This window comes from Salvia hispanica, chromosome 2, assembly GCF_029641045.1.
Source record: "Salvia hispanica isolate PSC_SH4W2 chromosome 2, Shi_PSC_v1, whole genome shotgun sequence".
Taxonomy (NCBI): domain Eukaryota; kingdom Viridiplantae; phylum Streptophyta; class Magnoliopsida; order Lamiales; family Lamiaceae; genus Salvia; species Salvia hispanica.
The window spans coordinates 65,851,285-65,921,187 of NC_142693.1; the positions used below are offsets into that span (position 1 = coordinate 65,851,285).

At 35.3% G+C, this 69,903-nt stretch overlaps 8 protein-coding genes across 9 annotated transcripts in view; 1 reads left to right on the forward strand and 7 right to left on the reverse strand.

The window, feature by feature from the left end:
• Nucleotides 1–26,347: 26,347 nt before the first annotated feature.
• On the reverse strand, nt 26,348–27,708 carry LOC148932975 (uncharacterized). The gene is made up of 3 exons (XM_089063833.1): nt 26,949–27,708; nt 26,707–26,865; nt 26,348–26,608 (listed from the first exon to the last, which is right to left on the reverse strand). The coding sequence occupies exons 1-3, from the start codon at nt 27,558–27,560 to the stop codon at nt 26,354–26,356; spliced, it is 1,026 nt and encodes a 341-aa protein (XP_088919959.1). The 5' UTR covers nt 27,561–27,708; the 3' UTR covers nt 26,348–26,353.
• Nucleotides 27,709–29,360: 1,652 nt separating this feature from the next.
• Nucleotides 29,361–34,975, forward strand: LOC125200693 (1,4-alpha-glucan-branching enzyme-like). The gene is made up of 14 exons (XM_048098429.2): nt 29,361–29,497; nt 30,190–30,306; nt 30,528–30,735; nt 30,912–30,981; nt 31,225–31,494; nt 31,725–32,631; nt 32,823–32,939; nt 33,025–33,087; nt 33,395–33,502; nt 33,784–33,885; nt 33,986–34,053; nt 34,169–34,250; nt 34,432–34,548; nt 34,617–34,975. The coding sequence occupies exons 1-14, from the start codon at nt 29,417–29,419 to the stop codon at nt 34,788–34,790; spliced, it is 2,484 nt and encodes an 827-aa protein (XP_047954386.1). The 5' UTR covers nt 29,361–29,416; the 3' UTR covers nt 34,791–34,975.
• Nucleotides 34,968–38,302, reverse strand: LOC125200694 (cyclin-B2-4-like). The gene is made up of 12 exons (XM_048098430.2): nt 38,131–38,302; nt 37,955–38,039; nt 37,670–37,805; nt 37,504–37,560; nt 37,321–37,369; nt 36,598–36,759; nt 36,373–36,513; nt 36,073–36,162; nt 35,758–35,979; nt 35,575–35,673; nt 35,327–35,505; nt 34,968–35,241 (listed from the first exon to the last, which is right to left on the reverse strand). The coding sequence occupies exons 2-12, from the start codon at nt 38,016–38,018 to the stop codon at nt 35,097–35,099; spliced, it is 1,344 nt and encodes a 447-aa protein (XP_047954387.1). The 5' UTR covers nt 38,019–38,039; nt 38,131–38,302; the 3' UTR covers nt 34,968–35,096.
• Nucleotides 38,303–42,223: 3,921 nt separating this feature from the next.
• Nucleotides 42,224–45,305, reverse strand: LOC125201192 (catalase-like). The gene is made up of 8 exons (XM_048099202.2): nt 45,160–45,305; nt 44,829–44,925; nt 44,220–44,497; nt 43,267–44,043; nt 42,981–43,070; nt 42,706–42,773; nt 42,525–42,618; nt 42,224–42,450 (listed from the first exon to the last, which is right to left on the reverse strand). The coding sequence occupies exons 1-8, from the start codon at nt 45,172–45,174 to the stop codon at nt 42,391–42,393; spliced, it is 1,479 nt and encodes a 492-aa protein (XP_047955159.1). The 5' UTR covers nt 45,175–45,305; the 3' UTR covers nt 42,224–42,390.
• Nucleotides 45,306–47,383: 2,078 nt separating this feature from the next.
• Nucleotides 47,384–50,711, reverse strand: LOC125201193 (putative serine/threonine-protein kinase PBL21). Its single transcript, XM_048099204.2, has 6 exons — nt 49,964–50,711; nt 49,819–49,854; nt 49,485–49,672; nt 49,027–49,216; nt 48,037–48,422; nt 47,384–47,878 (listed from the first exon to the last, which is right to left on the reverse strand). Exons 1-6 carry the CDS (start codon nt 50,043–50,045, stop codon nt 47,582–47,584), a joined length of 1,179 nt encoding a protein of 392 aa, XP_047955161.1. The 5' UTR covers nt 50,046–50,711; the 3' UTR covers nt 47,384–47,581.
• Nucleotides 50,712–54,868: 4,157 nt separating this feature from the next.
• LOC125201506 (uncharacterized) lies at nt 54,869–59,033 on the reverse strand. The gene is made up of 9 exons (XM_048099651.2): nt 58,628–59,033; nt 57,807–57,846; nt 57,654–57,732; nt 57,479–57,524; nt 57,289–57,387; nt 56,510–56,578; nt 56,079–56,427; nt 55,834–55,988; nt 54,869–55,663 (listed from the first exon to the last, which is right to left on the reverse strand). The coding sequence occupies exons 1-9, from the start codon at nt 59,027–59,029 to the stop codon at nt 54,989–54,991; spliced, it is 1,914 nt and encodes a 637-aa protein (XP_047955608.2). The 5' UTR covers nt 59,030–59,033; the 3' UTR covers nt 54,869–54,988.
• Nucleotides 59,034–60,609: 1,576 nt separating this feature from the next.
• On the reverse strand, nt 60,610–62,248 carry LOC125201503 (HMG1/2-like protein). 2 transcript variants are annotated; one of them, XM_048099649.2, is made up of 7 exons: nt 62,089–62,248; nt 61,532–61,624; nt 61,362–61,419; nt 61,249–61,293; nt 61,082–61,162; nt 60,928–61,005; nt 60,610–60,825 (listed from the first exon to the last, which is right to left on the reverse strand). In XM_048099649.2, exons 1-7 carry the CDS (start codon nt 62,133–62,135, stop codon nt 60,790–60,792), a joined length of 438 nt encoding a protein of 145 aa, XP_047955606.1. In that variant the 5' UTR covers nt 62,136–62,248; the 3' UTR covers nt 60,610–60,789. The 2 variants fall into 2 exon arrangements, with proteins under 2 accessions (XP_047955606.1, XP_047955605.1); XM_048099648.2 differs by having other exon boundaries at nt 60,922–61,005.
• Nucleotides 62,249–64,749: 2,501 nt separating this feature from the next.
• Nucleotides 64,750–69,903, reverse strand: part of LOC125209350 (uncharacterized) — an 8,301-nt gene continuing 3,147 nt past the window's right edge. Inside the window, exons 14-28 of the mRNA XM_048108952.2 lie at nt 69,310–69,406; nt 69,130–69,223; nt 68,952–69,035; nt 68,707–68,863; nt 68,428–68,624; nt 67,972–68,016; nt 67,740–67,768; nt 67,540–67,661; nt 67,415–67,462; nt 67,040–67,164; nt 66,629–66,951; nt 65,689–66,517; nt 65,519–65,593; nt 65,243–65,362; nt 64,750–65,164 (exon numbers count right to left, since the gene is read on the reverse strand). Of these exons, the coding sequence (XP_047964909.2) occupies nt 65,141–65,164; nt 65,243–65,362; nt 65,519–65,593; nt 65,689–66,517; nt 66,629–66,951; nt 67,040–67,164; nt 67,415–67,462; nt 67,540–67,661; nt 67,740–67,768; nt 67,972–68,016; nt 68,428–68,624; nt 68,707–68,863; nt 68,952–69,035; nt 69,130–69,223; nt 69,310–69,406 (2,369 nt within the window). The 3' untranslated portion in view covers nt 64,750–65,140. The remainder of the gene's footprint in view (nt 65,165–65,242; nt 65,363–65,518; nt 65,594–65,688; nt 66,518–66,628; nt 66,952–67,039; nt 67,165–67,414; nt 67,463–67,539; nt 67,662–67,739; nt 67,769–67,971; nt 68,017–68,427; nt 68,625–68,706; nt 68,864–68,951; nt 69,036–69,129; nt 69,224–69,309; nt 69,407–69,903) is intronic.

The window sequence follows — 69,903 nt, forward strand, 5'->3', positions numbered from 1 at the left end:
TGTGAGTTCATGTATGTAACAAATCTGACCGGCCATCGCTTTCTATGAACAAACTTCTGATCTATTTTATTTTATCATTAGGAAACTAATTACTTGAAATGATTCTTAAATATTTGATAAAAAAAAAAATTCATTGTAGAAATAATAAATATTATTAATATCAACATAAAATTTAATGTCAATATTTTAACAGTATTCATTGTTTAAGATAGATTAGTGATTACCTCCATAAAAATCATAATTGAATAAATGACATTAATATTTAAAAAATTATTTTAGCTAGTATCGAAAGAGTGAAACACTTTTTTTAGTGGTAGGACCATATTAAGAAGTCCAACACTAACTAATTATCATAATCTATTTTAACCGTGGGTAAATATTGCATTCTCACAGAAAAATATTAAGAAAAGTATACAAATTAATTATATATTGATGTGTACACGAAGCATAAAAGAAATCTTGGAAAACAAAGGTCAATTCCAAGACAAGACAATACAATACAATACAATACTAGAACTGAAAATTAAAAAACACAGAAATACAGCAATATAGGGAAAAGATAATTAATGAGAGAAGAAAAGATATCACTCAATCTTAAGGGTGACACGGCCAACAAAGCTCGGAAACCAGGCTGAATAAATAGATTTATGATAGGGCCCTCGAGAATCCAAATCACGCCCAAGATCGCGTCCAAATCTCTCTCAATCTCCAAAGTATCTTTTAATAGTATTTGATTTGATTTTGCATATCTTTTTGTAATCTTTTTAAAATATTTTGCTTGCTTAGCAAGATAGGCTTTAGGGTTTAGAATTCTATAAATTATAGAAACTTCTATCATTTTGATCCATTGAGAATTAAGAAATAAAATACTTCTTTTCTCATTCTTGTTCCAAAACCCTAGAACTTCAACTAGGTATGTTTATCATATTTTCTGATCAATCTCTGTCGTACGCGTGCTCTTTTTGCCTCGATAGAACCTCACGTTCTATCAATTGGTGCTTCCATTGATTTACTCTTCCTCCATCCCTCAACCTCACTCACGGTTGTTTTCCATCTTCCTCAACCTCTCTAAAACCTCAAATCTCCAAGACCAAAAACTCACGCTCCACAATCCAATAGCCGAGCCTTACACCACAGTCCATACCAGCCAGGTCCCACCGCCATCGCTGTGGAGTCAGCGTCAGCCGGTCTCGCCGCCGTACATCAGTCACCACCCACGTTTCTCTGCATTGCACTCGCTGCTCAAGCATCTCCTCCGTTGCTGAGTCGTCGTCCAGATCTGGCAGCCCCGCCACAACAACTCTCTCAAATCTGGTACTCCTTCCATGGCTGCGACCACCGCCAAGCGCACAATGTCACCGCAACCACAAACATATTTCCTCAACGACATCGGTCGGATGTTGTTCGATATGAACATCCGATTCGCCAAGCAAGACGAGGAATTGTTGACACAAGAGCTTGAGTTGGAGGCCTTCGCACGACAACAAAATGTGTTCAACAAAAGAATTGAGGAAAACCTGGCCAAATTGGCTGCCATCTTTACGACGCAAAAGGAGCCGCCTGACCCACCAGCAGCTGCGACCACGACACGGGGATGGAAAATTCCGCCATCGCTCACGCAGGCACCTCTTGGCGTTGCACCTGAGGTCTTACCGCACCTTCGCTTCGATCCCCCTCGCTTTGACGGTGACAATGCTCGAGATTGGATTCATAAAATCCAAACCTACTACAATCATCAGTACATGCCGCTCCATGATCGTTTGTACCTGACGCAATACTTGTTTGATCATCCGGCATCAGAGTGGATGACGTATTGGGAGGAAAACAATAAAGGCAAAGGTTGGGACGATTTTTTAGTTGCTGTCAAACAGCGATTCGAGCCCGATTCACATAATGAGTACGTAGAATGTCTTCCAGCCCTACAGCAGACCTGCCAAACCTTGGTTGGCGTGCAAGGAGCCTCCCCTCGACCAACATATACATCCCGTGATGACCGCCAGCACGTCCACAACACGATGTCGCCGGTGCAGGTGCAGGATATTATCAGCACGGAGCCACCACCGCCGCTCATGGATCGAGAAAGTTTTGATGCAAATAGCAGGGACTCACCTCATGAAGCGAGAGCTTTTGTTCCTAATATTGTATTGGAGTCAGAAAATATTGTTGTGAAGGTTGGAGATGTTATTTTCAATGGCCCGGTTGATTCTGTACAACCAACTGAGATCATTGCTATGGAGAAAAATAATGACGTCGATTCCAGCAACGACGGTGGATTGAAGTGTGTGCCACGAACTAAACGAGGGTTTTCCGGTGATGCAGCGGGTCTTCTTGATCCATACTACACCGTTGCTTTTGCTTCTAATTATTATCAATTCTGTTCAATTATTGTTTGTGCACCTTGGTACTATTCAAGCAACAAATATGGGCACTTGGTTGAGTTTTTACTTGATGGCGTCGATAGCCGTGATACTCTTCAATTTAGTGGAGAAGAAGGAGTTCGCATATTTGATCCAGGAATATTTGAGTCGGATGAGATTGATGTTGTTATGAGCCCGAGAAGCCTTCATCGCGATAATTTACGGTTCTCATTTAGGGCAGATGCTGATTGGAGCTTACGAAGGCTTCGGCAGCGGCTTGGTGATTTCCGTGGACATACTATTGCAATTCAGATTTTCCACCTTGAGGACAAGGTGGATTTCAACCGGGGGAGAGTTGATAGGGCCCTCGAGAATCCAAATCACGCCCAAGATCGCGTCCAAATCTCTCTCAATCTCCAAAGTATCTTTTAATAGTATTTGATTTGATTTTGCATATCTTTTTGTAATCTTTTTAAAATATTTTGCTTGCTTAGCAAGATAGGCTTTAGGGTTTAGAATTCTATAAATTATAGAAACTTCTATCATTTTGATCCATTGAGAATTAAGAAATAAAATACTTCTTTTCTCATTCTTGTTCCAAAACCCTAGAACTTCAACTAGGTATGTTTATCATATTTTCTGATCAATCTCTGTCGTACGCGTGCTCTTTTTGCCTCGATAGAACCTCACGTTCTATCAATTTAACAAGCCACTCTTGATCGTCCCAGTTTCTAGGCACGATCAGAGTGCCGGACCAATTCGGATTATGTTCGAGGAAAGTTTTAACGTTGGCAGCCTGCGAGGTGGTCCGTACCCGAATGTGCGTCAAAGTTGAGAGCTCACGGGCTTCACTCATCAATGCCGCCCTTTCAATTTCCAGTCGGCGCTTCTTTTCGCGAATGCTGTTTTCGAGTTGAATTCCAAGCTGTATTAGTTCGCTGTCGCTAAGTCTCTCCAGAGCAGCTCTCCTATTATTCATGGTGATGAAATGAAGGAGTTAGAAATGAGAGAAATTAAATGAGAGATTGTGTTATAAGAGTAGTATAGAGCTATTATAAGTAAAGAGTTTTTTCATTACAATTTATATATTAATTAATTTATATTGATCTCTCTCACCTTTTTTTAACTGCGATACCAAAATTAAAACAAGTGAATAGAATCTTGTATACATTATGTAGTATATAAAAAATTGGTATGAATTGTCCTTTTATGGCAGCTGATCCTTACATTTTTTTTTTATTTTGTGAAGCTTTCAAGTACTACAATTTCTATCAACTTATTTAATTTAATTTCTAATATATCTCTTTGCTAATGATCAACTTAACTGATTACCTTCAAAAAATCCATCATACATGTTAGAGAGATTTAATATATAGAACGGAAAAACGGATATCTGAAAGTCGTGATAAACACTTTCAGATCAAATCAATTTCGGCGGTTCTACCAAAGTTATTTGATCGGATAAAATTCTGAGTATGCAGAAAATTCATATGTGTATTCAAGACTATGAACCAGAAGAATTGATCAGATTTTGAAGAAGATGAACCGATGCAGCTGTTGACGAAACAGTGCATCCCTTGGACCCCGCTACCCGGGGGCGCTGCCCCCCGGACCCCGTTCATCTATTTAGGGGCTTCGCCCCTAACATCATAATGAATTCAAATAAGCGTGCACTCCACACCTCCATACTTAAATGATGTATCATTATAACAATACTGATCAATCAAGTTAATCTAATTACACTAAAATATCCAACAATACATACACAACTTTTTTTGTCACACACATGTAGAAGAGAAACTGAATATTTAGAAAACCATTGATTTCTCATGTGATTCTCATATTTAACTAAGAGGAGTTAGTATTTAATTAGATTAATTGGGGCTAATATTGTCACACACATACTTATGTCACATTGACATGGCTAAGCACATAAATAAGCCAAATTACTAACTAACATGGTTTTTAAACATGACTATCAAACGAGCCTAATGAGATTGAATTTACGTCATCTCTATTTACACTAATTCAAATCCATTTTTCAAGTATACATTATATTTAACACCCCAAAATTTTCCAACTTTTATTTGTTCTTGAAAGGACGTTGTTTGGGGACCTTAAAATTTATTTCGCCTTTCTAAATTTGGACTTAAACAATTATTCTTTTTCTATCCCAATTTATTTATTTTTCTAAGCCCAATTCCTTTTTCTTCTCGAGAAAAACCCACGAGCCCTTCTTGAATCAACAACCTAATTAGCCAAAAGAAATTAAACGTTAAACCGCCACTCCCTTTTATGTTCCATAAAATCTGGCATTATCTATCATGACTCCTAAAAATCAGAAACTATCTTTTCATACTTGTATTTTCCTGGAATCACACACTCAATGGCTTAATCAATTTCAGAGAACGGAGAGTTAGAGAATAGAGGAACAGATAGTGTAAGGCTTAGTTTTTGTACAAGAGAGAGAGGGATTTTACGGCTGAAGCTGCTGAACCACGGCAGAGCCGCCATCGAGAAGATGAAGCAGTGGTCTTCCAATGACGGAGAGCGAGGGAACAAGATGATGGCAGACGACAGAAACAACTGCGTGTTGAGGGAGAACCGATGGTGAAGTAGAAAGAGATGAATGAGATCGAAAAGTGCAAGGGAGACGGCTGCGGTGCTGGCAATGCAGCGACAGCGACGGCCAGCCACATTCAGAGACGGAAAACGGAGAGGGCAGAGAATAAAAGCAATCAAAGGCGGAATTTTCACCACACAAGGAGGCGACGGTGCTGCTTGTGCGTGCCCGGCAGCAGCGGCGATGAAAAACAACCCCGAACAGCAGTTAAGCGGTGCCAGAGATGATCGCGCGAAGAGAAGAAATGGAAAGGCAGGGCTTCTAGTTTGTTTAGAGAAGAGGGACGTTGATATTGAACGTAGGAATTTGGGGCTGGTTTTGGTGGGGTGAAACGAGAGAAAGAGGAGAGTTGCACGGGGGCGAAGCCGGGGGGCAATGGAGGGCAGCATAACGGTGGAGACGACGGCTCTACCTTGGAGTAGGCTGAGTACCTGGGTGTGTTGACAGCACATCGGAAACTATGGCGGCTGGAGCAGTGGCGTGATTGGATAACGGCGACGGCAGTGAAGCCGCCGTGGAATCTGTGGAGGCGGCTCAGCAGCAAGAACGGCGGCAGAGATGAGAAACAGAATTGGCGGCGTTAGAAGCGTGGTGGAAAACAGCGGAACTTGGGTGCACAATTTGTCGCAGCACTGTGACATGAATTTGGGGAAGAAAGAGAGGGAGGAGATGACGAAGATGGAGGCGTGGTGAATTCAGCAGAAGAGCTGCGACGGTGGGTATATGAATTTGGGATCCGGTGATTGTACGCAAGAACGTGAAGACAGAAGAGAAGGTTTTGAGTTTCTGATTTTGGAAGTTCAAATGGGTGACTCCTATTTTGGCATTTGTTTTGAGGTTGAGGGAGAAGTGAAATAGCAGTAATGGTGAGAAGTAGTAATGGAGAATTGAGAGAGAATGCAGATGCCTTGATCACGCATTCCCTAGCTCTAGAAATGGTATTAATTTAATGGATTGTTGGAGCATCTAATTCATTGGTGAGCGCATGGAATTGGAATGGGGTGAATTTTGTGCATGTCTTTTGAGAACGGAACGGAAAAACAAGTTGAGGATTCTAAGCGAACGAGGTGGGCTTTCTTTTTAAATAAGGACTATGTCCTAAGCATGTTATTTTTGAAATGATGGGAGATATGTTTGTCATGCCATATTTTATTTTTGTGATGCTGTGGGACCTATCTGAAGTTGCTTTTGCCATGTATGGTTAACGAATTCGGGTCTGACTAGGGAGTGAGTCCCTACTCAGGCTGGTGTACACCCAGTAGATCGTGCGCTATCTCTTTGAGTTGGCCGGTCTAGTGACTTGGAATGTGGCCACATTCCTTGTCATGTAGTTCAGATATGGTATGGTGATGTTGATGATGTTGAGGTTGATGGTGATGATGATGTTGGTGAAATGTTTTAGTGACTCGGGCCCTTTCAAAGTTAAAAACCCCGAGGTCACTCGTTAATGGCATGATAAACAATTTTTATAAAAATGTTTTCGGCATGAGTCCACTGAGTGCATCAAGTACTCAGCCCTGCATTTGTTTTAAAAAAATGTGCAGATTGAGCGGTGACGAGCGCAGTGGGTGTTGAGCATGAAAGTGAAGAAGATGTCTATCAAATGTTCAGAATATGTTGTGTCTTCATACATGACATTATTCTACTCTCGAATGCTTCCGCTAAATGATGTTTCTTTTGAATTCGTGTATTGTTGAGATAGTTTCATTTGGAGTTGTTGATTGTTGAGATAATACTCTGATTTTATTCGAGCTATTCCATTTATTTTGAGCTATGGTCGAGTTTCGTTGTTTTCCATATTTCTTCCCCGCTTCTTTAATTCCCCACTAGTCGCAATCAACCGTGTTTTCTATCCTTAGAAAATGCGGGCGTGACAAAACATAATTTTATTGTGACCATTTATATCAAACTTCAGACCAAAATGAATATTTCATATTCACTTACTTTTTTATACCTTTCAATCTTAATTAATTATTTTAATTACATATTAATCCGACAACACATTTTCAAATAATTAATATAAATTAAATAATTCAATAAGAATATCTCTTATTAATATATTTGTATATTAAATATAATATACACTACCCAATTATTTTTGTTGTTGGGCTGAAAATGAAATTTATAATACATCCCACTAATGTTTAAATTTCTTTTCCTAGGGTCTCTCGCTACTATTACTAATTGAATAATTTGAATTGCTGCCATTAATTCCACAATGTATATTTATAGTATATCACAATATGATCATCTCTTTCTGCTCACAAACTTCAGATTTATTTTATTTTACCATTAGTGAAGTAATTACTTGAAATGTAGTATAGATTTTCTAAAAGTATTTGATAAAAAAAACTTAATTTCATTGTAAATAAATTTTATTAGTATCAATATAAAAATCAATATCACTATATTAACTGCAGTATTTATTGTTTAGGACGAAGGTGAGAGAGAGATTACTGATTACTTCTATAATTGCTGCATGATGCTAAAGTTCTACATAAAAATCATAATTGAATAAATGTCACTAAAATTAAAAAAATTATTTTAGGTACTATCGATTGAGTGAAACACTTTTGTGCTGATGGGACCAAATTAAGAAATCCAACACTGACCAGAAACCAATCATCTATTTTAACCTAGTGTACATAATTGGATTCTAACAAAAAAATGTGACAGGGCCTTAAATTAAAATGTATTGTCATTACTCATTAGTTTAGCAATGTGGTAAATCTGTCAAAAATTGACAATCAATATTCAATAGAGATTATTGCTTACATACGTACTATAATATGGTCATACATCTGCACATGATCAGTACAATTTTTTGTTACCTATTTTGTGTGATAGCCATAAGAGCATTTGGAATCAATGAGTTGGGGTTATTGATATTTGTTACTTGTTTGTGTTCTAAATAGTATTTTCTCTCACTCACACACAAATAATATAAGTTCATGTATGTAACAAATCTGACCAATATCGCTTTCTTTGAACAAACTTCTGGTTTAGTTTATTTTATTAATTACTTGAAATGTATAAATTTTTGAAAAATATTTGATAAAAAAAAATAATTTCATTGTAGAAACAACAAATATTAATAGTATCAATATTTTAACAATATTCATTGTTTAGGACCAATATTTAATAAATATTACTAATATTTAAAAAATTATTTTACCAATAGGACCAAATTAAGAAGTCCAATAATCTATTTTAACTGCGGGTAAATATTTCCGTCCACCTCAATTCTTTCACACATTGACATGGCCAAGCACATAAATTAAGCCAAATTACAAAATAATATGGTTTTTAAACATGTAGCCTAATAAGATCGAACTTAGCAAAACTTTTAAGGTCCACTTTAATTAACTAAATAAATAAACAAACACAAAATTAAAGCGCTGCTTTTGTTTTGTATTCGTCGATCATTGGTAACTCTTTTCTTTTAATTCTCTCATACCATTTCCAAAATAATTAATAATTAAAAAAATGCAAAAGTTTGCATTTTGCGGAGGATTGGAGATGATTCTTTTAAATCCAAAAAATATACAGTATTTTCCAAGATCCAATGATATATAGTAGTATGAGACAAATAGCAATTTCAACATATATAAAAATTCATTAGTTATCAGCATACGTACAGCGATCAGAGATGAGATGAATTACATATGATAACAACAATTGATTTTCAAATAGGAAAAACAGATCGATGAAGCCCAAATCTAGGAACATATATATATATAATAGATCTAGGAAGAAATTAAGAGATGCAATTTAATTACGATGATATTACTACTATATGCTAGATCATTGATCATGAGTAACAGTACCATGATAGGGCTGCACTTTACGGTTGAAAAACTCAAGCTCATCAGAACCCGATATCGTTAAATGATTCCTTGCCCTCAACTCCCGACAAACCTCTCGCAGGTGACTGCCATCTCTACCAATTTCACTACGAGTCTCATACACTCGTTTCTTGTAATCGTTCAACGAAAACAAATGCTCATATTGACGCCTTTCATTTTGCTGGAGTACGCGACGGCTTAGATCGTCTTGAACTTGCCTGGGATCCATTTGGGAGGAGTTTGTATGGTCAATGGTGGGTGAGCACAAAGATAGATTCAATTAGGAGAGATGTAGGAGTATTATTGATGATGAATTAGACTCCCACACACAGCCTTTTTATGAGCATAAAAATATTAAATTAAATAGAATTACTATTGATTATTGAATGCGAATCTCATCCTCAATTTTAGGAGTATGTCCATTTGGCCTGCTTAACCGGCCGGTTCGGTTTTATCTAGTTGGGTTGTCCGAGTACCCGGTTATAAATTTACATGAATCCCGGAATCGGATCCGACCGGTTCTGGTTCGAACCGATCGGTTCTTGCCCGGCCGATTCCGGTTACGAACCAGATCCGATTTGTAGTTTTAGTTTCAATTTTTTTGAATAATTCAACATCTAAAAATATAACAATTTATGCCGAAAAAAACCAAAGAAACACACAAAATACAAATCAACAAGATAACAATATTCATCATCTAATATTCGAATACCTAAAAACAATACTTCAATTTTGGAAATAATCGTCTCTCTTGTCTCTCATCATTCTAATATTCAACTATCTTTTGTTCTTTCTACTTTATTCTACCTAACAACACTTCCTAAAATCTCATGTCACTTAGACCATCTCCAATGGTACACTAAAACCTAAAATGGGATAGGTATTTAGCTCCAATAGTACTCAAAAACCAATCCTATTTTTGGTTTTTGAGAAAAAAATATCTATCTTTAGGTTTACACTAAACCAATACCTAAAAGTTTTTCAAATTTTGTGAGTAAAAAAAGCATAATATAGAGAATATTCTTTTAAGTTTGAGTTTAGTGTAAATGGTTGGAGTAAAATCAATATTTAGTGTGAGATTTACACTAAAATGAGTTTGAGTTTAGTGGAATGGTTGAAGATGCTCTTAAGAATGTGGTTATCTTGAGTGGGACGGAGAGAGTACGTTTTAGGACCCCTTCTTAGTAGTATAATGGAATAGAATAAGGAATGAATGAAATGAATATGAAAATAGAATGATACTGATAAGAATTTCCATTTCATTCTTTTGCTCGATAGTGATGAGAATAAATTTTTTTCCTTGATTATTTGATTTCACCAAATAAAAATTGATTCATTAAAAAATAACAAAAATTTTAAATTTGGATTTCAAATATCTTGACCATATAATACACCCAATTGCATAAGTAAATAAGTAATCTCAAATGGCAATTTCAAATACATTATTATGATCAATTTTGTGCACACTACATATAATATTGATCAAAACTCATAAAATTCACAAATAATTTGAGCCATATGCATATTCTGATATCCAAATTTCAAACATTAACATATTTACTATCATATCACGTCGTACTATTGTTTGATGCTATAAAATTACTCAAATATGTTGAATAAATTTTTCAAAATTGAATAGTGCTTATTTTTTTTAAAAAAATACTATCATTTATTCAGTTAATCTTATTATTCAATTGTGTATAATTAATACTACAATAGATTGATACTCCCACCGTTCCATAGTAATGGAGGCGAAACTTTTCGGCACAGAGATTAAGAAAAATTGTGTTAGGTGAGTTAAGTAAAGAGAGAATAAAGTGAAAAATGAAAAAGATAGAAAGATGAAGAGAGAAAAAAGTAAGAGAGAGTAAAGTATGTGTGGAAAAATGTGTTGACTTTTACTAAAAAAGAGAAATGACTCTATTACTATGGAACGGAAGGAGTATAATATAATATACATATTCCCAATGTCCCACTCAAGTTGTTAAAGTGTTGCTAGGTACCTATAAAAGGCCTGTTGTTCAAACTATTCTTACAACCTTTTTTCTAAAATATTTTGAACGTTGACCTTCTCATTTTTCCGTCGTCATCAACGAGCTGCCGGCAAGGATTGTATCACTGATTATTGTGTGCTGTGTCGGAAAGTAGGCCAAAGTAAGGTATCTTTTACTAGACTTTTTTATGAAGATCTATACATATTTGTAGTCTTATGTGTGAAATTGTAGATGGTGCATAGGAGAAGAATTTCGAAAATATTATTGTTTTTAATTAGTTTTTTAGGCCTTCCATTAAATGCTTTGTTTGATGTTTTTCTATTCATAACAAGAGATTGAAAATTAGATCATAACCAGTTAAGAGCTTTATTGAGATAATTATAGATGATATATGTTTCATTTCAACATCATTAACTGCCAAACCTCGAAGATAAAATAATTATAATATGTGAAATATTGCAGATGATGCATGAAGATAGAATCAGTGAATTACCGAATAATATTCTAATATCGATAATCTCTCGACTGACTCTGAAAGAAGCAACTTCGACTTGCATACTTTCATCTTGTTGGCGACTTCTCCATACCTACGTGACTCATCTCAATTTTCCAAAGTATAGATATGGGATTGATACAGAATCAAGTTACGTAAGTATGATCGATCATGTCTTAGATTCACATAGAGGTACTAAAATAAAAGAGTTGGTGGTGGACTTGTGCCCTGTCGGATGTAACAATTTTGAGAAATGGTTTGAGTTTGGCCTAAGTAAGAAAGCTGAAATAATTTATTTAGATGGTTTATTTCACAATGAGGGCCCATTTCTTTGGCTTCGAAATACAAATGGTATTGAATGCCTTAAAGAGTTGTGGCTTGGTAACATAAAAATGACTGATCAAGATTTTGAGCTTTTGGTTTCCAACTGTCCTGCTCTTGAATATTTGAAAATTGAATCATCTATCAAGTTGAAAAATATTTCAATTATTGGTCATTCAATCTTGAAAAATGTAATCTTATACAACGGTTGGCAATTGGAATCTATTGTGATTCGCGACGCAATAAATCTCGTTTCGCTGGCGATCTATGATGCGAGAACTGGATGTGCTGTCCAACTTAGTAACATTCCGAAGCTTACCAAACTCAATTTTCAAGAAAGTTTTGATGTACTCATGCTTGCTGAGCTCCTTGTCAAAATTCCATCTTGCATACGTGACCAACTACAACTATTGCGCCTCTCAACTACATTTGATTCTTATTCTGATAAGTCTCGGGTAACAATTTTTCTTCGATTTCTTTTTTCTTCTTACATACTCCGTATATCAAGTATTAATATTAGTGATTTAAATTTGCAGGAGGATCTAGTTCTTCATGAGTTGTTGTGGGTTGATCTTGTAAATGTAAAACATCTAGAGTTGGTGATTGAGACGAACGATTATCATTTTTTTGACGGGCCTTTTGAATGTTATGTGCGCCGTTTGATTGAAGCATGTGGTTCACTAGAAAAACTTGTAATAAAGGTATGCATTACTTTAAACTAACAAAAATTTTAATTTATGCAAATTTTTACATTTTGTGCTGCAGTTTATGCATGAGCAAAGTCAAGTGATGGGCAGATATCGACGTCCAATGTGTGAGGAGTGTAGGGAAGTGATGCACATGGATCGACTGGCAGAGTGTAAGGGGTGTCAGCGTTTGAAAATCGGAGAACGAGAACTAGGCATATATCAACATGCTGAGTTGACCGTAAAGTATTTGGAAATCACGGGATATTTTGGTTCTTCTTGGCAACGAGAATTGGCTTTGTACATCATCAATAGTGCTAAATCTTTCCAGAAACTGACTCTAGTGACTTATGATCAAGTGGCATTGGCTCGTGCACGTCATGATTTTCGACATACCCCCAACGTCCATTATGACGACACGGGTTCTAGTTTTAGGGGACGGCCCGAGTTGGATACTGGATAAAATGTGCATTTGCTGAAAAGTTTATTTGATATTTTGCCAGAAGGTTGGATGCAGAGACGTAGTCAACTTCCAATGAATTTGATATAAATAAAAATGAGAGCACGTTAATGTTAAGTAAAGCAACAATGTTTGCAATTTCTTTTTCAAGTAAAAAAATGCTTGCTATTGCCTATTGTTTATGTGTACTACAGTATAATTTTCAGTTGTGTAGCTATTTAGTTCAATTCTTATATAAACAAGCGATTAGTTCAATTCTAATGTCTCCTCTTGGTTTTACTTTGGTTATTATTTTTGGGATTTATATGGTTTGGGCTTGGGTTTGGTCCATCATTCCGATGTATGCTCATTGAAATTTTAGATTTAAGTACATCTCCAATCTTATGCTAAAACGTGAATCATCTCCTAGTCCTTCAAATTGCAAATTTTTGCATTTTATAATAAGTAGTATCACCCACGTGCGATGCACGACCCATTTTCTTTTATTTAAACTTATTTTATACTGTAAAATAATTTATAAATTAATAAAAATATCATTTTATGAAATCTAAAATCATATATATATAAAATAAAAAACAATTATTAAAAAATATAAAATCAAACCAAAAAAAATTACACATATACCGAATGAGAAACAATATTATTATTTCAAGTTATAAAATCGCAAATTTATACAATAGCAATTTATTGTACCAATAAAAACTCATAACCAAATAAGTTTATAAACCAAAAATTGCACACAAATCACATATCATTTAAATCACTTTTAGATCTATACTTCAAAAGATCATTCACAAACACATGTCAATAAAAATAATGTATAAATATAGAAGATAGCCAAATCGATAAAAATCATCAACAAAAATACAGCAAAATAGCATGGAATATACAATCGATATCAACATGCATGCATTTAGCCGGAAAAAAAAAATTAGTTGCATACACTATTTGTATACCCCGCATCGCCTACTTCCCGTGTAGCTGTTGCCACTCATACCACGTTCAGAAAAGACAAATGAATAAGAGTGCCACCAACCTAATATTCATACAAAGCACTACATGAAAAAATTATACATTTAACACTTCACAATATGAGAACAAACTTTTTTTCTCATACATTTGATTAGAAAAATAAAAAACTAAAATGCACCAGATGGAAGTATCATCGTTCAACATTTCTTACAGGACATTCACCAAATAGATGCTATCTTACAACATATTTATCACAAGACTACATTGTTACATTAAAGAAATGTGTAACGGAAAAATTAAACCAGAGTAGGTGACAAAGACTGAAAGTAAACAATAGCAGACTGAAAGTAAACAATAGCTTACGAAGTTGAGTTCACAAGGTGTACTACTCTTTGACGATCAACAATTAAATTAAAAGAAAAATCTCTTTATAAATCCTAAAGTTAAAAGGTTAGTGGGTAAGTGTAATGAATGTCAATAGTGGGTAGTTAATCTTTATTATAGTAATTATATTAGAAAATTCTTTTTTATATTATTAATGACATTCATGTAATTATTCTCAAAACTCCCCTTTTATATATTTATAGATAGATGATAGTTAAATAAAAGAAATAAAAGTCAAAGTAATAGGGAATATAAATAGGAGTATATAAAATAATATACTCCAACAATGTTGATAAAATAAATATATTAGTCAATCTATTTTTGATATTTATATATTTATTATAGTAATATATTGTTGATATCTTTCTATCATCATCATTATTTTTTTTAAAGAAAATAAACCATTCATAAAAAAACTAGGTACGTTTTTGTATAAACAAAATTCAACATGTCAATATGTGAAGAATATATAGTTATTGTGGAGATTATAAAGGCTCATGATTAATTTCCATAAATAATGAAAGGGAAAATTAGTAATGGAGTAAAAATTTTAATCAACGAATTGGTTAACAATTATGTGTATTTATCTTTTCTCTTTGTCAAATAGTATTTGATTAATCGACGATATTTTATAATTCTCTCTTTATTTTTTTCAGTTATCTATTTCTAATATAGGACTCTTTTATATTAAGTAAGTATTTTTGTGTTTTATTTAAGTAAATCATCCTTGAAATCAGATTCTTGTAATGTGAAAGTTGCAATAATGTATCATATATATTCTTATAATGTGAAAGTTGTAATAATGTATCGTATTTTCATTGCAGAGGAATGAGAGAATATATATCAACCAACATTATATGTGTGTGTGATACATGAATTAGTATAGTTTGAGTACAAAAGCTTTATGAGATTATTGAGTAAATTCATTTTGGAGTGAATTATTGAAAGCAGAATCATATACTACTAATCAAAATCAAATATGTTTTCCTATAAAATGCAATAAAAGAATCAAGAAATTAAAAAGGACAAAGAATTTAGGTAGAACCAAGAAAAAATAACAAAATAATTTATGCACTTTTATTTCAATTCATGCCGGTTGTCAATTCCTTTTACATGCAATATGAAGAGGCATTTTGTAGAGTTTGCTACTTGAAAAAAATTCAAAGGCTAACATTGCCTACATAGGCTCAACATGTGAAATCAGGATTCCTCTACCCTTCATATGATCTGTGTGTGTCAGTGTGTGTATGAGAAAAGGAGAGAGTGACAACAAAATGGTTTGGTTGGGTACAAAGGCATTCACTCTTTTCTCAAAAAAACAGATTCTTGTAATGGTGAATTATTGTGAGTTGTGATTGCAAATAAAAATTGAATTGTTGCTAGCTGTACTTGCTACTATGAAGCCTAAATCAGGATGAGTGTTGGTTTTTGTGAGAATTGATTGAAGGAGTTTTGAGTAGCATATGTAGAGGAGCATCTAGCTTAATAGTATAGAGGTGAAGAGGTGATGTGGCATGGGATATTGAGGTGTAGCTAATACTCCTTTTTATATATAGTGAGTAAACAAATGAATATTAATCGAAATTAATATAAAGTACACTATTAATTGACCTTTTATAGGTAGATTAGATCGACCTATACATTACTCCCTTCGTCCGCGAATAGAAGTCTCGTTTTTTCATTTTAGTTCATTCGTGAATAGGAGTCTCGGTTCACTTTACCATAAATAGTACGGTCCCACCTTCCACTAACTCATTTTACTCACATTTTATTCAAAACTAATATAAGACCTATATTCTACTAATTTTATTCCACCCACTTTTCGTAATATTTCTTAAAATTCGTACCGCCAAGAAATGAGGCTCCTAATGGCGGATAAAGGGTGTGTGTGTTAGAGAGATAGAGAGATACAAGAATTAGACCACATAAAACCAATTAATATTTAGTTTTGCAGCATACATGATTATATACATTTTTATTTGTATAATAATTACTCCATATTGTTATTGTATACATTTTTGAGTTTATAAATTGATATAGCGATAATCCAATTTAATATTCTCATTTCATAAATGTGAGCTCATAACTCAAATTAGTTCAAACAAAAAATTAACAGACCGCACGGGGGTGTGACACTAGTCTATATAATACTAAAAAATAATGATATAATATCAAATAAAAGAGTGGGTCGGGCCAGTTTTTATTCTTATTTTCACATGAATAGGTCCAAATAATAAATTGTGAATTAGTTGAGATTTTTGCGGTGCGTTAGGATGAAATAAAAGAATTGGCCGCTTTTTATTGTTATCTACCATGATCATCACTCTTTAGGGATTTTACCTCTCCATTGTAGTATTAAAATGAAGAAACCATTGCACATGGATGGTTAATCTCTTGCTTGCCCATGTTGCAACAATTTTCAGCCGTCACGGTACTTAAAAGAAACTCGCTTTGTCCTAATTAGAAATGAAATGTTTTTCCTTTTTAATTGTCCCATTTAAAACGAAAGGTTTCTTAAAATAGAAATAATATCATCTTTATTTTTTCATCTCTCTTACTTTATTATCTCTCCGATAACTCACAAAATAACACTAAAAAAATCACGTGTAAGGGAGTATCTAAAACTTGGGCCCACCAATTTCAAATTTTTTGGCTCTGTCACAGAGCATGGGTAAACCCATTATTTCAAAGCAAAGTTTCCATAATCAGAAACGCTGCAATTAATAAAGGTGAGTAAATCTTGAAACTCAACCAATTTCTGACGTGAAACACCACTAGCTCACTCATGCATTAACATATACATCAGCTTTAAAATACTTATTATAAATGGACACAAAATTAACATTCACTAGTGAAACAATTTCTCAGGCCCACAAAATTGTATCCCTGCAACACAGCTATACACAATACTAATACTGGGAGAGAGAGATTAGAAATTAATGGGATGATGCGTTAGTAGTACTAACATACTACTAAAACCAACCGCGCCAATGCTAGATCCGTCACTCCTCCTCCGTAAATATGTTGACGCGTAAGTTCGTCAATGTCTCTAGTGTCCATACCCAAAACGTATGTCGTCTGCTCCGAGGCTTCATTGACTTCATCCATTAAGATTTTCCGTTGCTCTTCAAGTCGGATCCTTTTTTGGGCGATTATGCACTTCAATATGTGTGAGGTATGAGGCTCACGGGCATTGGTGGATGACGAGGGTGGTCTATTTCTACCCTCGTCGCCAGAGGAAGAAGACGACTGTTAATGTTTTTTCTTGGAGAGAAGAAAATTGCTAGAAGAAACGTAGATATGATTAAAGAAGAAATGAGGCTTAAAATAGTGTTGGACAAGTTATATTATATGGCATAGAATCACCATTTCTGCAAAATGGAGATATGTAGTAATAAAATGAAATTGTATGAAGAGGGAGATGTGTAAAAAAGATTAGGTGAGATAGAAGTGAGAGGTAAAGCCGTAAAGAGGGTGTGGTGAAAAGAGAGAAAAAGATGGGGATATATATAAACAATATTGAAATTGAATGGGTCTCATTACATGTATTGAATATATATATATATAAAAGAAATTGAAATTGATGGAAAGAAAAAAATTTAATCCGGTCCGTGCTATTTTGAAAATATGAAGCTTGGATTTTCAATTATTCTATGCTAAATTTTCTTCGGAAAGTTATAAAATTTATACTAAGTGGATATCACATTATTCACCAATGAATTAAACTTGTCTACGCATAAAGAAATAGAAATCGTTTGGTTGAACAAAATGACCAATAGTATATTATAATATGCATATAGGCAATCATAATTTTTCTTTATAATAATATTTAGAGCAAATTCAAAGTTCATTGATTTTCAAAATTAAGAGACACGCTAGAATTTAATTAAACTTTTTAGTTTCTTTAATTATTTATTTTTTTTGAATAAATAAATAGAAATTTTAAGGTCGTGGGGCCACAGTCTACTCATTTTAGAGCATATGATATTTGGGAATTTGCCACTTATTTAAATTTTTTTTTAATACTTCAAGAAAGTGATTAAATATGCATGGAAATGGCTCTATTTCTTCATTTATTTATTTATTTTTATTATAGAGCATAGATGTAGCATTTGTATTTAATTTATACTCAAAGTACTCTTCCTATACAAGTTTCTGATCTTTTCAATTTTTTAAGCATTAGTCAGAGGATAGAAATGAGACTCTTATGTAGGGAGTACATTTTTCCTAAACATTTTTTTTTCTGGAGATTACATTTTAGGTGATTATAATATGTGAAATACTGCATATGGTTTTCTCTATAGAATCAGCGAATTGCCTTTCTCTCTTCTGACTAATTAGATAGAACCTTACTATTGATTATAGCCAGCTTGAGTCCAGTTTTGTTGATTGATGAAATACCCATGCATTATTGATTCATGTCAAAACTAGTTAACAATAATTTAACTTTCACATGTGAAGAATCTGTTGCATCTCATAAAAGAGTTCTATTCTTTTGTACTCCAACTACACTAATTCATGTATCTCTCTCTCTCACACACACAATGAATATACAATACATTTATTTTCAACCTTCACATTTTTTCCCTTTATAAAAAAAATCACTTTCATCCTGAGTCAGTGTATATTTAATGGATCACCTTCACCTACACATGTTATCATGAAAATAAGCACCTAGCATGTGAAAGTGAAACACTATTATATCAATTATAGATACATAGGATTCTTCAATGAGAAAAAGTTTGATTGTTGAAATGGTGAAAGTGGATGCATATTTTGTCGAGAGATTGCAGAGAAAGTTGGGATTACATACAACCAATTAATTATATCCAATATCATTATGTAATTCAAAATAGGTATAAAGTTGTACTGATATACTTATTAAATTTTACTGAATCTTGATTATTAAATTTTACCATATTACTACCATATTACACACACACAAATAATTTAGGTCCTTGTATATCTCTAGACTAGACACCCATTTTTCTCTGCAATCAAAATGACACACACTATTTTTAACTTACATATTTCAAGAGTCTTTTCCTTTATGAAAAGAGTCTATGCTTTTGTACTCCATCTATATTATTTCATCTCTCTCTCTGCCTCACACACACACACACATTAATTATTGTGGAACTCATGGCAGTGCATGTGCTGTGCTAATTAATTTGCATGATAAGCACGTAATAGTGGATTAAATTATGCTCAAGAGATTGTGCTCACAAATTCAATTCAGCCCCTTCCATCATTCAATCTCCTGCGATTTAGTGTTTTATAGCACTAATTTAGCAGTAGGTAAAATTGTACACACCAGTTAGATTTTGATGGCAAAAGAGAAAAGAGTTTAATTGTAAGAAAATACAAGAAATAAAAACACATTAGAGAGAGAATGGAGAAATAAACATTGTGAAACTCAGAGGTTATGAACTTAATATGTGTGAGCGTAGTTAGAGCTCACATCTCACACATATTGAAGTGCATAACCGCTGAGCTCGACAATTCCTCTTCAAAGGAGATGATGAGGAAGGATTTGCAGCCTAAGCGGAGAGAGAAGATGGGGCCGAGGTGGGAGGAGAGGGAGGCTAGAGTGAGGTGGAAGGGGTTCTTGAGGTTTTGGTTTTGGTTTTGGTTGGATGACATTTGAGGATGAAGATGGTGAAGATGAAGGGTGGGAATAGCAAGAGAAAACAGGTTTGGTGATCCATAGAGAGAGGGCGAGGAGAGAGATTAGATTTTTGTACATTAATTTGTAGTAATGAGGAAGTAGTTGAGTTATTCAGTGGGGGAGGGTGGGTCCTGCCTTCTCACTACCCGATCTCAATCCGATACACAAAATATCGGGTTTCGGGTATTCAATTATCCGACTTTTTTGGGTTTGGATAGTACTACCTCCATCCCTGAAAATTTGATACAGTTAATATTTCGGCCCGTTCCTGAAAATTTGATACACTTCATTTTTACCATTTTTGGTAGTGGACCTCATATTCCACTAACTCATTCATACTCACATTTTATTATAAAACTAATACTTTAAAAGTAGGACTCACATTCCACCAACTTTTTCAACTCACTTTTCATTACATTTCTTAAAATCCGTGCCGGGTCAAAGTGTAGCAAATTTTGGGAGACGGAGGTAATATCAGAAATCCAATACCCGATATCAATTTTGACAGACTTAAGGGTGGTTATGGTTTCAACAGGAGTACTATATAATTATGTTACAAAATTATTTTAAAATAAATGTACATAAGTTAATAATTTATATATTACTCAAATGTGTTTTGATTTCAGAGAAATAGTGCGTTTGGATTCCAGAGAGAGGAATATGTGGCCATTCTCATCCCTTAATTCCCACTCTACATATAATAGAACTCAAAAAATAATACTTCCTCCGTTACATAGTAATAAGAGTCATTTTGCCATTTTTGTACGTTCCATAATAATAGAGTCATTTCCCTTTTTAGTAAAATTCAACACATTTTTCCACACCTATTTTACTCTCTCTTACTTTTTTCTCTCTTCATCTCTCAACCTTTTTCATTTTCCACTTTATTCTCTCTTTATTTAACTCACCTAACACAATTTTTCTTAATCATCGTGCCAAAAAGAAACGCATCTATTACAATGAACGGAGGGAGTAGTATTATGTGTAAAATAAAAGAGTGGGCCGGGCCGCTTTTTATTCTTATTTACACATGAATATGTCCAAATTTATGAATGCTGCAACTCCTGTTTGTTCGTTTTTATACTAGTAATTAAATCTGTATCCATATTTTAGTATATATTGAATAAAGTAACTTTTTATTAAAATATTACAAATATGCTTTATATTTTTGTTTACTTTTTATTTTAATATTGTATTAAATCAAATCAAAGTTTTTGTAAATAAAAAAATGTTAAACAAAAACAAAAACATAAGTATAATAGGAGTATACGATATGATAGTTAGAATTAGTTAGTCTTAAAGTATTTTAATTTATGAATCTAACTAATTTTGACAAGGTTATGAAATTTAAAATGATAAAACAACCCATAATCAAATAAACTCAGTAAACAAAATCAAAAAGAAAAAAGGCATCTGCTTTCCTTCTTTAATTGGTGGGTTGAATGCTCTGTCAAAATACTATATTCTAAGTTGAGATTTTTGCGTTGGTGTGAAACGAGAAATAAAAGCTTATTGGGTATTTATTTGGGGGTTACTAATCAAATGAGAAATACTCTTACCTTTGTTCACTCTATCTTTAGGGTTCTTACATTTCCATCGCAAGTATTTTGATTCATATATATGGAGAAACCATTGCAGGTATGTATTACTACTACTATTTACTCAATCGACAATTGACCGATGTTTTTCCATAATGATTTACGTATATGTGTAATCTCTTTTTTCTCTTATTCATCTTTTAATTATGTGTGAAATATTGTAGATGTTGCATGAAGATAGAATCAGCAAATTGCCTAATGATATTCTGGTATCTATAATCTCTCGGCTGCCTCTCCGAGAAGCTACTTCGACTTGCATACTTTCAACTAGTTGGCAATATCACCATACCTACGTTAGTCATCTCAAATTCCCAAAATATAGGGAATATACATATGATATTGTGACAGAATCGAATTACGTAAGTATGATCAACCATGTCTTGAATTCACATAGAGGTCGTCGAATAAAAGAGTTGGTGGTGGACATGCACATCTATGAATGTGGCAATTTTGAGAAATGGTTCGAGTTTGCCCTAGCTAAGAAAGCTGAAATAATTCGGTTATGTGGTAGGCTTCATGACGAGGGTCCATTTCTTAGACTTCCAATTACAAATGGAACTGAATGCCTTAAAGATTTGTATCTAGGATGCATTAAAATGACCGATCAAGACTTTGAGCTTTTGATTTCCAATTGTCTTGCTCTTGAATGTCTGAGAATTAGATCATCTATTGAGTTGCAAAATGTCTCAATTGTTGGCCATTCTAAACTAAAGCATGTTAGCTTATTATATGTTTTGGAAGTTGAATCCATTGTGATTCGCGACGCTACAAGCCTCATTTCCTTGGCGATCAATTATCTGAACACTAGATGTGTCGTCCAACTGAGCAACATTCCGAAACTTACCAAACTCAATTTTGAAGAAAGCTCAAATAAGCTCTTGCTTCTTGACCTCCTTATCCAAATTCCATCTTGCATACGCGACCAACTCCAACTAATTTGCCTCTCAACTACAGATAACTCTTCTTCTATGTTTTCGGTAATAATTTCTTTAATTTCATCTTTATTCATCTTATATATCAAATATTAATGCATGTGATTTTAATTTTCAGGTGTATATGTATGGTGAGTTGCCGTGGATTGATCTTGTAAATATAAAACATCTAGAGTTGGTCCTTGATAAGGGCGGGGCAGCGTACGTGCGTCATTTGACTGAAGCATGTATTTCATTAGAAAAACTTGTGATAAGGGTATGCATCAACTCTAACTAGCTACTTAAGTTGTCATTTATAATTTGAGTGTAGTTTGATGCATTTTTACAATATATGTTGCAGTTTATGGATATGCAGAGGGAAGAAGTTATGGGCGTAAATCAACTAGACAGAAGATATGTTGAAGGGAATTGTGAGTTGTCGGTAAAGTATTTGGAAATCACTGGATATTTGGGTTTTTCATGGCAATGGCGATTAGTTATGTACGTCATCAATAGCGCCACAGCTTTTCAAAAACTTACTGTAGTGTGTTGCGATCAAGAAGCATTAGCTCGCGCATGCCATGATTTTCAACACGCTCCCTCCGTTCACTACGTTACGGGTCCTATTTTTAGAACACATGCCGAGTTGTCCGAGTACTATAGAGAGAATATGTGGTGGGCGGACTAATTTTTGTGGACATACTAATATAAACTATGGCGATTATCTACATGTTGCAAATTGATTTAATTCCTAAAGGGGATATTTCAAAAATATTATTGATTTTTTATAGATTTTCATACCTAATTTTAAATGCTTTGTTTGATGTCTAGTTGCTTACTATTGATATTACCACGCCTGATTTGATTATAGAGATTATAACTAGTTTAGCTTTGTTAAGATAATTATTTTATTAAACAATGAATTTTTTTTCTGATTATATTATTTTTAATCTTTTAGTGCTTTATTTAAGGAAACATCTTTGAGATTTAGGAATCCTAAATTAGGATTGTATTTTTGTTTCCATGTTGTGAAAGATCATGTACCAATAAAAGGCCTATCGCTCGTACTACTCTTAAACCCCTTTTTAACAATATTTTGAACGGTGACTCTCACGTTTTACCGTCGTTGCCGCCTTCGAGCCGCCGGCAAGGATCGTATAACTGAATATTGTGTCCTATGTCGGAAAGTAGACCAAGTCACAAGGTATCTTTTACTCAACTCTTTGCATGAAGATTTCTACACAATACTCCTCTATTCGCTATAGTGTGTGATATAGTATTGATTTTTAATTGGATTGAGTAGTTATGATATATATGTGACTGCAGATGGTGCATCAAGATAGAATCAGCAAATTGCCGAATGATATTTTACTATTGATAATCTCTCGACTAACCCTCAAAGAAGCTACTTCGACTAGCATACTTTCAACTAGTTGGCGGCATGTCCATACTCAACTTGACGTGATCAACTTCCCAAAATATAGATTTGGGATTGACAAAAAATCAAATTACGTAAGCATGATCGATTGTGTCTTGAATTCACGTAGAGGCAGCGAGGTAAAAGAGTTGGAGGTCGACATGTTCGGTCATGATGGTGGCAACTTTGAGAGGTGGTTCGAGTTTGCCATGACTAAGAAAGTTGAAAGAGTTCGTTTAGTAATGTATTACGATAGTCCATTTGTTTGACTTCCGTATACGCTTTCGCCACATGGTCTTGAATGCCTTAAAGATTTGTATCTCTCTCACGTCCAAATGACCGATCAAGACTTTGAACTTTTGATTTCCAATTGCGTTGCTCTTGAACGTTTGACACTTCGATTATCTTTCAAGTTGGAACATGTCTCAATTGTTGGCCTCTCGAATCTGAAGCATCTGAACTTGTGTTACCTCTTGTGCGCTAGGTCACTTGTGATTCGTGATGCGATTAACCTTATATCTTTGACGATCCACAACTTGGAAACTCTATGCACCGTTTAACTTGGTAATACCCCGAATCTTACCAAACTCGATTTTAAAGAAGGTTTTGGTGGACTGAGCAATGTAGCGCTTCTTGATGGAATGCCTTCTTGCATACGCGACCAACTCCAATCATTACGCCTCTCAACTAGGGTTGCGGTAATAATCTGCCATCTTTCTTTTAAATTTCTTCTATATATATGAAATATTAATGTATTTTATTTAAATTTGCAGTACATGGAGCATGCACTTTTGTCGGTTAAACTTGTAAATATAAAATATCTAGAATTGATGGTTGATATAAGGGATGGTCGTATAGACAGTGCTTATTCCCAATATGTGTGTCGGTTGGTTGAAGCATGTAGTTCATTGGAAAAACTTGTGATAAAGGTATGTATTAATTAATTGGGGTGCATATATGTTGATGACTTGATGCAGTAGTGATCTTGTTTAACACATGTTTTTTGTGTTGCAGATTCCACATAGGCCCACGGGATATTTGGGTTCTTTGTCGGAACAAGATTTGGCTTTGTACGTCATCAGAGAAGCTAGAGCTCCTGAGAAGTTGGTCGTCGTGCCTTGTGATGAAGAGACATTAGCTCGTGATTTTGGACATATTACATCAGTTAGTTTTTTAGTTCTTTAACTCTAAGCCATGGCTTTATTTACTTGTTGTTAGTTGATTTTATTTGTCATGCAAAAAAATAAATTAAATCTGTGTGAAACTCCAACATTTGGCTGATCTTACAAACATAGAAACGAGGGTTAAATATAAATTCAGTACTATTTGATAATTGAGTTGATTGTTGGCCGGAGATTTTTGAGTTGGATTAGAAACAAGATACTCCCTCCGTCCCAGATAATTCGACCCAGTATTCTATTTCGGGTCGTCCCACATAATTTGTCCCACTTCACTTTTACCATTTTTGGTAGTGGACCTCATATTTCACTAACTCATTCATACTCACATTTTATTATAAAACTAATACTTTAAAAATAGGACCCACATCCCACCAACTTTTTCAACTCACTTTCCATTAGATTTTTTAAAACCCGTGGCGGGTCAAAGTGTCCCAAATTATCTGGGACGGAGGGAGTACTTACTGATCACAATTTTTTCAACTTAGCATTATTTCTATAATAGGATTTTTTTTTTAGAAATAATTATATGAAAAATTGATTAAATTGTTTTGAATTCAAAATATTCAGGTAGAATTTGAAACATGAAAATTTTCGATAAAATCGATACAGATACTAATGATTGGTGATCAATTATAATATCAATTTGTACAATTACTTTTTAACAACATTAAGACGAAATAATAGTCATTTTAAACATTAACGTTGAAACTTTCGCCATTTTCTGTTCTAAAAAAACGGCAATGTTTTACCGATCGTCTTTATGAATAAATGACAACTTGGTTTGGACAAATTAAAAAATAAAGGTGAACATCTTGAATGAGACGTAAAAGATACTAGTATATTTTTAGAGTGGGCGTGTGTTGCTTTGAGGCAGAGTTGGTGTTCGAGTACACCGTGGTGCGACCTTTAAAATTTATGTTTATTTGTCAATAAAAAAAAAAAAGATAGTACTATCTATTTTAGATTGTTCCATACAATTAATTAAGACATGAAAATGACATCTTGATTTTGAGATTAGAGTGTGCGGCCTAACTATACATGGTAATGCATTAAAGAGAATATTCCAAGTTCAAATTAGTTGATCATCTCAAATTAGTTGTGTAGAAAGGGACTTAGCTCATTTTGTGAAATTTTCAATCTCCACATTTTCATGTTGTGATCATCGACCACGAATCAGAGGAAGCCGAATAGAGTGGACCGGAGTCTTGAGTTGGATGAAACGAGAATAGACAGCGAGATGTGCCGAGAAAATGTCCAAGAAAGGGTGTATTTGAAATTGGGTATTTCATAAGCATGTAGTGAGCGAGACAATTCATCAAACATGTAAACGTTAGTTATAAAAACTATTAAAAAATCACACTGATATTTCCAACACTCTTTTCGCCATTATATATAAATTGAATTAACAAGAAGCTATAAAAGCCATAACTAAGATTGTTGCAGTTAAATAACTAAAATCCTAGCTGATCTAATATGTCGAAAGTCTTGGCGTGCACGAGCTAATGCCACATCATCACAAGCCACAATGGTCAATTTTTTAAGAGCTCTAGCACTATTGATGACGTACAAAGCCAATTCTCGTTCTGACGTACAACCCAAATATCCTACGATTGACAAATACTTTAGAGACAACTCACACCTAGGTTCGTCGTATGTTTCTGCCTTCACACTAGTATAAGCGAGCGGCCTATGTGGAAACTGCAACACAAATTATAAACATGTGTCAAATGACTATAGCATCAACATATTACAAATATACATATATATACCAAAATTAATGATTAGTTAATGCATACATTTATCATAAGTCGCTCCAATGAACGGCATGCTTTAACCAAACGACAGACATAGCGCAAAAAATAGGATTCAAGATCATCCCTCATTTCAATCCGCAGTTGCAGATGTTTTATATTTACAAGTTCAACCGACATTTCGTTCAACAACTCAAAATTGAACTGCAAAACAAAATCACATACATTAAATTTGATACATATATATAACTAGAAGAACTTAAAAAGAAAAGATGATGGATTATTACCCGATGCATATATTCAACCCTAGTTGAGAGGCGCAAAAATAGGAGTTGGTCGCGTATGCAAGATGGCATTGCAGCAAGGAGCTCAACATGCATGAGGTTTTGATAACCCTCTTTAAGACAGAGTTTGGTAAGCTTCGGGATGTTACTAAGTTGGACGAAACATGCACTGTTCAAATTACATAGCGACAAATAAACCAATCTAATCGTGTCGCGAATCACAATAGATTCAACCACCGTAAAGTCAGATAAGTTTAAACGCCTCAGCTTAGAGAGGCCAACAATTGACACCTTTTTCAACTTGAAAGCTAATTTAACTGTCAAACATTCAAGAACAGTGCAATTGGAGACCATAAGCTCAAAGTCTTGATCAGTCACTCGAATGCGACATAGAGAGAGTTCTTTAAGGCATCCAAGGCCATGTGATAAAATGGTACTCGGAATTCTAATAAATTCAAGGCCCGTACCAAACACATGTAAGTGAATTGTTTCAGCTTTCTTAGTCAAGGCAAATTCAAACAATTTCTCAAACATGTGAACTCTAAAATCATACATGTCAACCCGAAACACTTTTACTTGACTGCCTTTATATGCGCTTAAGACATGGTTGATCATACTAATATGATTTGATAAATCGTCAACTCCATTTGTAAATTTTGGGAAATTGAGATGAGTGACATAGCAATGGAGATGTCGCCAACGAGTTGAAAGTATGCAAGTCGCGGTAGCTTCCTGGAGGGTCAGCCGAGAGATTATAGATATCAGAATATCACTTGGCAAATTGCTGAGTCTATCTTCATGCACCATTATGTGTACCTTCAAATTACATATTAGGGTTTAGGCTAATAGTAAGAAAAGAAAGATAAATAAACTAATGTATGAATCATGATCGGTTGATGAGTAAAAAGATCATATAATGCTTACTTGTTCACACACACTTGATCTACTCTCAAAATGAAAATATCAATATGTTAATCAAAAGTATAAAAAAACAACATGAATCAGTGGTTGAAACATAAACCTTTAAAAATCAGAAACAAATAAAACAACCCTAATCTCAATGGTACTAATCCAAATCTAATCGGACAAGAAGTCATAAACTAATTAATAAAATAAACACGACATCAAAATGTAATTGAAAAGCAAATTGTACTAAATCTTGAGTGGTAAAGCAATATTCAGTGTAACATTGGAAAGAAATTGCTATTTCACCTGCAACGTCGGCAACAAGAGTTGAAGGCTATGGATACATTTTAATTTCAAACTTATTATGTAAACTACTCTTATTTTTCTTAATATTTTGATTTCATATCTTTATGCATATCACTAAACTAATTAAATATTATATGTATGCATATAAAATCAAAATTAAAAATATCGGGTATGTTCTTCTCCAAATATATAGCTTATTTCTACTAGCTTATTTTAAAAATATCTTTATGCACATCATTAATCTTTTAAATATTTCTACTAGCTTATTTTATTTTAGGCCTTATTGGGCCAAATATATAGACCTGTCTTATTATTTTGTGCTGGATTGTGATTGTAACTTGTGCCTCATTTAAACAAAACTTTTGGTGTGTTAAGTAAATTAAGATGGGCCTTGATTGATATTTATCTGGGTTGAAGACTTGAAGTTGAGAGATTGATCTAATTTATTTACACTCTTATTTGAACTAGATCACATCACCTTAAAATATTCGAAAAATGTTACTACTGATGTTTGATAGGAATACTTAGATGCAATATGATATACTCCCTCCATCCCCGAATAAGAGTTACTAATTTCCATTTTGGTCCGTCTCCAATTAAGAGTAGCACTTCACTTTTACCATAAATGGTAAGTAGGACCCACATTCCACTAACTCATTTCCCTCACATTTTATTATAAAATCAATATAAAAAAGTGGGTCCCGCGTTCCACTAACTTTTTCAACCAACTTTTCTTTATATTTCTTAAAACTCGTGCTCGGTCAAAGTGCTACTCCTAATGGGAACGGAGGGGGTAGTACTATTTGTAATGTAATAAGTGAATGCAAACTTAATGATCTATCTAAAGAATATGCCTTGCGTTGCCTTAAAATCAATCACAAAACACCAAAAGTATAAAAACGATATTTAGAAGAAATAAAGCTACAAAAAGCTCAAATATTATATGGCGTTTTCTTTTTATATTTAGGAAAGTGGGGCACGTCACCTCTGGGCCCACTACACTCGAAGATATTTTTAAATACATAGAGTAACGTTCCAAGAGATTGGGAATTTAGTCCATTTGACGCTTATGCCCTCAGAGGAGTATTTTCTCTAACGTAGGTTAGAAGGTAAATGCGTATAACGTCGCTGGGCAAATATGTCAAATCCGATAAATTTGCTCTGGCATTAAGAAATTTCCAGTGCCGTTATAATTTCTCAGGTAGAGCTAAAGTGATGACGATCCCTCTCTACAGTTAGCTCTGTAAACTACCGAAGAAATGTACAGTTCGTGCAATCCGTTGTTGGCACCTGCTGCTCTCACTTCTTCACCTCCGATTCCACGTCAGTTCTCCTCACTGGTAATCTATCGCTTCGCATTTTCTCGAGTTTCATGTGATTGATAAATTGCGCTGCAAAAAAAAATCCATTTTTCTGCTTAATTGCTGAATCTGGAACGGAGCTACCTGTGATCGCAATCGCAATCGCAGTCGATTTTTACGAAATTTAGCGGCGGAAGTTGCTATTGATTTGGTGATGGTTTACGGATGGGGGAATTGTTGAAGTAATCCCTAAGTTTCGTGTTACTATGAATGGATTCTCGTTGAAATTGATGATGTATTGATGTAGGTTGATAGTTCAAGGAGCTGATGAGTGATCAGTTTCTCTTCATATGCAGGATGAATGTTTTAGCATTTTTTTTATTTAATTATCTTTATTTTGGGTTTCGCATATAGATTTTTCGTTTCTGCTGTGAGGAAATTGTCACGGTGATACAATTCTGTAACTAACATGAAATGCTGGCGGATATTGTATTAGCTAGACAAAAGGCAGTGCTAAATTTTGATCTATGATGAACCAAGTTCTGATTTTTGTTAAAGTAGGAGTAAAAATTTTAAATTGTGTTCCTTAAAGGTATTCTCGAATTCATTTGACAGGCCTCGGTTAGTGGTTGGTGCGTTTCTAAGAAACCTTAAAGTTTTGATTTTTGTTAAAGTAGGAGTAAAATTTTTAAATTGTGTTCCTTAAAGGTATTCTCGAATTCATTTGACAGGCCTCGGTTAGTGGTTGGTGCGTTTCTAAGCAACCTTGTGGACTCATAGTCGATTCTCGAAAAGTACTAGCAAATAGCAGAGCTACTTCCTTGTCCAGGACTATAGCACATGGAAAGGTATGATTTCCATTTTTTACATATACATTTTTTCTTGCTGTAAACAGTTGCAAGATATTATTAATGATCCAAAAGAATTTACTAGTAATCAGTGGATCATACACTTTTGGTGATCATTGGATCAGTTTTCAGTGGATCAGTTTTCAAATGCACCCTTCAGTTTATATTTCTATGTTTATATGAGTATATTGAGAATGTTTTCTTTCTCACCTTCTCATTAGGTCGACATGTCTTCTGCCTCTGAAGTTATAACTGATAACGGTTCGGCTGTAGTAGAGATGGAAGAAGCTGCTGAAAACATAGCGATTTTTAGTTTAGATCCATCCTTGGAAGCTTATAAAGATCACTTCAAATACAGAATAAGGACTTTTAGGGATCGGAAAGGGCTCATTGAGAAACATGAGGGAAGCCTTGAGGAATTTTCACAAGGTCACAGTTACCAGTGAAATTGTTATTTTACTGTTATGGTGCTACCGTTTTTGTGCAATGGAAACTGACATACTGTTACAGCCCTTTGCTAATTTACGAGATCAAAGTATTCCATTTGTATAGATATGTGAATAATAAAAAGTGGCTTTTTTGTAATGCGAATGTTCATATTTCAGGTTATTTACGGTTTGGATTTAATCATGAAGAAGGTTGCATTGTGTACCGTGAATGGGCGCCCGCTGCACAGTGAGTTTGTTAAGCCCATAGATATAGAGTTATGGTAATAAACGATAAATTGATGCTTTTCACCATCAAAAGAATGGTTCAAATCATGGGATGTAAAAATTCAAAGATGTACTACTTCCAGTATCCAACATTCTGCATGTGAAGCGGGCATATCAACTAATGCTGCAAATGTCTTTTCTAGATTGTTGGCATATTTTTCTCGTATCTGGTGGCGGGCCTCACAGTTTACTTGTTTATGACCAGGGAAGCAGAAGTCATTGGTGATTTTAATGGTTGGAATGGTGCTGCTCACAAAATGGAGAAAGATCAATTTGGTGTATGGAGTGTCCGAATTCCTGATATTGGAGGGGACCCAGCCATACCACACAACTCAAGGGTCAAGTTCAGATTCAAGCATGGCAATGGAGTTTGGGTAGACCGGATTCCTGCTTGGATAAAGTATGCGACTCGCGATCCTACAAAATTTGCAGCCGCTTATGATGGCGTGTACTGGGACCCACCACCTTCAGAAAGGTATACTGTGACTAAAATATACAGATTAACATCACACATTTCAGTCTAGACTCTTGGGTGTTTAGTTGCTCTAGGTCCATTCTTTTACATGGTATATGTAAATTATTCCAGTAAAGTACTTTTTCATGTCTTGGATACATATATCTTGGGAGAAATCATAGTGCTGTTTCTGTCTTGTAAATTTGAGTAGACATCAGGTTAAAAAATCTCTCATTTCAATAGTCATGCAGGTACCAGTTTAAATATCCTCGTCCACCTAAACCAGAAGCACCTAGAATATATGAAGCACATGTTGGAATGAGTAGTTCAGAACCCCGTGTCAATACATATCGGGAATTCGCTGATGATGTTTTGCCTCGCATTAGAGCAAACAACTATAACACAGTTCAGTTGATGGCTGTAATGGAGCACTCCTACTACGCATCATTTGGGTATCATGTTACCAACTTTTTTGCTGTGAGCAGCCATTCCGGTACCCCAGAAGACCTCAAGTACTTAATTGATAAGGCACATGGCTTAGGTCTTCGGGTATTGATGGATGTGGTTCACAGCCATGCAAGTAACAATATCACTGATGGCCTTAATGGTTTTGATGTTGGGCAAAGCTCTCAAGATTCTTACTTTCACACCGGAGCTCGCGGATATCACAAGTTGTGGGATAGCAGGCTATTCAATTATGCAAATTGGGAAGTTCTTCGATTCCTCCTCTCCAATCTGAGGTGGTGGCTTGATGAGTTTAAGTTTGATGGATTTCGATTTGATGGGGTAACCTCAATGTTATATCATCATCATGGAATAAACATGGGATTCTCTGGAGACTACAATGAGTACTTCAGTGAGGCAACAGATGTTGATGCTGTGGTTTACATGATGTTGGCTAATAATCTGATACACAGCATTTTGCCTGATGCAACTGTAGTTGCTGAAGATGTTTCTGGCATGCCTGGACTTGGCCGGCCGGTCTCTGAAGGTGGAATTGGTTTTGACTATCGCTTAGCCATGGCCATTCCCGACAAGTGGATTGACTACTTAAAGAATAAGAAGGATGAAGAATGGTCAATGAGTGAAATATCATGGAGTTTGACAAATAGGCGATACACTGAAAAGTGTATAGCTTATGCTGAGAGCCATGATCAGGTGATTATAACCATTTTCAAACTTAACTTTATATCCCACACTTATAATTCTGGCATATACATGCACAAAAAACATCAATCTTTTCTATGTTACCTTTACTTCCCTTGTTAAATATGTTCTTGAGTTTCTTTCCATCTATTTTCATTTCAGTTTCATGTATTTATAATGCCGTTGGCTTGTGTAATGAGTAGGCTATTGTTGGTGACAAAACAACTGCATTTCTCTTGATGGATAAAGATATGTATACTGGTATGTCCTGTTTGAACGATGCGTCTCCAGTAATTGAGCGTGGAATTGCCCTTCACAAGGTACTACAGTAATCTTGTACAGTTAGATTGTTTTTTTGTTTGCCCTGTGAATTACAGTGTATGAAATTGTGGATCATTTTTACAGATGATTCATTTCTTAACAATGGCATTAGGAGGAGAGGGTTACCTTAATTTCATGGGAAATGAGGTAAGTGGCCAGGCCTAAAGTCGAGAATTTCCTCCAAATGATGCATGTTGACCATAGATATATATTGCTCGGTTTGGAGCTTCTTTTTATGAGTATTGTAAAATTTGTGGATAAGATAATTTAGCTAGGTTAACGAAGAGAAATTGATTTGAAATAGGTAGCTCATAGAGCTGTCTTGATGGTCTGTTGGGATGAATCAGTTTAATTAACTAGTAACTACAACTATATACTGTACCTTTTATCTTTGATGGTAAGAGGTACTTCGTTTCCGTAACACTACTGAATTTGTGGTCAATATCTATCGTAGTTTGGGCATCCAGATTGGATTGACTTCCCCAGAGAAGGCAATGGCTGGAGTTATGACAAATGCAGACGTCAGTGGGAGCTCGTGGATACCGAGCATTTGAGATTCAAGGTCCATTGTTTCTCTCATTTTATGATTTAATGCTTTCCTGAGTTCTGCTGTTCGAGACAATCTCATGCTGGAACCATGCAATTTTGCTTTTCTGCATATGTTTTAAGTTCTAACTTATGAGATTTTTAATTTGTCTTGCAACATTTGGTCTCTTCTGGAAACATCACATGGATTGAGATTATTAACTTGCACACTAGGGGAGTGTTGTAATATATTAGATACACTTCACCGGATATCTGCATCTGAATCCAATGTTTTTTCACTTGTGATCGTAAATGCAGTTTCTGAATGCTTTTGACAGAGCCATGAATTTGCTTGATGAAAAATTTAAATTTCTTGCGTCATCAAAACAGTTTGTAAGCAGCACGGATGATGCTGACAAGGTAAAAGTACATTCTAGCAACAATATCTGGCTTTTGTAGGATATTTTTAGCTTCTAGTACCAAAAATATCTCCAATTTGATGGTTGATTGTTTGATACAGGTCATTGTTTTTGAACGTGGAGATCTGGTATTTGTGTTCAACTTTCACCCGGAAAATACATACGAAGGGTATGTTCCTTTTATTATGCAATCAAATTGCTTATCTCTTGCCAGTTCAGATTTTCAGTGGAGTATAGCTTGGTTGTAATAACTATGGTTTACTCGAAACACATTTCACGTGCAGGTATAAAGTCGGTTGCGACCTGCCTGGAAAATATAGAGTGGCTTTGGACAGTGACGCTTGGGACTTTGGTGGACCTGGAAGAGTAAGAACCCCTTGCACTTGAAACACAGTCCCCCTTGGTTAGACAAGCTCGCCTTTTGAACAAGATAATACGTTACCACCAAGTCATGGTCGATAAATGCTGCTTCAAAATAGTTGAGACATAATTTAAGCAAATATAGATTATTTGATTCTATATTCATAAAGCCTGAATTTGTTCTCAGGTGGCTCATGATTCAGACCATTTCACAAGCCCCGAAGGTGTACCCGGTGTTCCTGAAACAAATTTTAACAATCGTCCCAATTCCTTCAAAGTTCTCTCTCCGCCTCGTACATGTGTGGTATGCTTCTAATGCGAATTTCGTGTGTTCTTTAAAAGTTATTCAGTTTCTAATATCATCTGTTGCAGGTTTACTATCGAGTTGAAGAAGAAGTAAAAGAAAGCAATATTGATGGATATGATGCATCTCTAGCAAAACTGCCAAACAAAGAAGTCTCTCAGGGAGGTGATGAAGATAGCAACAACGGTGCTAAGGAATTAGTACCAGGAACGCGCGCTTTGGAAGATGAAGATGACGCATAGTGCTAGAAACGGGGGCGGTAGGAGATGGCAGCTTAACAGATTTAGTAAACATGAAACTTTAGTTTTTTAGTTACTAAATGTTGGAATGAAAGCCCCTTTTGTGACAACTGTATGAAACTACCTTGTGATATATTTCAACTAAATGTTGGAATGAAACCAGAAAACAAGAAAGCAAAATTAAGCAAGTATCCCATCAACATATATACACATCAAATATAGTAAAAATAGTGAATTTTCTTGGACAGAAAATTACATAACACAGTGTTGGATTGTGTCAATCTACGCAGCATTGATCATCAATACAAATCAGTATTCATCATCAATGAGAAAATCAGCAGGTTTGATTCTTGCAACATAGCCATATTTGGAAGTACTATACTTCTTATGCACACCACTGAGCTTTCCGGTTCCCGACTTCTGGTGGAAATTCACCATCAGCGCCGCACATTCCCTACAAAAATGCAATAATCTGAGTAAATTCATCATGGCATATAGACTGATCATCCCGTTTTCCATCAGTTAACGTAGAGCCTTACATGAGCTGTTCTTGAGTGTAGCTCGTATGCACTTGGCTCGTCTTGCTCCATTTCTTGCATCCACTGAGAGTGCATTGAGCAGTGAAGACGGCAGCAGCTGCTAGCATCGATGGAGTGAAGCACAGCATCTCGTACTCAACGAGGCAGAGCTCGATTATGAAGAAGGACAAAAGCTCCATCTACGCCAACAAGTCAAGAATCATCCATTCTGATCAATAATCAAAAGTCCAAGATTTCAAGAAACCAACCTTGTTATCAGATTGTGCGGCTTTCAAGAAACGCTTCATGAACACGTAGGGCGTTGGCAACGACATATTGAACTGCAAGGTATTCACAATCAACTTCTCCTGCATATGTTCATCATTGCATCAGAAAAAAATGAGTTCAAAACTAGTGAAAAAAGAGAAGTTCCTAGTTTTGCAGATTCATACCATGTCTAGGACTTCTTTTCTGCAGTAGGCTTTATCGGATATCACAATAAGATCCTCGACAACGGGGACAGAGACTTCCTCGTATTTGCAAGCTAGGAGCATAGCAGTGACACCAACTAGCTGCAGTTTCTTCCTCACCACTGGTTGGAGGGCTAAGAATCTATCTATCAGATTGACAGTTAGATACAGCGTCTCGTCCATCAGTTCGAACTTGTAATGCACCTATACAGACAAAACATTATATCAATGTTTAATGAGGAATTGAAATTGCAATTACATTAGTCTTTGAAATTTAACATAGTTCTATGTTTTTACCTCGATCAGCCAGTCAATGAGGATGCCTCTCATTCGTTCGTTGATATCAGACTGGCGTGCCATATAGTTTGAAGGGACACAGCATGAGCTCTGCAAGAAGCTTATAGAGTTAAAAACACAAAATGGAGATAGGCATCGATCATCATTACACGAGGAGAGGCAAGAAAAGAGCAAAACAGCTCACTTTTTTGCAATTTCTTGTAACAGTACTTCGCATAAAATTTCATTATGTCAAATAAGAACACACAAAAAACCCGAATATTAGAGCTATCGAGCAACTTAAGAGATAAGATGTTTCACCTCCATCTTTTTATAGTAAGTGTATAAATCATCAATGTATTCAGTAACTGCAAGTGGATTGCTTTTATCACAGCTATCTATATCGATTACTGGCTCCTCCTCGTCCTCCCCATCGATATCTTCCATTTCAACTTCAACATCCTATATGAATTCATTCACAAGTTCAAGAACTGCAACCAAAGTGATACTTAAATACAAATATCATCAGCAAGTAAAACGAAGTACCATTCGATCAATCTCTTCCAGCATAGCTTCTGTGTGCTGCACAAACATTGGCACATCATGATCATCCAAATTCTTGTAGTCATCATCTGCATCGATAATAATGCAGTCGTGGGGCTGGTTCGTACTTGAAGTAGTTCGACGAACTGATGATGGCTTCACTTCCTAAAACATCACATGATTCAATCTACATTAATAAAATCCCAATCCAATCACCTTAAGGGGTGTTCGGTTGGCAAGACTAAATCTCATGATTAAATATGTATTATGTTTGGTTCATAAGATTAACCCCCTCAACTTAATCCTAGATGGATAGTCTCATGATAATTAGTCATAGCCTCCTCCCTCCAACTAAAACAATCTCACAACTTAATCCTAGATGGATAGTCTCATGATTATTAGTCATGACAACCGAACACCACCTTAATGTATTAAAAACTCTACTTTCTTCTTATATTTCTCTAAATACAAAAAATCTACCCTCAATTGATGAATGCTGCTTCCTAAAACAGCATACTATTCATTCCACCTTAAGAAAATCACAATTCAAGACTAATGAATTAAACACTCTACTTTTTTCTTTGCCTTTTATAAAAAAAAACCATTTGATTGATGAATGTTTCTTCCAAAAACAAAACATCATTCAACCATCTAAATAAAATTCCAATTCAACTCTAGTGTATTAAAAATGTCAACTTTCTTCTTAAATTTATAAAAAACACATACCTGAAATGAGGAATGCTGTGCTTTTCCAGCCAATCCAGAAGCAAACTTCCTAAAACAACAACAGATTATGAGCTCCAAAATACACTTATCCGGCTCCCCAAAACTACATCGTTTAACAACTATCAAAAGATCTCAAGACAAAGATTCAAGGACTAAGAAATCAGCAAATCTCCACCAACAAACCTTGTGCCAGCACGATGCACTGGACCGACACAGTTCTTACCACCGGCCTCGTTTTTCCTGATCAAGATCAGCACCCAGCATTCGTTCAATACATAACCAAAACACACATCATAAATGGAAACACATAAAACACCTTCTTAACAATCAAATTCAAAGAAAAACATACTCTGCCAAAACCCCTCTTTTGTGAACAGCACAAGGGTAAGGAGGAGCTCCAATGATGTTCCTATTGATTACACTCAAAGCCCTTCTGTTGTTCCCCACACCAGCTGCAAATTTTCCAACTCCACCCTTCAAACCCCCTATATACACAAATTAATCATTCACTTCATCAATTTTTTGTCAAAGATTCCAACTTTATTCAAGTTGAAGCAACCCATGGCTAGAATTGGAAAAGATTGAATCCCACATTTTACTTTATGCTATTTTTTTTTTTCAAATTTCAAACTACCTTGAGCGTTTGAAGAAGGCTTGATCACGCCCGGAAAATTCTCATCCGATCCCATCTTCATCATCTTTTCTTTCAAATTCAGCTACTGAGAATGAAAAAGAAAGGCTTTAATCATCAACCCATATAAAATTCAAGATTCAAGACTGAATTTTTATGAACAAGAAAAAAAGGGCCACCTCCAAATCAAGGACTCCGTGCGTTTCTGGTTAATCAATGGAGACAAAATCACTCCCAATTTATCCACACCAGTGTGTGTACTGTGTGAAATCTGCGTTTCTGGTTCAATTTAATCCCAGAAATGCCAGTTGGGGAGGATTCGGAGAGAACGTAAACATCGGATTCATGTCTTTATTATTTATTTTCATATTCTTTTTGCTCTTTTTTGGATCATATTTTTGAAAACAACGGCTAGTGAATCTGAGCCGTTGGATGCAGATGTGCACTTTTCCCAAACATTTTTAAGTCAAAATGCAATTTTTTTTCATTTAATTCTCCATTTACTATGCAAATGGTAATTATTTAATTGCATTCTTTTCTTTTCCCAACTTTTTTTAGTATGAAATTTAATCATGGGAGTACTTACTAATTTCTTATTGGGAATATAATAAATTGTGTTTATATATTTATAAATTGTGGAAAAAATACTTGAATGTTTCTTTTATGTAAATAAATATATATGGGTTTGGTGTAAATATTTTTCCAAAAATCAATGAAAATATAGTTTGTGTATTAGGTTGTGGATGAAGATATTTTATATGATATATGATATCATTGTATCTCAAGTTGAGATATAAACATATTTTGCGATATTATATAATGTCACGAGCTAAAGTACTTATTAGGGGTGGGTCGATACGGTATATCGTATCGAAAATGTTGTATCGTGTTTCGTATCAAAAATATCGATATGAAAGAATTTCATATCGTTATCGTATCGAAAGTTTTGATATATCGAATTTCAAAATTCGATATATCGAAACTTTCGATATGGATAATATCAATATCGTTATCGTATCGAATACCTATATATCGAAAAATATAATTTCAAAACTGAAAAATAACACAAAAATTAATAAAACTTCAATACAATAAAATAAATAGTGTTCTTATTAGGATTTCATATATATATTTTCTAAATATATGATTGAATTAAATGGATTTACGTATATCTATAATTTTAAACTTCAATATGTATTGAATTTCAATATGTTTCGATATATTCGATATAAAACGATATATCGCGATATAAGGAAATTCATATCGTTATCGTATCAGAAACTTACGATACCGTATCGTATCGAAAATTACGATATACCAAAAATTCGATAATTTTTCGATATTTTTCAATACGATACGAGCAATATATCATTTTTTCGGTATTTTTCCCCAGCCCTAGTACTTATTATCTGATTCTTTGCCTTGTATAATAGTATCAATTTAGAAGTCCACAATTTCTTGAAACTTTTCCATAATATAAATCTTCATGGCTAACGAATTGGCTGGAGGCCAAAATCAAGCGATATTATGCAAATATGTAGCAAGATTTGTAGAAGATGCATATACTTTTAGAAAAATAAACATATTAGTTTAGATTTGTTGAAACAATTCTATTCTAACTTATAAAAACTAAAAAAAAAAGTCCATATTGTATGTTTCAGATTTCAAGATATATCCTTATTAGATTAGGATATAAGTATATTGTGTGTGTTTTTTTTAAATGATATCTTTGGACAATTTATTTTCAATCTATCCAACTAATGAATTGTAAATTATATTGGACATTTATTTTCAATCCTTATCAAATCTACAATGATAATTAAATATTTTCTAGTCTATCTTAATCTTTTCAAACTATCAATTTCTAATATAGGACTTTTTTTGGATTAAGTTTATATCCGTTTATATATAAGTTGATCAACCATTAAAAGTGCATTTTACAACCTCAGATTGTTAATTTGTTCCGATGTTTAGTAAAGGAAAGGGTCTACGTAAGCTACTATAAAAGGCCAATTAATACAACATTTTTTATATTTGGATCTCTATATATCTTTGTTTACTCTCTCTTTAGGTTTTTCCCCTTTTTTTGCTTCTTCAAGTACACACGGTATGTTTTACTCGATCAACTGATGTTTATGTTTTTCAATGAAGATTTTTATGCGTCTCTTTTTCTCTTATTCTTTTTTAAATATGATAGAGTAATTATAATGTGTGAATTATCGCAGATGTCGCATGAAGATAGAATCAGCGAATTACCTAGTGATATTCTGATATCTATAATTTCCCGACTGACTCCGAAAGAAGCTACTTCTACTTGCATACTTTCGACTTGTTGGCGACATCTCCATACCTATGTGACTCATCTCAATTTCCCGAAGTTCAGACATAGGATTGACACAAAATCAAATTATTTAAGTATGATCGATCATGTCTTGGACTCACATAGAGGCACTCAAATAAAAGAGTTGGTGGTGGATGTGGACTATCTAGAATGTGACAATTTTGAGAGGTGGTTCGAGTTTGCCCTAACTAAGAAAGCTGAAAAAATTTGTTTACGTGGTTGGATTCAAAATAAGGGTCCAATTCTCGGACTTCCAATTAAAGATGGTATTAAATGCCTTAAAGATTTGTATCTAGGCAATGGAATTAAAATGGCTGATCAAGATTTTGAGCTTTTGGTTTCCAATTGCCTTGCTCTTGAATGCTTGACAATTGAAGTATCTATCAGCTTGAAAAATGTCTCAATAGTTGGGCACTCGAAATTGAAGCATGTAAAACTATTATATGCTAGGAGAGTTGAATCCATTGTGATTCGCGACACAATAAGTCTCGTTTCTTTGACGCTCCATAATTTGTCAGCTAGATGTGCTTTCAAACTAAGTAACAGTCCGAAGCTTACCAAACTCAATTATCAAGAAAATCATAATGTACTCATGCTTGCTGAGCTCCTTGTCAGAATTCCATCTTCCATACGCGACCAACTACAACGATTGCACCTCTCAACTACATTTCATTCTTATTCTGCTACGTCTCGGGTAATAACTTTTCTTCAATTTCTTTTTTCTTCTTATATATAGCAAGTATTAAGTAGTAAATGTGATTTTAATTTGCAGATGGATCTTGATCATCAAGAGTTGTTGTATGTTGATCTTGTAAGTATAAAACATCTAGAGTTGGTGATTGAGACGGCCAATTTTCTTTATTGTGATGGACCTTTTCAACGCTATGTGCGCCGTTTGATTGAAGCATGTGGTTCACTGGAAACACTTGTGATAAAGGTATCCATTAAGTTAAATCATCAATTTTAATTTAGGGCAGTCATTGATGCATTTTTTCAATTAATTGTGTTGCAGTTTACGAGGAAAGCGACGGGCATATATGCACGTCCAATGTGTGAGGAGTGTAGGAAAGTGAAGCGCATAGGTCAACCTGCGGCTGCAGAGTGTAGGAATTGCTGGATTTCAAAAATCATAGAACGTGGGAACCGAGGGAGGGGCATCATATATCCACATGCAGAGTTGCCCGTAAAGTATTTGGAAATCACAGGATATTTTGGTAATTCGTGGCAACGGAAATTGGCTATGTTCATCATTGATAATGCTACGTCTCTCCAAAAATTGACTGTAGTGTCTTGTGATCAAGAGGCGTTAGCTCGTGCACGTCATGATTTTCGACACACTTCCTTTGTCCATCATGACACGGGTTCTAGAGAATAAGTGGTGTTCCGACTAATTGTCGTGGATAGTCTAAAATGGAAAGGCTGGATTAATTAGTAGTAGCATATTTAATAGTTTTCATAACTTCCTTTACATGCTTTGTTTGATGCCTTACTATTGATTATAACCTAGCTTAATTTGAATATAGAGATGATAATTTAGTCCAAAAACACCCTGATTAATATTCGTCTCGAAATGCATATTTTTCTAACTTGAGGACCATAAGAAAATAATTACAGTACTACTCCTATGAAGCTGGTTATAGATTAAGAAAATAATTTATGGTACAAATGTCACGACGTCTTTACTAAAGCATGTTTATTAGAATGTGATTAAAAAATATGTAAGGATATTATTAAATAATGCAGTGCCATACATAAGTTAAACAAAAAAAAAATTAGAAAATAATATTTAGAAACTTTTAAGTAGAAAAATAATTAGTGAAAAAAGTAGAATAAAGTAACCGAAATATTTATGAAAAGAGGAAATAATTCATTTTAAATATAACCATCTGTCTATCTAATAATGGGATAAGTAGAATGTTCCATCGCATAAATAAGACAGCAGAAACAATTATGGATATCTCACATTTATTAATATCACAGTATTTCATGGTTGGTTTCTGACAACACAGAGAGAGTTTTGATTCACTACATAACAGAACAAACTAGGCCATGGCAACCAATTCTTCCTCAAATAATTCAAGAGCCCTTCTCTTCACCTTCACATCATCGGCCTCACGTTGAGACGAGAGGCGAGCTTCTGGCCGAGAGACTTGTCAGCCTGCAGTCGAGATAGACAGAGGTGAGTTTCTGCTCAATGTTTAGCACAAAGGTAACAACAGATGAGAGGCGTACCTGGCTCCAGTAAGATACCCAGATGCTTCGGATTTCGTGGGTGAGACGGGGGTCGGACAACGCCTCAATCCACCTTTTGATGAATCTCTCTTGTCTGAAGGAGAAATGATAAAAATGATGAAATGAGTTCACGTGTACTTACTATGCTTTCAAGTTTAGAAGAGGGGCGGAAGTGATATACCTTTCTGGTGTGAAGGAGCGGTATCTCTCACCGGGTTGCTTGAAGTTGTTCTCCTTCTCAATGGAGACCTGTATCGATCAATGAAAAGTTAATACAGAAATGGCTTGTGAGTCGGTGAAAAAACACTTCTAAATGAATACTGGCACCTCCGAGAGACTACAAAGCACAGTGACTCGGTGAACCTCTGCTAGTTTTTAGGGAAACCAGAATCCAAAGTCTCAAAGATTATAATAAGTCAAGACAAAGAGGATTAATGCCAAGCAGCGGATGCATACCTTGTCACGTTTTCCTGTCAACACCACAGAAGGGATGGGGTACGTCTCAGCATGACGGGTTGGGTCATACCTGGACGGGAAATAGTTCACCTGGAAAGAGCAGAACCATCTAATTAAAGCATGAAGTAGGAATGCAGAAGAATTCAAATTACAAGTAATATGTAACATGCAAAGAATGCAGAAGACTTGAGGGAAACTTTAAATATGTGATTGGAGACATTGTAGAATCATTTTATATCAACTATTTAGTGATGTTATATGAGAGATGCTTATGTGCATATAATACCTCCTCGTCCCTATGCATGAAGTTCATGAAACCTTCATGGTGGTTGTTGTGATGGGAATTCTTGGGAGCATTAGCTGGGAGCTGCAGATAGTTTGGTCCAAGACGGTGCCTCTGAGTATCAGAATAAGAAAAGATGCGGGTTTGGAGCAGCTTGTCATCAGAATAGTAAACCCCAGGGACAACCAGAGAAGGGCAGAACGCAAGTTGTTCGTTCTCAGCAAAGAAGTTGTCAATGTTCCTATTCAGCACCAAACGACCAACGGGTTGCAGGGGAATGATGTCCTCAGGCCAAGTCTTTGTAACATCAACTGGGTCAAAGTCAAATCTATCTTCGATATCGGGATCAATAGTCTGAATAAAAAGTTTCCACTCGGGGTAATTGCCTGCTGCAATCGAGTCATAAAGATCCTGGGTGGCATGGCTGTGATTGGTGCCTCCAACCTTAACAGCCTCGTCCTCCAACAGAGACTTCACTCCACAAGTAGGCTTCCAATGGAACTTCACATAATTTACTTTCCCAGCCTTGTTGATCAGAGTATAGGTATTTACACCCGAGCCTTCCATATGCCTGTAATCTTGTGGAATGCCGATATCGTCAAAGAGGAACGTGAACATGTGCAAACTCTCAGGATGGTGAGAAAAGAAGTCCAAGATTCTCCAGTTCTCCTGAATGTGTGACTTTGGGTTGGGTTTCAATGCATGAACCATATCAGGGAATTTCATTCCATCCCGAACAAAGAAGACGGGAAAATTGTTTCCCACCATATCAAAGTTTCCCTGAACAAATGAAAAAAAAAACAGACAAAATTAGTCATGTAACTGAGCCAAAAAGTAACAAAATCTTCTGGAATGCCAATATGGAGTGTATTTTATAATAGAACTCATTTGTATGAAATTATGAATAATGAACCTTCTAATACGATAAGAACTGAGAGGTGGGAGAACAATTTTACCTCTCTTGTGTAGAACTTCACGGCAAATCCTCTGGGGTCCCTAAGAGTTTCAGGGCTACCACGCTCATGGATAACAGTGGAGAAACGGACAATAACAGGCGTTTGGACGCCTGGAGCTCTAAGGAAATCAGCACAAGTAAGGTGCGTGATATCATGAGTGACCTCAAAGAAGCCCTTGGCACTGGCACCTCTAGCATGGACAACACGTTCAGGAATCCTCTCACGGTCGAAGTTAGCAAGTTTCTCCACCAAATGGTAGTCCTCAAGAAGGATTGGACCTGTCACAGAGACAGATACTCATCAGTACCCTTGCACCACAAAGTGACACACTCAACTCAAGCCCGGTAAAATACAGGCGTATAAATTTCTCTTCGAAACTTAATCCTTACAACTACAGAAGTATAGAGCAAAACACCATAACTGAGAGAATTAAGTAACAGTGATTAACATTCCATATCCCTCCCATCAATTATTCAAAAATAACACCACACAGTTTTTTACTCCTTAATCCAAAATCAACAAAATCGATTAAAAATCTTCACTATCTAGTTACAAAACGTGCAGAATTCAGAGGATTCATCCACCAAAAATAGGTGAAATAAAATATACCTCTACTTCCAACAGTCAAAGAGTTGTTGTTGTTCCAAACTGGAGCTCCAGAATTCGTGGTCATAAACGATGAATTGAAAGCACTCGACGGACGGTACTGCACACATCATCACCATATAGTCAAACATGAATACAGCTAAAACTCAAGCATTCCAATCCAATTTTCTACAATCCAAACCAAAACGAACTTGATTCACATTAGAAATTCAGTAAACTACAAATCACCTAATCTCGAAACCATCATTATACATAAATCGACGCATAAATTCAATCAAACAACGCGAAGATTGCTAGACAACGACCTAATCAGCCAAAATTCACCAATTCGTACCTTGTAAGGATCCATCTCGAGAGAGCAAAAGAAGAGCTTTTTTTTCGAATATCGAAGTTTAGCGGTTTTTAAGTAGGAATAGAGATGATTTATAGTTATATAGGTAGGGACCTCATTTTTATTATTTTTATTATTATTATTTTAATATTGCTTCTGTATTTTACGTGGCTCGCTTTTGCATTTTCTATACTTCGAAAATATTATCCTTATAATTTTCATGAGTTTTTGCTATTTTATTCTTTCGTATTTACCATAGTTAATCACGTTTAATTCCAATTATACCGTCACTTTAGTGTCATTTTGTTATGATTCATCACAAAATACTCACCCATTTAAGATTTAATTATAAGATTATTTTATCATAAAAAATATTTTATAATTCATATCCTTTACATTTAATGGATAGAGTATATTTATTTCTTAATTGATAATGTAGCCAACTCCATTCCACGCACATTCTTTTCTTTTTCCTTTTTTTTGAATTCAATTTTTAAATTATCACTATTTAGAATGTTTTAAGCTTCATAAATAAAATGGTCGCGAAATGCAATTCTAATTTCTTTTTTAATTGCAGAATGAGGTTATTTTATGTGGCTTGGAATTTTACATATAATAAATACGATTAAAAATACAAACTTTTATTAAAGGAGTATTTATTGAGGAGGAGATGAGCCAAAGTAGCTGTTTCTTATCCGAGTTTTTGGAGTTTATCTCGAGTGGCGGTAACATGTCCACCGTTACGATCTCGCCATGTGGCATTAGCCTAGAAATGTGTGCTCTAGATGAAAAGCTTCCATTGATGGGCTGAAAAGGCTGTTTTGTTTGGGCTTTCAATGGGCTCTATTTTAACTTCAGTCATCAACATTTGTTTTGTAATTCCAAATTTTCACTCGTTTACTACGTTTAAAACGTGACAATAAGTTCGTCACTTTAAAATTTATGGTAAATTTTAACATTCTATATTAATTCTTACTGAGTCGAATATACAAAGTCACACAATAGTACTATGACTTTATATTTTATGCTCATTTATAAATGTTGGATTTCCATACTGTATTTTAAATATGGATAATAGCCACTTAAATCATAAATTTAAGTCAAATTCTAATCAAATTTTTATAAAGTTTGAAAATGAAATATATAAAATCAAAAAATTTATAAAACAAAATAATTATCTCATTTGAATACAAACGACGTATTTCAGTGATGGTCTACGTAATTTTTTTATTATTAAAATAAGTATATTTCTTTACTTTCTTTTATCGTTATTTTAATCAATTAATATCATTTTAGTATCACTAAAAATAAGTATACTATACTCTCTAGAATTTGGCCAAATTTTGTGATTTAATTTACTATACCTACCCACCGTTTTTCTTTTCTTTTCTTTTTTCTTGTAGTTATTCATATCTACAATCAATCTCATTTAATACTTCTTTTTATCTTTTGTTGGAGTTATTTATATCAACAAACAATCTCATTTATTACCTTGGGACCGATTTGCCAAAGATATTCATAGTGTGAAAGCAAAATATTCCTTTCTGAAAAAGAATATTTATTGGGTTTTTTCAGAATTTTTTAAGAGTTGGTTGTCAAATTGTACACATAGCAATATAAATAACCACATGAAAATTGGATGTTTTCTCCCTCAAAAAACGATGAAAATTGGATGTTTCCACACTATCCAAAATTATTTCGGCAATTTCTTCTCCTACCTACCACGAATTTGATATTCATTCTCTTCCAAGATTTCATTTTTATTTTTCTCCAAAATCTTGAAAAAAAAGTAGACTGATGCTAAATGGTATCTAATGCTAAAAAAAAAAAAAAACTTTTTTCCCTTTAAATGGGTTGCGCTAAATAAATATTTGAATTTACAAATTATCTTATAATATCTCAATGAATAATCTATAGCCCTGTTGAAACCAAATGTACTCTTTACAAAACCAGTCTGATAAAGTGGGATTTTAGGAGGAGCAATGGGCCTGGCCCAAAAATATTGGGCCAATTCTTGAAACTGGAATGGGCTGACCAGCTGAACCCGACATTGTCGCAAGCTATAAAAACATGGCCCGACCCAGCAGAAAAACGAACCAGGTTTAGGCGTTTAGCCATACTCGACAATTTTAACCAGCACGAATAAAACACAACACGAAAACACGACACAGGAGAAATTTTGAATAATATGTACTCAAGAAAACCACATATTCATGGCAAGAGAAACTCAAGAAATCCCAAAAAAAATTAAACAAAAAAATTGTGTTAGCAACAACAGGAACAATTATTTACAGTAAAATAACACTATGAAAAGATGATCAAATCAAACCCCTATATGTATTTAGCTGCCAAAGAAGGCAACATCAAGAGCACCTCTAAGCATGTTTTTTACGTCGCCGGCCGGCCAGGGGACGAGGCCGGAACTTCAAACCGACGGATCTTCGAGATCTTGCCTTCTCGAATCAGCCTTATTATCTACCTGCGATGGCGATGACAAGGTCCGGCTGTGGGACCGGCCTCTCCGAGAATCGTCCGCTTGCGACGCTAGGAACTCAAGCGCCAACACGATGTCCCCGATCAACGGGCGGAAGCTGGCTTGTTCTTGAAGGCACATTGCCGTGATTGCAACAGCGTGGTGGAGGCTCCGGGTCGAGAATCGCCCTTCGAGTAGAGGATCCACCATTTGTATGTATTTCCTCCGGTCCTTCAAATAAGGCCGACACTGCAAAGAAAACGAAACGATTTAGGGCAAAAATAGGTTAGCCGACCAGACAATCTCGACCTCATTTGATCGTCTAATTCTTCAACCTAATCTCGTGTGACGACACAGAGCAGGCGGTCTTACGTTGTGAATTAGGAATTAGAGAAGGAAGAACTCACCCAAATAACAAGATTCTGCTCTCCCGGGATTTTGGTGCAGTCGATGGCCTTGCGTCCGGTGATGAGCTCCAACATAACCACGCCGAAGCTGTAGATGTCGGATTTTAGGGTGAGCTTTCCGCTCATGGCATATTCCGGGGCACAATATCCGTAGGTCCCCATCACTCGTGTCGAGACATGAGTGTTGTCGCCAACCGGCCCTAGCTTGGCAAGCCCAAAATCCGACAGCTTGGCATTGAAATCTTTGTCCAAAAGTATGTTTGAAGATTTCAGGTCACGGTAGATAACAGGCGGATTCGCTTTGCAGTGAAGATACTCAAGGCCACGAGCAGCGCCAACCGCAATCTTCAACCTCGTGCTCCAACTCAGCGGCGTCTGAGTAGGCTCTGCATTTCAAAACAAGAAATAAGAACTCACACCGTTCATTACAGATGCTTAAACTGAAATGAAAGCTTATGCGAGACGTCTTTCGCATCAAGATTCAGTTTTTACTTGAGTTCATTTTCCCCTCTACACAAAACACTAAAACCAGAAGATAGCAACATATATCATCATTGTATACCTAATTAGTAGCTCAATACGCTCATTTCTCAACGACATCTAAGAAATGGGACATAGACCAGTCGATAGAGAAAACGCAGAAAAGAAAAATCATAAGTTGCTAAGAAGTGCTTAGTGAAGCTAGTTAGATTGTAGCTCAATTCATACTCATTTCTCAACATACGTCTAAGAAACCGACATGGGCTGGTCAGTAGAAAACAAAATGCGTCAAAGGAGCTTCAAGACAAAAAAAACTGAAGTCGACTACAAAGTGCTTAGTGAAGTTAGTTGAATGATATCTCCCTTTTCTTTTATGTGTCACAATCAATCTGTTTTCAGCAATTAAGACTAATTATGAGAGAGTGGTCCAAACTGCAACTTTTGAAAATAATACAAAAACAAGTACTCTCGAATTCGACCAAGAAATCCAACTGGATAAGAAAAATGTACCAAACAGATGATTCTCCAAGCTGCCCATTTGCATAAACTCGTAAACAAGGAGCCTCTGGTCGCCATCAGTACAGTAACCGATCAAGTTCACGAGGTTCGGGTGGTGCAACAGACTCAGCATCAGAACCTCCACGATGAATTCTTGATTCCCTTGCAGCCCTTCAAGATTAAGCTGCTTCACAGCAACAACCTGCTCGTTGGAAGCCAGCATGAGATCAAGAAACGATGTACATTAAAGCACAAACTGCATCAATCATCTAACTAAAACACCAAATTCTATTCTCCTTACTTCAAGAAACACCAAACATAGCCACCATATGATCAAGAAATGCCATAAATTAAGCATAACTTGCATCTATCATCCAAGTAAAACACCAAATTTGGTTCTTCGTTCAAACTATGTACACAAACTTGTAAAATTCAATATCACAAGAAACAAGAAAAGACAGCATTTTTACCAAGCCAGATTCGAGACGGCCTTTGTAAACGCTCCCAAAACCTCCCTCGCCTATCAGATTAGCCTCCCTAAAGTTCTGAGTGGCCAGAGCAAGGTCTTTGAAGGTGAAGCTACGAGCAGCATTGCCCTTAGAGGGGTTGTTTCCGTCCTTGCCCTTTGCCCCCGCGGCACCTCCCTTCTTCACACTCACTTCAAGAATCGAACAACAGAAACAGTAAGACAATGCATCAATCAATCAAGATCCAACACCTCCCTAAACAAAGAAACAATCCAAAACTACAAAAAAACAATGGCCAAGTTTTAAAATTTCAAAAGCTATATGCTCATATTCTTACCACTGCCATTCACATTCGCCTTTCTCTTCCCACCAACTGCAAATTTTCAAGAAACCAAATAAGCACATTACAATCAAAACACATTTATCACACAAACAACAATGAAACCACAAATTCAAATTGAAGAATACAAGAATGCACGAACCCGATGAATTAGTGTCAATATCTCCTCCATTATAGTCCCTCATATCCTTACTGGGATGACTTATGCAAGAAAAGCAGCCCATTGTTTTTCTTCTTCTTTTTCTTCTTCTCTAAAGCTTAAAAACCCCAAATTCCTGTTTTTCCTCTATCAAATCCCTTTTTCCCAAAAAAAAATTCTATAAACAGAATCCCAATTGAATTCACCTAATACATACCAAATCAATCCCTCATTTCCATTATAGACGCTATCACACTGTCATATAGCAAACAAAATCAAAAAACGGAATATAATTACTAGGATTGAGAGAGAGATTGCAAGAGAGAGGGAGGAAGCATGTCACATTCCCTCCTACAATCCAACCACTCAAATCCCCAGAAACAAAGCATCACAAGCTCAAATCTCCCTAAACAGATCTATGTAAAACTTCAATAACAATTCAAAATCCACACACAAACACACATATCTTAATCAGCGTGTGAAAAAGACTGAATTTTTTACAAAAAATTTAGCAAAGCCCACTTTACACTAAGCACATTCAAATAAAACCCAGAAAAATCAAGTTAGCTTCTTTCCCCCCTCTCAACGCTACAGCCCCTTTTCCTAGCGCTGTCTTCAACGGTTAATTTCCTGCTCTTTCTCTTCCCCTTTTTCTCTTCTAGCTCTAAAAAAATCAAATCTTTTTCTTTCCCATGAACTGTTTAGTAGTGTGTGTAGACTGTGGGCCTTTTGGGGAAAGCAGAGCAATAAAAGCACTCAGATGAGTGTTTTGAGGTCACTCTCAAACACAGCTAGCATTTAAACGTTTGGGTATGGGGCAGCTGAAATGACCAAAATGCCCCTGGTTGTTCAACGATTCTACAAGTTGCGTGCGATGTGCGTGCCCACGGTGTCGATAACCTCAAATGATTTGTGTAAGTAATTTTTACGGAGGTTTCATACTCAAAAGGAAGTGTGTGTAATCCATTCTAGTTTCGGTTTTATAGAGGTTAGGATATTTATTATTGGCATTTAAAATGATTGTAGTACCATTGGCTTGGTCGGTATATATAGTTGATTAATATAGTTTAGTCAATGTAGATCCGTGTAATATGACTTTTGTTGATTGTCGATACATAAAAGATATTGCGTGATTTGATTCTTGTCCGTTCAATTTATCGAATTGTATGTTAAGTGCTGGCAACAAAAATGACCATAATGCCCTTAGTGTGGATTTGTATAATACACTAAGGATTAATACTTGAAGGATGTGTGTTGTTTAGTTCTTGTTAGTCTAATTTCATACTACAATGGTATAGTAGTAATAGTTGTTATTGGCAAGTAAAATGACTATAATGCCTTGAATTTTGGTAGATAGTAGTATAAATCTAATCTTGATAACTCAATGATTAACGATGGGCCATTTTGGTAATTACATTTGGATGGAAATTTGACAGTTTGTGAGACAAAAAGGGGGGCTAGATTTTGATTGGTTGGGAAAAGGGTATTCACAATTACACTGTTGCATGAGAATATTTCTCTTTTGGGGGGGCTATCTATCATTAGATTAGATTTAGAGGGTAATTTTTTATTTTCAATTTGTTAGGATAGATTTGATTTGGGGTTCATTCAATACTATTTTATTTTATGGGTGGGTCCTAAATTGTTGACAATGAGAATGTAAAAACAAAGAAATCATGACATGACTATGCTTTTTAGACGGTTTAGTCGGTAAAATAACATACTACCAAATTTCATTATTATATGCTAAGTCGAGTTATTAAGAGTACTTACATAAATAGTGATTGTGACAAGATTAAAAGATCCAAATGAGAGATTGAGTAGACTACACAAAAATACCCACTTCTAATATATATCTACATTAATAGTAGTAATTTATATAGTTAAAATTCGATAAGTGTGAGTGTAAACACATTTATTTTCATTACCAATTTACGTCATTGACCTAGAGTAACCTACTAGCCTAGACCAAATTAAATAAACTTAAATAATTACGTAATTGCTCTGATTAATTTCAGTAGATAACAAAATCAGAACATGGTGTACTGGATTCAAAGCATGTAAAATAAGCAATCATAGTTCGTTTTCTTTAATTTAAAGAAAGGGAAACGATGAAATTTAATTTCTATACTCATTCATGTACACAAGATGAATATATCCTGTAAAATATTTCAGAAGTAATATCTGAGTCACATGAACTGTTCCAAACAACTAAATGTGAAGAATATTCAAATAAATATTAATTGCCATTTTGAATTCCAAAGTCACGAGTGAAATTAATTAAACTAGCCAAAATGGGTCCAAATTAAAAGATGATAGTGACATCATATTTGTAGCTCACTAAATCGAGCAAAAATAACCAAAAAATGTTTAAGCTATTATAGGATTGAGAAAATGAATACCTCTAACTATTTAATATTATTATATTATTTAACCTTTTCCAAGGATAGTGATGGCCCAGCAATTGGCTTTGAAAATTAGATAAACTATTTCCATTGGTTGGATATTTTCCACACAAAAGAAAATTTCACATATCTATTGGTTCAACTTGTTGAAAATAGTATAAGTGGACAAAATAGATTGGTAGCTTCACAAATTCTCAAATTATTGGGATTTGGGGGTGGAAGTATATGTCTAATTTGGTACTTTTCTAACACTTTTCTTTGATTATCAATGCATTTAAAGTAATTGAATTGTTGTTTACAATAAATCATTTATAAACTCAATGAGTTCTTTTATTGACATTTAATATCGATTGTACAATGCCATTAATTTGCAATGAAATAGTCACCTAGGCTACTTCTTAAATTATAGGGTTTGGATTATTTATACACCTCACTAAAAATAAATTACTGAAATAATTTATCAAAATTCATGAATCTCCAACATTTTTATTAATCCACAATTAAAATCGTACAATGATTCGTCGAGCCAAAAACTAATTGTATAGTGACGTTAGAACATGTTTCGCCAAAAATAATCTATACCTATGCCGTTATTAAACGATTGAGATACCGAATAGTTCAACTATAAAAAATAAGAAAAGTACTTTTCACACCCATATAATATTTATTTTGTAAAACTAAGATTTAATTAATACCAAAATGAGTTTGGTATATTTCAGTATTCAGTTAATTTCATATTAAAAGTATCTAAGATATGATTGATCATAGGGAGGGGTCACATTCTCCATGATCAAAAAAATTTGGACCACCATTAATCATTGAGTGCCATGTTTAGTTTCTCAGACAGCCCATTTGACATTACATGTGAACAAATGAGATAAGATTCTTTTTAAACAAATAAAAACAAAATCTTGTTTAAATACTACTCCCACTCTTTTATAAGGTCTTGGGGCATTTTTTCTATATTCTTGTATCATCTAAAATAGCTCTATAAGAAAATCTTCAACATTGTGATTTCACTAGGCGTATTTGACTAGAGGCCGTCTCCCGTGCGTGTGCACGTCAGCACGTGTACGTGGTGAGCTTATCCATTTTTCCGAAGGCGGTAATTGTGGAGGCGTAGGAGGCGGCGGCAGTGGAGGAGGGAGGATGGTGTGTGGATCAGAGTTTTCATCATTTGATTATTTCTTTTGGATAATTGTATCTGACTTTTCCATCACAACTCTGGCATTTCGTTAACTAGATCATTCATCGCGAGCATATTTTGTAATTAATTTATCTATTCTTGTTTTAAGGGATGAGTTTTTCAAACTATATTACTTGGCCCATTATTGTGTCTATATTTTGAGTCTTGACGAAGTACTAAATTCTCATTTGAAAGAAGAAAAGCCAATATATTAACGCAAAATCCACAATTTAATTGGACAGGAGAATATACAGGCCCATTACCCATATGCATTTAAGTGCGTTTAATGCATAAAAAATAAAATTTACATTTAACTTTACTCATCTAACGCATAAAAAATAAAATTTACATTTAACTTTACTCATCTGATTTTGAATGCATAACTGAATAAGTATAATGATACTAATTTTACTTATTCCAATATTTACATACTTTTTATATATAGAAAACATAGTTGAAGGCAAAATAAGAAAATTTAAATGGCATTTAATTACATGGTATGGTGTTAGTAAGTAAAAATTCAATCAAAATCTTAAAAAATGAGCAAAATCAATCATAAATTTACGACCTAAAAAAATGTGAGTAATTGAATCTATATTCTTTCTTCAATATTTTTGACATTGCATCGGTTCTTGTTTACTAGAGTATTATTAATATTTTGGAGAGTTATATTTGTACATGTTGCATTCGAAATCCTTGATTGAAGCACAAACTACGGAGGAATTACAAGAATGAAATATCAATGTTTGTTGGATACGAAAAATCACAGAACATTTTAACAAATAAAAAGCAACTGCAACGAATGTAATTTTTGAGTTGTCAAATTACGAAAAATACTTAAAATAATGAATATGTTGTGTAGTGATACATCAATATAAATCTCTTAAAATATGTATTAATATTATAATCTGTACTATTTAAAATACAACGATACATATCTCTTCAAATATTGAATATATTGCCTAGCAGATTTTGCCAAAAAAAAAACGCAAATATGCCTTGATTAGGATTTTAATATTGGAAAGCATGAGAAATTTAAGAGATTCTATAACTACTACAAATAACTAAAGACTTAATTATCCTTTTAATTAATTTAATAATTTTCCGTAATTATACATGGCATTAGTTTGTGCCACCAGAATCTCAAATCTAATAGTACTCCCTTGTTATTATCAAAGATGTGATTATCATTTGTCCCAATAGATTTGTGTATAATCTCAACTAATCAAAAATATAGTTATCATTTGATTACATCCCAATAGACATATTTATAATCTAAATTAAGCTGATAAATATTTTCCTTCTGCTCTATCATCAGACCTTTATAACCCTGTAGTTTCAATTAGGAAATACAAAAACATTTACAAACTGTCTCCTATTCCAATAGTCATAAAATTAGCTTCATTCCTTCCAAAAAATGGCAAACGAATTTAGTGTTTAGAGCTGCAATGCTAAATCTGGCTGCTGCTGAGGTGAGCCTATCTGCAAGCTGGAACTCGGCGAGCCGGCCAGGACCCTCATGTTGAGGTCGGGCGGACCTGCAAGGCTCCGACCGTGCTGAGCTGGCACGGCCGGCCAAGACGACCTGCCAAACGTCCACATTTCGCCTTCGGCCGGCATCTCCTGCAGCATGGGGTTTATGACCTGAGAAGGGAATTGAAACCCTTCCATTGCCGGCACGGACAGCCTCGACGTCTGTGCATCATATCCGGGCATTCCACTGAACCCATTTCTCTGAATATGAGTCTGATGATACATATGGTTCTGCTGGACCGGTGGAAATGGTGTTTTCCATGGAGAGGTGTTGCTTTGTAAGCCTTGTTCGTTCTGGCTGTTGAGCCTCCTGACGGCCTCGACCATCTCTTCAGAAAGGCCGTGTGGAACGGAAGGGCTTAGGTCAGTAGCTCTGAAGTCAGGAGCGGGGGTGCTTGGGAAAGGCGGTGGCTGTGATGCAGTGGCTCCGTTTTCAGCTACCCAACCAGGACCGTATTCTGTCCCGGGAGGCAAGACATACTCTATCTTCTTCGATGCAACTTTCCAAGCAACAGGGCCAAGATTTGCAGCGAATCTGGCCAGGCTTCTAGCGTATGCAAAGGACTCCTGCAGGCCCACCTGCGTGTTCAAACGAGCATTTTAACAGATTCGTACAATAAGTATATAACCTGCGGATTACGCTTATTCCACAAAACTAAGCAAATGATACTAGTAGTAAGCAAGAATTAACATTTGCAACAGATCCCGGTGTGAACGAATAAAGACACAGAGTTCTGCAGCATACGTACCATCATGAGTTGCTTCATATCTCCCCCGGAGTTAGCAAAAGCAGATGGATTGTTAGTCGGAGACAGGGGATGGAATTCCCTATATGTATCACGCCTATTCTCATCAATGGTAAACTGTTTCTTGCCATATTTCATGTCAGCCCTTAAAATGGATGCTGCAAATCACAAAGGTAATATAACATTATTAACCAATCGGAAAAGGAATTGACTGAATGCAGAATATGATTGGTGAATAATACAAATACCTGGAAATTCGTTATTCCAGTCTCCCGAAAACTCAGGGTAGTGTTCGCCATTTCTTGGCCGGTATGATGACACGTATGGGTCATTGGGCCGGTATCTATACAATGCAGGTCCCTTTCTCAGATTGTAAGAGTTAGATCCCGTTGCCTTGTCTACCACGTTATTAAGAGCTGCACCTGATGACGGGTCAGCTCCAACACGATCCAGTGGGGATGTTTCGAGAGATTTCTTCTGGTTCTTGTTACCCGGGGGCCTGCCTCTACGAACAACCTTAGGCTGTGGTTGACCATTGTCGCCTTCATGTCTCAGATTCTCAAAATCTCGCTTTGCAATTTCTTGTATCGATCGTGCCTAAAATAGCCCCTTGAATCATATAGAGGCAGAATGATGGATGGCAAAAACGAATAAACAGAATGAGGAAGACTGTGGAAACCTGTCGATAGTAGACCGTATCTGGAGCATTATACAGCATAGCATTCGAGCATATCAAAAACACATCAGCCTGGAATTACAATTAAAGGGAGCATCAGCAATTAGTTCAAAAAACATAGGTTTATGAAGTCTGGCAAAATTTAACTAACAAAAGAAAATCCAGTGGTACATTTGAAACCAAGCTACGGTGATAAATACCAAACATAGAAGAAATAGAAAAGTTAGGCAAATTTCATATACTATATGAGTTCTCCAGTGATTTAACAACAAACAAGTAAATAGACATAATCTCCCTAAACAATCAGATCCAAGCACCAAACAGTGCTGTATTATTCAGCGCTTATCACTTGCATGCTCGAATTTCAACCATATTCTAGTAGACGAGCTAGAATGTATCGAGGAGAGTGGTCAGTAGCAGCTAAACAAGTCCCATTTACACCAATGCTTCTTCAGACAAAGACTGTTCCAATGTCAATTTGGGCTCGTAATTTATTTCCCATTCAGAAAAACAAAAGGTCGTTCACCACAGAAGATTAATGAGGCTCACCATTTTAAAAGTAAACAAGAATCAAAACCACAAAAATATTCTAAAGATAATAACCGTAACAACTCAATCTATATGGCTGCTGGAATATCAAGAAAAGGAGTTCCCTCCAACAACGGGAACTCATGCTGTAGGTAAAATACAATGGCAAAACCCAATTAGCCAAGTGCTTTATTTTCAGAGCAGATACAAATATTTCTTAGTATGAAATAAGCAACTTCAAACTCAGAATCAACCTCGAGTTCTTCCAATTTCTTATAAGCCCCACGATTAAGTTTCTTCCTGACTGTCCCAAAATCCATCGGTTGGTCAATATACTCGAAGTAATCAGGCAGCTGCAATGAAATTTAACTTCACATGAGCTGCTAACAGTGTAAAAATCTCATTGTCATTAACTAATGAACTATCTGTGAAACATATCATCACCTCATTGATATCCACAGGCTCAGAAAATACCCCATAAGTATCCTTCCTACACAAGTTCAAGAAAGCAGCAAAGGTAAACTGTAAGAAACCGAAACATCTCAGACAGTCCACAAATAGATTTTTTTGGAAAAATCCAAGAAACACAAAAGAGAAAACAGAAAAGAAAAACACATACTTTTGAAGCCTGTCAAGAATGAACACCAACAACTTTTTGTCTGGCAAAGGCTGAGTGGGACCAGACTCCAATGGAGACCCTGTCCACAAAAAATTACAAACAATAATTTTCAATTATTCAAAGTTCAAGAAAATTAAGGGATGTGATTAGGACCATGTTGCTGAGTGTCTGTCGCTTTCACATCTTTTTTCTCCTGCAGATAATAATAGAATCAATAACTGCACTAAAATAATCATCTCAAAATTCAATGAAATCATCCAGAATGAAAGGAACAGTGGAAATGAACGGCGAATCAGAAATAAATGAACAGCAGCAAGCATCAACAAGTGCAAAATGAGAGAAAAAATTAAAAAAATACTGTAAAAACTAACAACAGAACAATAATCAGTCAACTGACAGTAAAGACAAACTTGAAACCTTTCCAAGACACAAAATGGCCTTTTTAGATAACACAAAAACATACATAAACACATTGAAACATATTGTATGCATATCTCTACACACAAAGAATCCAGTAAATAGCAACACTAAATACATAGATAGAAAAATGTATCCAGCCATATAGATGAAGGCAGTAAATGGAAACGAGTAGAAAATAAATTCACACAAATAAAAGAAATAAATATCCTATTCTGTATATTCAAAACGTAGATATAGATTTTGACTCAGTCAAATCACAGCTCACCAATCACCCCCTCTCTCTCTCAGATCTTCAGAAGTCAGAGGAATGAAAATTAAAGGTAAAATCTTTTTTTGTTTCCGCGCGAAATCCCAAAACCCCCATTCAAATATCCCACACAGAAACCCCCAGCATTCAAATTCCGGAATCCCATTCCCAAAATAGAAATTCCGTTTACGAAAAAACTGCCAAAACCTCGAAAATTCACTAATTTTCAGAGGGAAAAACTCTCTCCCAGTTCCCCGATTCCCAAATTCTCAAAATTGGGGGCAATTAAGGCAGAATTCACCCCCACCTGAGTTGAAACCGCGCCTTCAGATCCGTGATCGACGTCATTGATCTTCCGCTTCTTCGCGTCGCGAGAATCCGGTTCGGATTCGGAGGCCGGCTCGGGTTCCAGCTCCGACGCCGAATTCGCGGAATCCTTCTCCTGATTCTGATTGATTTTGGGGGTCTCCTTCTCGTCGGATTGGGGGAGGCGGACGACGAGCTTGACCTTCTTCTCCTTGCGCTCGTCGTCGTCGTCGTCTTCGGCGTCGGCGCCGCGATCTCGCAGCGAAATATTGTAGAATTTAGGGTTCCGGCGGTGGGATCGGCTGTAGGTGATTGGGGGAGAGTCGAGAATGATGGGATTGCGAGGGGCAATTAGGGGAATTTGGGCCTTGGGCGGTCGCCCCTTCTTCTTCTTCCTCTTCATTTCTGCAATTACCCATTGCTTTGGACTTTGGAGGGGACCCTTTTTTTTTATTTTTCAATTTTTTTTTTTTTTTTTGCTTTTCAGTTTGGGCTCTTTTTGTATTTTACTGTAGTTTTGGTTGTGTTTGGGCGTCACGTGAGAGGTGTGTTGCGGCACGTGTGGGGTGAAAGTGGTGAATTGATGAATGGGGCTAACGTACGACGCCGTTTTGATGATTCTGAAGGAGTGGACCAGCCTCGTACCGGGAGTTCGAATCGAATCGAATCGAATCGGTCCACGGCCACAACGACGATTTGGAAATCCGTACAATATATACTTAGGCTCAATCCAATGTGTATCGGGAAAAGGATTAAAAATCTTCTTTTGTCTATATATTTTGTTCAAAATTGTAAGTTAGGTTAATAATTCACATATTTATATTCATATAATGAAGAAACAAACAATAAACCCTTTTTATAAAAGGTGTATCTATTAATTTTAACCCTACCGTAACAAACTATGGTAAGTTTCTTTGTAATTGAAATACTCTCAAATCTCAGTTACATATATCATATATGTTTATTTAATTTAATTGGAAATACTCAAATAGACACATCCCTTCACGAAAAGCCGCCATGAACACCTTCTCACATTCAATTAAATAAATATGAATTGAAAATTTAAAACATTAGCATTTTTTCCGTGTCTATATATAACCACTTAATAATCCCTTTCTCACAAAATATCCTCACATCAAATTTATTTCATAGAGGTTGAAATTTACACACAATTCAAATATGGTGAAAATTGGGAAGATCGGCGCCGTGCTTGTGGTGGCTTTGGCTTTGGCTTTGGTGGCAACGGCGGTGGTGGCGACCGAGAAAACCGGGAACGTGTATTGCATGGACGATTGCTACAACGAGTGCATGCAAATAAAGATCTTCAACGAGGCAGAGTGCAACAAAGAGTGCTCACTTGCTTGCGCTAAATATGCTGTGAAAAAGGCTTTGAGAGAAGATGAGGATTACAATAAATTCTTCCCTTATTGGATTTGAATCATTCTTATGTTAAATATTGTTGCTTTATTATCTCCATTCTAGTATAGAATATGTCTTTACTTTTTTGTCACGATTGTGTTGTACTTTGTACAAGGTGGTGTTCCCATAAATATTTCCATCGTTTTTTTAGAAAATATTATTTTCCTTATTTGCAAAAGGTGATAAGTAAATAGTGCTTTGCCGAATCCATTGCATAATATAAGATCCAATTATTGTTGGAAGTTGTAATTTTACTTGGGCAAATATTTTAAAGTTTCAATATTAGTTTTTTTGGGAAATATTTTTCTGCCTCCAAGTCCACAAATATGTTTCATTTTAAAACTTAAATTGGAAGCTACATGTGTTTAAATATAAATCATTGATTAAAAAAATGGAAGTGGTTTCTTTATCAATAGTAGATTTCTTTAAAATTAATAATTCTAATCAACACCAAACATGTTAGCTAAGGTAGTATTCAGTCTTATTAAATCAATCAAAGCCATAATTTTGTCTCTATGAAGAAAAGCATCATCTTCAAGTAAATGTAGGGATAGAAGAGCAAAATAAAAGATAACAAAAAGCTCCAAATAAGTGCTTGAAAATAGGTTTTACAGCAAATACAAAATATTGCATCAGTGCTTAACTAAAAGATTTTTGTCCTAATTGTGTTGTGGAGATGTGGAAGGAGAGTTTCCATATACAATATATGACTATAAGCAAAGCATCCTCATCTTCAAAATTTACTCAGTCATCATCTTCTTCTTCTTCTTCTTCTTCTTCCTACATCGATTCACAAAAAAAGATAAGTTTCTTGTAACCGAAGTTTGCCCAAAAGTTGTGAGCAAGAGATGAATGAATATATCGAGCTTCACTTACGCTAACCTCCCCACTCCCCTCCTCGTCTTCGTCATCATTCACCTCAGATTGAGACTTGTCTGACTCCTCATCTTCCTCGCCAGCCTTGACCATCAACAAAAGCCACTCAGCACTCGAAAATAATCACAAAAACATTTAACCGATGATGGTATGAGTTTACCAGTTTCTTGTTGTATGCCCTCATTTGACGTTCGTATTCCTCCTTCCGCTGCTCTGCAACTGCAACGAAGGGGGCCTTGTCCTGTTTTTCGTTGTGCACATAGATAAGGGATTTGAATATTATGCAATAAGCAAAAGCTCATTCATCGATCAAGAGCAAAAAGTTACCTCTTTACTCATAGATTTCCACTCATCACCACCAGCTTTACCAACCTGTTACATCACAATTCGACTCTATCAGATTCTACATTATGATCGGATCGAGAAAAAGAGACACTTACAGCAGCAACAGATTTGTTGTTGGGGTGTTTTTCCTTGTACTCCTTCCTAAAGCCCTCCCTGTAATCACAAACACAGAATTATCAGAGGTGTCGTTTCGATTCAATTACAAATGGCAACACTTTGGGTAGCTTCTGAAAACGAAGAAAGATTGAGCACGAAATCAGCATACATGAAAACAAAGAAGGCACTCGCAGCCCTCTTCGGCTTGTTAGGGTCCTTCGCAGCCTGCTTCTCCTTCTTCGTCTGCTTTTTCACAGAAAGCCTAGCAAAATCATCAAAAGGACCTCAATCTAAAGCAGGGGAGCTCAAGAATCGAAGAATAAAACAACTAAAATCATAAATCACATCCACAGAAATCTAAAAAAACATGAAATTCTAAAGGCAAAAACAACTAAAATCATAAAATCACATCCAAAATTCTTAAAAAAACATGAAATTTACAAAACAAATATGCAATAACTTTAATTATATTTTAACTGAACCAGATTAATGCAAGCAAACAACACAATCAGACCTTGAGCTAAATTCATCAAATTTTGTTTTTTACAATTAAAATTCTGGACAATAATTCTCGAAAAGTAGTCACATAAACGATGATCAACTAATAAAATTAATCGCGGCAGCATAGCTCCATTCACAGAATCGCAGTCATCAAAATTATTAAAAACAGTAAAAAAAAAAACAAAATAATTGAAGTAGAAAAGCAAAATTAAGATCGTTAATAACCTGCTATCCGGCTTTCTGGAAACGGCATTAGATTTTCCTGCCTTCATCTGAAATCTGAGATGAAAAACAGCAGAAATCGATGAATAGGGTTTGGCGAGGAGAATGAGATGCAGAAGATGTTGAGTGAGAGGTTATTAAATGAGTGATTATTATTCATTAATGTGTGATTATTATTATTATTAGTATTAATTAAATACGGTAGTACAGTGTAAAGCAAAATACTAAAATGAAAAATATAATTCTCGCGGGTGATTTGGCGGGATATAATAATTAAATGCATACAATATATTTTAATTGAATTAAATTTGACTTTTTTTAGGAATGTGAAGATTTAAATAGCCTAATAATTCTAATAATTAGCCAACCGATGATAACTTGATATAGTGCTTAATACGATCAAAATTTTCATCTTTAAAATTATGAATGGAAATATGAAATTAATATATTAATAAAAATAAGTTAAGCTGTAATATAAAACGGAATATACCTATAAAAGCCCATATACATTGTTTCTAGGATTTGTATCTATAACCCTAACTCCATTAAAGTTCTTCATTCCCAATTAAGCTTTCATTGATTACTTACCTTTGTACCACTCAAGGTTGCGTATATTCATATTAATTTTCTTCCCAATTTGGATGTTGTCTTCTTTTTTTATCAATTAATTGTTGCTCATTGGATTTGGATTATCTTTGTGATTAGGGTTTTTTGGTTTCCAACCATTAATTCCTAGAGCTTTTTTGAGAACAAGGTAAGAAATACATGTTATCTTTTACTCAATTATTGATGAAGTTAATTGGTGCATATCATTTTTTTTCTTATTATTATCCTAAACCCTGACCCTCACCCTAATCCTAACTCTACTATGAATTGCAGATGGTGTGTGAAGATATAATTAGCAAATTGCCGACTGATATTCTGTTATCTATAATCTCTCTTCTGGGCATTCGAGAAATTACTGCCACTAGCATACTTTCAAAACATTGGCGTCATCTCCATTGTTATGTCACTCATATCAATTTCCCAAAATTTATATGGACTGACAGTACAACAAATCAATACCAACTTAATTTATCAAAGCACCAAAGTATGATCAACCATGTCTTGAATTCATATAGAGGCAATCGAATAAAATTGTTTAAGGTGGGCATGTCATTTGTAAAAGATGACAAGTGTGAAAAGTGCTTTGAATTTGTCTTGGCTAAAAAAGTTGAAACAATTCACGTGTTAGGTGTCCTTAGTATGAGCCTTGAATTTCTTAGACTTCCAAATACCATTTTTTTTACACAGTCTTGGTTGCATTAAAGACTTGTCTCTATCTTACATTAGTGCTAGCGATCAAGACTTTGAGCTTTTGGTCTCTAATTGTTTTGCTCTTGAAAGTTTGACGGTTGTAGTATCTTACAATTTGAAAAGTGTGTCAATTATTGGCCTCTCGAAGCTGAAGCAATTAAAGTTAACTGACTTTGTGGTGGTTGAATCCATTGTAATTCGCGACACGATTAGCTTAGTTTATTTGACACTGCAGTATTTGAGTGGTCATTTGAGATCGAGTGATGCAACTTTTGTTCAACTTAGTAACATTCCCAAGCTTACCGAACTCAATTATGAAGAAGGGCGTGGTGGTAAACTCAATCATGTTGGACTCCTGTCCGGGATGCCATCGTGCATATGTGACCACCAACGGTTGTGCCTCGAAGTGGCTCCATATAGGCAGATTGAAGTAATATTCTTCTTTACTTTTTGATGCATGTGATATACATACATCACATATTAATGCATGTGTTTCATTTTGCAGCTGTTGAATTTCTACGTTAAATTTGTAAATATAAAATATCTAAAATTGGATATTTCTTTGAGGAAAGATCATGACTTCTATGCTTTACGATGTGTTTGTCGTTTGGTTGAAGCTTGTCGTTCGCTAGAGAAACTTGTGATAAAGGTAATCATAAATTGGGTATATTATAGTATATGTTTATGTACATTTGACACGGTGTTTATAATATGTGTTGCAGCTTCCACGGTGGCCGTACAAGCTTGCTGCATATAATGCAAATACATATAATGAACCTAGGTTTGAGTTGCCTTTAAAGTATTTGGAAATTACAGGATATGTGGGTTATTCGCCAGAGCGGGAATTGGCTTTGTATCTCATAAATAGTGCTAGAGCGCTTCAAGAATTGACCGTCTCGTGTAGTCATGAACATGCCCTAGATTGTGCACACCGTGATTTTCGACATATTAAATTAGCTAGAGTTTCGTTTATTCAAATGAACTAGTATTGGTTATGGATTTTATATAGTACTCGCTGCATGTTTGTTAGTGGATTACTTGATTTTATTTTTTATAATAATAAATCTGTCTCAGTATCCAATATTTGGCTGCTATTACAAACACGTATTAATTTTATTTCTCTAACAAAAATTCATAATAGAAAACATTGATCTTTTTATTCTAAAAGCACACTGATTTTATATTTCGTTTTTATATAGACGATGAAGGCATGAAGCACGCTTCTCCTCCATCATTCAATAAGTTGTGGTACGAATAATCACGGTGCTAAATTATAAATCAGGGGTGAACTTTTTAGAGCTTATAATTCTTGAAACTTATTTTTACGATTCGTATGTTGTTTCAAAAGATAATAAATAATATGGTCCATACATTAACAGCTAATTCCATTCCATCAACAGCATATTCAAATATTAAAATTACAAAACTTCAACAAGTATTCAAAAAGAATATCCAAATGTCAACATATATACATACAACAAAACTCAGTCATTACAAAAACTCTCTACCCAAATGTTTGCAGCCAAAAATAGAAAAACTAAGCTACTATGCTGGTGGACATAGTTACATTAGATTTCATTACTAATGCAATGTGATTTTCATTTATATAGAAACTTGAACTAAAATCATATTCATACAGTCATCTGCTTCACACATATAGCACCTTCAATACCTTAGGTAATAATGTACTCCTACCAATGTCCAAATCCTTTCCACAATTTGCACCGGAGACTCTACTCGTTCACTGCATCGTTACAATCTATGCCTTCTTTGGCAGGCGCATCTGCAATAATACCAACAAGGTCATTTCAACAAATGCTAGAGAATGAGGCTATAGTATAAGTGGTGGATGTGTTCTTACCCGTGATTTCGGGCACCTCCAACCTCCAGAAGCTTGAACCGATGGAGTATATGCAAACTTCTCAAACACGTTGGGACTTGTGTTTTCAACCACACTTGAGTCACCATGTGAAGGCGAAACCTATGATTGAGTAAAACATGAGGTTTTGTAGATAAACATTTCTAGATGCCTTGGTTCTCATTCAAGAATCAGATCAAGACAAATTGGAAGTCTAGGATGTATGCAATCACTACTCTTTAGGAATCGTGTATCTTCGTATTCTTATTTAGTGTTTACCTTTTCTGATTTTGCAACTTTCTTTATCTCTGCTTCAATTTTCTTGATCTCCAAACGATCCCAGTAGAATAATATCTGAATATAATCAAACAAGCACAACGATGACTCTAAACTTTGAGTTGCAGACAAAAGAAGAAACTAGTTTTCTTTAGGAGCATGAAGGCTCGAACCTTATTTTGGAACTGCGTATTCAATTCATCCGTGGCCACCACATGAACGCCAATACAGTTGTCTGATTGGTCACAGAAGGGGCAGAATATAGAGTTGAACACGCATCCGTCTTCCTTGCACCAAATCCCCTGCCCGCAAGCACTTTCTTGAGATGTGAGGACACGTGGATGGACTGATGGCGCGTCAGATACCAAAACATCCACGCTTGATGGTGTTAAAGCTTCAGGTTCCGAAGCCTTCTTCAGAAGAGACATCAAATGAGTTTTTGATGTTGAAATGTGAGAGCACTTTACTAGTAAATCATTTTCTGGAAGGCCCAATGGGTTTTTGCAGTGTGAGCAGAATAATCGTAGTCCCTCGTCTCTGTTGTGATCAGAAGAGATACGGGATACAGCAGGACTATTCGGTGTTGAGAGAGATGGCTTAAATTTTCGGCAGTCCTTTTCAGGATTGCTAAACTCATGGAGACGGCTGACTGATGACAAACAATTGATCTTTCTTCTTTTCCCAAAATTTAAATTGGCACTCCAGCGTGATTCTGCTTCAGGTTCTTGGTTGTCTACTTTAGAAGAAGTTCCTAGCTCGGGAGTGGCAACTTCTGAACATGTGAGAGTAGGGCTAGAAAAACAGTTTTGGACAGATCTTGGATGAGAAGAAGTCCGATGAGGAAATGCACTAAATAACTGGGTTGCCCTCGGACTTGCACACTCATCTCTTGAGTAGACTTCAGTAGTTGTCTCGCCCCTGCAATTCATCCCAGGCGTTTCTTTGACAATGGTAAGCTCAGGATCATCTGCATACGACTCCACCAAATGTGTTCTAGACGATCTGCATATGTAGCATTTATGTCAGCTACGATATTGTAAAAAGTATGCCCCGTTTGGTTATATCTTATGAATCAATAAATTGAAGAAACCCAATAAAGGCTATGAGGTATACCTGGATTGCTTTTCAGAATTACACTCTATGTCGATGTACTTGCAGCATGTAGCAGCATCGTCATCATCCGGTACAATAACTACTTCGGTTCTAGTTCCACTGGACAGAGAATCGTATCTTGAAACAGAAAGTGGTGGCTGGGTCAACCGAGCAGCTTTTTCACCAAATGATGCATTTTTCACTTCTGCTTTCTTTTGATAACCTTTGGAATTCGTTACTTTATTGTTTTTCTTCTTCGCTTCCATCTTCGTATCCATGGGCTTTATGTTTTCACTGTCTCCCACCAGATCTTGTGATGAAGTTGTTGTTATTCCAGTATGAAGCTGCATTCACGAAGGCCAGGGTGACCGATATAATATTAACTTCATTTCATAATATATCGGATAGTAAATCGTTCATCTACTGCATTACCTTCACATCTCTAAAAAAGGATTTTAAACTGTCTAGTGATTCTTCAAAGTTGCTGTAGAGCCTAAGAGACTTGCGCAACCACTTTGATAAGTATGCTCGATTTGTTTCTCTCTGGAGCCGCTCGTCTGCATACAGAAAACAATTATTTGATGCAAATAGTTTCAGATACTAGTATAAATCTGAAACAATATTGATCAAGAATATACTAAACAATCTGCATGCCTATCTAACACTATTAAACATGTAGTACTACATATGATACCGCCAAAATTTCAAAAATCCATTTTTTTGTTGCACGGGAGAGGGGTAGGGGTAGAGAAATTAACTTTATACAGCTGTCACTAGCAAGTAAGATGGATCGCAAGTTATCAGTACCTAAGAAGATGATAGCTCCATAGTCATACCTGTGCCGAATGCAACGACCTACAAAAGACAATGAAGTAAGACAATGCATACATGAAGTAGAGTTGGAGAAACAAATTTTAGGATGAAAGATCTACCTGCGGCCTGGTTTAGAGCCCGAAAGGCCTGCTGACAATACCATTCATTCCCACTTAAAAGGTTCTTCGATAACTCATTTGTATCATTGAACTTCTTCTTCTGGGCAACTTTAATATCATAACTGTTAAACAATGATAAGGAATTACTAAGTTAGATACTGTACCTAGTTAACAAAAGAGTATATGAGAGAAATGCTTACATATTAGGAAAGGGAATCCCAACAATAACCTAGCATAGTTAAGGAATAGCCAAAATTTGACAGACATATCATGTTTTTGATAAGATGCAAAATACACAGGACATGAGGCAAAGAAGAAACAGACTTAACATTACATAAAAATCACCGGCCAATTCAGCACACCCCATCCCCCAATTAATTTTATGGCAGTAATATTTATCAACAATATAATCCCATAGAATGTGAAGGATACAACAGCTCGAGCATTGTCATCTGAGAAATCCATCCCTTCAGACACCTGTAATCATCTTATTAGATGTGAATGTTTCTTAAAGATATCTCTCAAGCAAAATTCAACAGCACAAGATAGGCAGGTAGTTATAAATCTATAATACATAAATCTTCCAAATCTAAACAATCTGAATTATATATCTATTAGTGATATGCTTTATTATATTCCAAAAGAAACAGGGAAGCTATATTTGTGTTTGTCCAGGTAATAAATACTCATCCACTTGTGTCTATTGTATAATGTGATCAGTGCTCAAAAAGTTCTTCTTTGTACTTGAGCAACTTAATGGTTATTTAAGGTACATTCATAGCTTTACATACTGTCAAAATTCAAATAGAAAAGGAATATATAGGGGTAAACTGGTCAACAAGTGGATGCCCATAAATAGACATGTTTTTCAAATATGCATTGAATTACCTTGCCTCGACAAACTGCTAGAAAAGATGCCCCTTCTTTCTTAATATCTTTTGTGGACTCAACCGCGTTGCTATTTTTAAGGCCAAGCGTTCTGCCCCTAATCTTTTTCCCTTTCGACTTTCTTGTGCCATGACGTATGTAATTATAGTATTCCTTCAGAGTAGCCTCAAAAGAATCTTGGCTGCTCCCTCTTGGTTCTGAAAAAAATTAGAAGTAAATTAGCTTTCTCATGTCCAATTATAAAACTCATGCTTTAGTGTGCAAGAATAAAAACCTTACCGACAAAGATAGATTTTTGCGCATTTAATCGGGACCATTGGCCTGTTTCCTGCCATCTGGTGCTTAGTTTATCCAGCAGCTTGTAGCTAGGAAAGAAAACTAGACATCCACCAGGAACGACTTTGCATATTTCCTCCAAAGATGTGCCAACTGCATCCTTTTTTAAATAAACACGGCAAATTTTCATGTGCACCAGGAAAAAAAGATTCTTTTCACCTCAACCATAGTTAGAATTCGCATAATACCTGGAAAGCATAATCATCCGCAGTCTTGTAGCTAGCATTGAGTGGATAGTTACCAGGACCAGTGGAGATTGCAGCTGTCCACACCTGTGAAATATGATGATTAGAGACCAAGCTCTAGTCTAGGAAAAACAGAACCAATTTTTAACATGATAAAACACATATGAAATAGTCAATCTACCTGCGAATCAACATCTATGATATGTGGGGCTTCCAGACAAGTGTCAAATTGAACGCCAAGTTCAGATGAGAAAGTATTCAATGGTGAAAGAGTTCTGCGATGATAATGAAAATATAATATTATATATTAATATATACATATTTATTCTTGAAAATGATTAATAAAGTGAAATATGTTTACCCTGAAGTTAAAATGACCGATTGTGCAGATTCAGCAATGCTTTTAAAAACAACGGCAGGATTCAAGCACCACAAACTGAAAGTGTTGCTCCAACCACCTGTAAATTCAAGGGCATTAGTGTCAACTATCAACAGAGACTTTCGTTATATCAACTAGCATTCAAGACTTAAGTCCTTGCAAAATGATAAGAATAAATACATCAGAACCAATTCTGAACACATGTATTTGTACAACTAATAAACTTTTATTCGTTAGGACTATAAATATCTGTTTCAAAATTTGGAATATTTATATCAAGATAGGATTTGTTCACTTGATATTTAGAAACATATTAATATTCACCATCCTCCATAAGAAACCTTGACGTATTATTAAGAAAATGAAGAACGTGGAATCCTATAAATTTTCACCAAGCATTAGAGTATCATACCAGACCTTGTCCACTCTTTCATAGTGTGAGTTCTATAACAAATACAAATTTAACAAGACCATACTTCTCTTATTTCAGAATTTGCATTTGTTGGGACCTGGGCAATGCGTCAAATTCATCATCCTTCAATATATGACATAGCTGCCTAAGAGAATCAGAGAGCT

Excerpts from the sequence above, each read along its gene's own strand:
- LOC125201503 (XM_048099648.2), bottom strand. The coding sequence starts at position 62,135 with ATGAAGGCAGGAAAATCTAATGCCGTTTCCAGAAAGCCGGATAGCAG. Across the intron at positions 61,420-61,531 it reads AGTGCCTTCTTTGTTTTCAT|GGAGGGCTTTAGGAAGGAGT; the intron begins GTATGCTGATTT and ends TTGTGATTACAG. Across the intron at positions 60,826-60,921 it reads AGGGGAGTGGGGAGGTTAGC|GAAGAAGAAGAAGAAGAAGA; the intron begins GTAAGTGAAGCT and ends GAATCGATGTAG.
- LOC125200693 (XM_048098429.2), top strand. The coding sequence starts at position 29,417 with ATGTACAGTTCGTGCAATCCGTTGTTGGCACCTGCTGCTCTCACTTCT. Across the intron at positions 29,498-30,189 it reads CACGTCAGTTCTCCTCACTG|GCCTCGGTTAGTGGTTGGTG; the intron begins GTAATCTATCGC and ends TTCATTTGACAG. Across the intron at positions 34,251-34,431 it reads ACTTTGGTGGACCTGGAAGA|GTGGCTCATGATTCAGACCA; the intron begins GTAAGAACCCCT and ends ATTTGTTCTCAG.
- LOC125200694 (XM_048098430.2), bottom strand. The coding sequence starts at position 38,018 with ATGATGAAGATGGGATCGGATGAGAATTTTCCGGGCGTGATCAAGCCT. Across the intron at positions 37,806-37,954 it reads GCCTTCTTCAAACGCTCAAG|GGGGTTTGAAGGGTGGAGTT; the intron begins GTAGTTTGAAAT and ends TTGTGTATATAG. Across the intron at positions 37,561-37,669 it reads AAAAGAGGGGTTTTGGCAGA|GAAAAACGAGGCCGGTGGTA; the intron begins GTATGTTTTTCT and ends GATCTTGATCAG.
- LOC125201193 (XM_048099204.2), bottom strand. The coding sequence starts at position 50,045 with ATGGGCTGCTTTTCTTGCATAAGTCATCCCAGTAAGGATATGAGGGAC. Across the intron at positions 49,217-49,484 it reads GCCGTCTCGAATCTGGCTTG|GTTGTTGCTGTGAAGCAGCT; the intron begins GTAAAAATGCTG and ends TCCAACGAGCAG. Across the intron at positions 48,423-49,026 it reads CTTGGAGAATCATCTGTTTG|AGCCTACTCAGACGCCGCTG; the intron begins GTACATTTTTCT and ends TTTGAAATGCAG.
- LOC125201192 (XM_048099202.2), bottom strand. Across the intron at positions 44,498-44,828 it reads TTTGACTGTTGGAAGTAGAG|GTCCAATCCTTCTTGAGGAC; the intron begins GTATATTTTATT and ends TCTCTGTGACAG. Across the intron at positions 43,071-43,266 it reads TCATGCATAGGGACGAGGAG|GTGAACTATTTCCCGTCCAG; the intron begins GTATTATATGCA and ends TGCTCTTTCCAG.
- LOC125201506 (XM_048099651.2), bottom strand. The coding sequence starts at position 59,029 with ATGAAGAGGAAGAAGAAGAAGGGGCGACCGCCCAAGGCCCAAATTCCC. Across the intron at positions 57,733-57,806 it reads GACAGACACTCAGCAACATG|GGTCTCCATTGGAGTCTGGT; the intron begins GTCCTAATCACA and ends TTTTGTGGACAG. Across the intron at positions 55,664-55,833 it reads ATATGAAGCAACTCATGATG|GTGGGCCTGCAGGAGTCCTT; the intron begins GTACGTATGCTG and ends TTGAACACGCAG.
- LOC148932975 (XM_089063833.1), bottom strand. The coding sequence starts at position 27,560 with ATGATCAACCATGTCTTAAGCGCATATAAAGGCAGTCAAGTAAAAGTG. Across the intron at positions 26,866-26,948 it reads GGGTTGAATATATGCATCGG|TTCAATTTTGAGTTGTTGAA; the intron begins GTAATAATCCAT and ends TTTGTTTTGCAG. Across the intron at positions 26,609-26,706 it reads TGGAGCGACTTATGATAAAT|TTTCCACATAGGCCGCTCGC; the intron begins GTATGCATTAAC and ends TTTGTGTTGCAG.